The sequence below is a fragment of the Eurosta solidaginis genome, chromosome 2 (assembly GCF_040869045.1).
Source record: "Eurosta solidaginis isolate ZX-2024a chromosome 2, ASM4086904v1, whole genome shotgun sequence".
NCBI lineage: Eukaryota > Metazoa > Arthropoda > Insecta > Diptera > Tephritidae > Eurosta > Eurosta solidaginis.
In genome coordinates this window covers 266,375,460-266,432,979 of record NC_090320.1, presented here as the reverse complement: position 1 = coordinate 266,432,979, position 57,520 = coordinate 266,375,460, and the positions used below count along the sequence as shown (strand labels likewise).

At 37.4% G+C, this 57,520-nt stretch overlaps 1 protein-coding gene across 3 annotated transcripts; it reads right to left on the bottom strand.

Moving 5' to 3' along the window:
* Window positions 1-5,791: 5,791 nt before the first annotated feature.
* LOC137240902 (uncharacterized) lies at window positions 5,792-47,497 on the bottom strand. Of its 3 annotated transcripts, XM_067767843.1 has the most exons (9): window positions 47,418-47,436; window positions 47,324-47,344; window positions 12,904-13,045; window positions 12,701-12,822; window positions 12,520-12,633; window positions 12,246-12,458; window positions 11,824-12,175; window positions 11,597-11,756; window positions 10,661-11,509 (listed from the first exon to the last, which is right to left on the bottom strand). In XM_067767843.1, the coding sequence occupies exons 1-7, from the start codon at window positions 47,430-47,432 to the stop codon at window positions 11,978-11,980; spliced, it is 825 nt and encodes a 274-aa protein (XP_067623944.1). In that variant the 5' UTR covers window positions 47,433-47,436; the 3' UTR covers window positions 10,661-11,509; window positions 11,597-11,756; window positions 11,824-11,977. The 3 variants fall into 3 exon arrangements, with proteins under 3 accessions (XP_067623943.1, XP_067623942.1, XP_067623944.1); XM_067767842.1 differs by lacking the exons at window positions 10,661-11,509; window positions 11,597-11,756; window positions 11,824-12,175; ... (2 more) ...; window positions 12,701-12,822; window positions 12,904-13,045 and adding an exon at window positions 5,792-7,705 and having other exon boundaries at window positions 47,076-47,344; window positions 47,418-47,497; XM_067767841.1 differs by lacking the exons at window positions 12,246-12,458; window positions 12,520-12,633; window positions 12,701-12,822; ... (1 more) ...; window positions 47,324-47,344; window positions 47,418-47,436 and having other exon boundaries at window positions 8,482-11,509; window positions 11,824-11,973.
* Between the last annotated feature and the right edge of the window lie 10,023 nt (window positions 47,498-57,520).

The following is a 57,520-nucleotide window of genomic DNA, read 5'->3' as shown; positions in this document are numbered from 1 at the left end:
GCTACAATCACAAACATTTTATAAGCTGTCTTTTTTGGTTTCGAATTCAAAACATATTGCGAGCATTTTCTATTAGCAATATATGAGTATTACATATATGGTTTTTAGTTTGAAAATTTTGTGCATAAATACACAACTAAAATGAACTTTCGTGTGCATTGTTTTTGTTGCGAAAAATGTTAATGCAAAATAAAATTCAAAACATAAACAAAAACATATCAAATTATTTCATTTTGTGGACAATATTGGCCTCGCTTTCTCTTGATGAAAATTGTTTCTGTAATTTGATTTTCCGATAATGTTTCGTCAGATTTTTTAGGTTGGAATTCAAGCAAAAATAAAGTACTGTCATATAGGTATAAACAAACAAAATTTTATTTATATTTTTCAATGTTTATTTCAATTTGTTATGTTACAGCATTCACAATAGCAAACATTTGTCAATTTTATTAATGCAGCTTAATTCATGAACATTTCGTGCATTTGAAATCATAAAAGTATTTGTTCTACCGCCCAAATAAAGCAAATCAAATGTCCCATTTGTCTACGGTATAAATTTCAGAAAACACTATTTAAGCTTGTACTACTCCTGGAGAACTGCCTGACAAATTTTTTTAATTTTGATGAGGTTTATTTTTAGTGAACTTTTTTACACACCAATGTTTCGGCCAAAAAGTAGAGTCCAGTACTGTATCAAAAAATTTTTCAGGAAGTCTGATATTAAAAGAACTCATTTTTCTGTCGGACCTTAAAGTAAACTTAAAAATTCTTAATAGTTTGCCATTAAGTGAAACGCCAAGCTTAGAGCAAATGTAATTAGATATATTATCTGCAGTCAGCTCGGGGTCCAGTCCTGATACAAAAATTCTCTCACGAGGCAGAACGACAGTCACCTTCCTCACGAGGTCTTGAAGCTGCCGTTTTAGAGGCAACATGATTCGGTGCAGCACAAGCACCACTATTAGCAGCGACATTAGAGCCTTCGTTGTTGACATCAGCATTAGCAGCGGCATTCGAGCCTTCGTTATTGACATCAGTATTAATCAGGCATGCTTAACCAACGAACCGATATAATTTCGTTACGATAATTAGTCGTTTCGTTTATTAACGTTAAGAACGTCAAATTAACGAAATGATTTTGTTTCGTTTTCTGCCATATCAAAACGAAATCAAATCGTTTATGTTGATTATTAATTTCAAACTATGCTGGCAAAGCTGATTGATGGCGGACTCGTTAAGGCGAAAGTATTAGCCAAGCTGATTGCAACTTTTCTCATGAATTTTGACAGTACGAACATTTCTCAGAGTATTTTTGACATCACCACCAACGAATTACACAAACAAATTACATGGAGTTTGTGTGTATGTCCGCTCGCTGTTACCACCTTACGGCTGCGCCATGGCTATTGCCAGCACAATTCAAACATAAATTATCACGTTTTTAACGTTAACGAAAGCGTTTCGTTTCGGTTAAAAACGAGATACAATTTATCTTGATAATTCCTTTATCGATAATATTTCGAAGTGTTTCAACGGAAACGGTGGAAATTTTTTGATAAACGATTAGCTTAACGTTAAGGTGCATCCCTGGTATTAATAACGGCGATCTCATTACCATTAATTGTTTGTTGACTGCCCCTGTGACGCGCATTATAAAATTCACAAACAGCATTAATATCAGCTTCAACTTGCGCCAGGCAAGCATTGACTGCAGCAGCAGAATTGCTGAAAAAAGAGAAATCAAGTGATGAAAGCGAGGCTGTGATATGCGCAGTCAACGCAGTTTTTGTTACAGAAGTTAAAACATAACCAGCATATCTATGTAGTTGACACGAAAATAAATTTCCGTTAAAAACCTACATACACCATTTCGAGGAGTTCCTTATCCAAATTCAATAAGTGCACTTACAAATTTTCCCGAGTTTTAATATAACCACGTTATTCTTTTCAATATCTTAAAAATAGCTCATAATTCCGTTCTTGTATTTTCGTCTGTGTGGACGTGCAGCGTCGTCCTCGGCTCAGCTACAATACATCCAGGCTAATTTGGTTGAGCTGGAATTAAAAATAGGCCTGAAGGTTGGCTCTTGGGTTCCATTCTGTCGGAGTTGGGAGATGCAATGCTTCCCTTACTTGGAGTTAGGAACAGTTTTTGCGCTCCTAACGGGAATCATTGTCATCATTAAAAAACCAAAGAAAATGTAACGGAAAATTACAAACTAACGGATTTGGAAAAACAACAATAAAATAACGCTAATATGATATCACATAGCACCACACCACAGTGAAATAGATACATAGAGAAATAAAAGAGCGGTATGGCGAATGTTGGCATCACTATGCTCTTAGTAAATAATCGCAACAATAAAACCCAGCAGGTAGCGACAGTTATGTACAAGGCAACGAAGATCATTCCACACACATAACCATTAGCTCGAAGTTAAGAGATATCACACACACACATGTAGTCATCATCTGAAGTAATTACATACACACGCACATGGCTATAAGAAAAGCATAAACTACAAATATTCATCCTATCGGCAGGCCTTCCGTGATTGTAATTTTCAATGATAGCCGGTCAACAATTTTTTGTATTAAATTTTATATGAGAATAGGCTTTTCTTGACCATATGGTTGCTATTTTTAGTGCAAGTAAAACTTCACTATTGCGACCCAACGTTTCGCTAAGCACCTTAGCTTCCTCAGGGGCGAAACTGCATTTATTTAACATTATTTTCATCAAAAAACATTGAAGAATTACATGAAATTATAAAAATTTTGAATTTTGTTAATATACCGAAACAATAAAATTTTTGTATAAGGTCACTTACAAATATATGTACGTAAAATATCACAATTTGCATAACTACCACTAACACATCAATACCATCTGTGCGTGGTACATTTGTCAACTAAAATTGAAAATTATATGCAAAGCAAATAAGCCGCTGCAATGCAATCAGTGTCCTCTTTTATGTTTACTGTTTTGTCCCTTTTCTGCATTATTCTTAAGCTCTCTATGGTGTATCTGATCTTTGTCCGTTTTTCTTTATATCTAATGTTTTGGCATTTTGTAAATCAGCTGTGTGGCCACTCGCTGTGGTGTGCTGTGAGAGAGCTGTGTTTGTTTTCTTCTTCCTAATGTCCGCTTCATGTTCATTTAGGCGAACGCCAAAGCTTCGTTTGGTTGTGCCTATGTATATTTTATCACAGCTTTCGTTCTCTGTTCCTTTGCATGGTATTTCGTATACAATATTATTATGTTGTGAAGTTTGAAGTGGTGTTTTTGTTTTTGTAAAAATGCTTCCTAATGTTTTGTTGGATTTATATGCCAAGCGTATGTTACTTTTGTTGGATGTGATGGTTTTGTCGAAGTTCTCTGTCAGTCTAGGTATATATGTAACACTGTAATATTGTTTGGGCTGATCTGTGGTATCTTTTGTTGCTCTCTTATTGCGATTGTTTTCAATATTTGATATTTTTTCCCTTATTAGGCTGTGTATAAGTGTTTGTGGGTAGTTGTTGCTGGTGAGAATTTCTTTAATTTTTCTAATGTTTGCATCCCAGAACTGTTGATGGCTGATATCAACAAAGCTTTAGATATATACATAGATAGAGAATTGGAATTAGTTATTACGTCATAGCAAATGTCATGACTTGGAGAAAAGTGTCCGCCAGTTTGATGTTCCACTAAACGCATCTATATGAAAAACTGCTCATGTGACGGGTCTTTTACAATAGGTGTTTTTTTTTTTGCAGAAAAAAACGCTTCAACTAGCTAAACAGATTCATTATGGCAAAACCATACAGACGGTGTAAGTTTATCAGCTAATTGTACCTTTTTTTACCTGCTATGACATTTCTACTTCTAGCGCAGTATATTTTTGACACTCAACCAGAGAATTACAAAAACAAAATACATGAAATGCGTATCACCCTGCCGCCACGCTGTTATTTTGTTATTTTTGTTTATCTGCACATTCGTATGTTCATTTCATTCGCTCGTTCATACCCTTCAAAAATTGTTGGATTACGTGTTCCATTTTCTTCATGTTGGAGTACTCTAACAATACTCCTTTGCAATGCGTTTGCGGACCACCATCAGCCGATCATTCCTCGTTTTTTAACGACCGTGATCACGACACGAGCATAGTGCAACAGAGTTACCAAAAGTAAAATATTGCATACAAATAACTGATAATAAAATTTTACTATGGCAACTCTGATAAAATGCAACCGCGCACTGGTTTTAGGTATATAGTATAGAGAAATATTAGTTTCTTTATTCACGCAAATGCTGAATAACATAAGAATATTCGTAGTATAAAATATAAGTTGTATTGCCCCTCTTCATTTACTTTCATTTTAAATTAAATTCACTCCGATAATTGACACAATTCCTCTTTAGTACTTTGGCATATGATCCTCTGTGGGTGCTCAATGGAGTACCACAGTGAAAGTACTTTGGAAAGTGTTCTCACGTATGTACTCTATGGAATACTCACAAACAAATCGAGAGTGGGATCACCTGCTCCTCTCCTAGGACATTGCAATGTTAATTGGAGCACATTTTTTGTATGAATACAGATTAGTTTTGGAATACTCCTATACTCCCAAAGGAGTATTCCTTACATTATTTATGGAGTACTCGCGTTTTTTGAAGGGTAATAGTGCCCTATTTTTGAATATGCAACACTATACAACACTATCAATCAGGTCGACAATTACCTAAGCGGTTTCAACTGAGGCCCCTATTATGAACATTATTCGATCTTCGCTGGCTATCGAACATCGAAAATCGAATTTGAATTTGGTATTATGACAACTTATCTCTGTCGAAATTTTCGTTGTGTATCTAATTTTCAAGCGAATAGAAATTTTTTGTCGATGCTGTATCGAATAGAAAAAGAATTGTTTAAAATGTAAGTTTTTTGTATTTATGTTCTACTTTTTTACTACCTACTAGTAAGTTTAAACTATTTGAATTAATTTTATATAGATCCAAGGTCGTGAGTACAAAACAACAGCTTGAAAGACTGGTTTCAATTATGGAACAAAATTCCCACATAGCAAAGGAACTTGCACATTATAGAAATGCAACTTTGCTTGATGCAGCTCAGCCTCCTCGTAATTCAATTTTATCCATCTTTCACAAATAAAATTTTCCAAGACATTTAACACCTCTGATAGTACCACAGAAACAGTCGGCTGGGCAAGTCCGAGTGCATTTTCGTAGCCAACGCTCAGTTGGTAGGATCCCTGAGCACGAAATCGGAGAACTGTTGCCAAAATTAAAAAATATTAGGAATAGACTTGGCTCTTGTGCATTGCTGCAGCAGTTCATCTGTACTGGACAACAAGTCCATGAACGCTTCTTTGGACAGTCTGAAATTTTGAATAAATCTATAAACAAAACTTATAATTTCAACAATGTAACAACTTATTTAGAAAGCTACACTTACGTGGTGGAATTCATTTCCAAAGGATTTGAAGCATCTCAACCGTCTTCTACTTCTGGCTAGCTCCAGTAAGCTTTCCTCTTCATCTGACGAATCATCAAACAACAATTCCGTTGTAGTCATACTTTTATTTTTAATATTTGCATTTAATAACTAGTTCTGCTTTTGTTTATTTATTTTATTTTATTTGACAGAGTATTGGAACTTTGCTACTGTGAACTTTTGAATTTATCGAAATTCACAATAACGCTTGCCTTCATCAAACACGCGTCGTAATACCGAATTAAAATTCGTTCGATCAGCTCTTTCGACCACAGTCGATGATCGAATTTGTCTCATAATAGGGGCCTGAAACCGCTTAGCCAACTCAACTCGATTACTTTTTATAGTTGCTTTCCATGCAATTCGGTAAGCTAGCTAGTGTTTTAATTGTACTAGTTAGCAACGAAATACAGCTAATGGTAGATATACATTAAAGGGAATTAGGGGAAGAAAAAAAACATCTTTTGTCACTAAACAAAAAACATACTTTTTACATTTTTATTTTAATATGCCAAAATTTCGTTTTAACAATATTTCAGCATTCACAATAGCAAACATGTCAATTCTATACGGCGTTGATATATTGAAAATTATTAATGCAGCTTATGTAACTCATGAAATTTTCAGGCATTTGAAATCGTGAAATAATTTGTTCTACCGCCCATATAAATTTGAGAAAACACTATTTAAGTTTGTACCACTCGTGAAAAATTGCCTGACACATTTTTGGGTAATTCTTTACTTTAGCTCACAGCTGCTAAACTCGTCCAAAAATATCGGGAGGGCGTTTTGAACTCAGGACCATGAATCCGAAAGTGGAAATTAAAAATTGTCTGTCAAAGGATTTTTCCAAAAATACCAAAAATGGTCCCGGAGTGCTCCGAAACCGGGGGTGGGATCCATAGTTTTTGCGCAGAACACATTTCTGCATTGGCGGCCTTCGGCCGCGCTTATAAAAAATTACCCTGGGTGGGTCCAACACCGGTTTGGAGACCAAAACTATATCGGGGCAAAACACTTTTACCCACAGTTTTTCTTGTGGGTTCTGCAAAATCATCAAAATTACCACATGAAAATTTTCAATTTTGTTTGCAAATATCTCCGAAAATAAATGAAATTACCAATTTCCGCTTTCGGATTCGTGGTCCTGGGTCCAAAGCGCGTCTTTTGACACATCTCCCGATATTTTTGCTAATTTGTGAGCTAAAGTAAAGAATTACCCATTTTTGGAAGGTAATTGTCTAGAACTGGGGTCGAGTGCTAATATGCTTCCAAACATGTCGTGAGATGTGTCAAACGACGCGTCTTGGCATCAATATTAATAATCCGAATGCAGAAAATGACCCCGGTACTATTTTTGGGCAGAATACGTTTCTGAGTTGGCGGCCTTCGGCCGCGCTTATAAAAAATTACGCTGGCCGGTCCACCAATAATCCGTGCAAAATCCCTTTGTTGACAACATTGCAATAACCACATGAAAATTGGCAACTTCAACTGCAAATATCTCCGGACAGAGGTAAAATCTTTCTTTTCCGCCTTCGGGTTATTGTTCTTGGGGTTAATACGCGTCGTTTAACATCCCCCGATATTTTCCGACGCGTATTAGCAGTCGATACATATTCTAGACTTTTACCTTTTTGGAATTTCGACCATGTTTATCGTTATAGAAGTTTCCTACCACACACCGTTTCGGCCAAAAGGTAGAGTCCCGTACTGTATAAAAAAAATTTTCAGGAAGTCTGATTAAAAAAGTAGAACTTTTGGCCTTGGACTTCAAAGGAAACTTAAGAATTCTTAATAGTTTCCAATGAAGTGAAACACCAAGCTTGGAGCGAATGTAATTTAATATATCATCTGCAGTCAGCTCCAGGTCCAGTTTTTTTACAACAATATTCCTAAGACGCGGAACGGCAGTCACCTTCCTAGGAGCACGATGTCTTGAAGCTGCCGTTTCAGAAGCGACATGATTCGATGCAGCACAAGCATCCATATTAGCAGCGGCATTCGACTCTTCGTTATTGACATCAGTATTAGCAGCGGCATTCGAGCCTTCGTTACTGACATCAGTATTAATGACGGCGATCTCATTACCATTAATTGTATCTTGACTACCCCTGGGCCGCGCATTATAAAATTCACAAACAGCATTAATATCAGCTTCAACTTGCGTCAGGCAAGCATTGACAGCAGCAACAGAATTGCTGAAAAAATAGAGATATCAAGTGATGAAAGCGAGGCTGTGATATGCGCAGGTAATATAGTTCTTGTTAATATAGTTTTTGTAACAGTAGTCAAAGCAAAGCAAGCATTATGTATGTAGTTGAGACGGTCCTTAGTTTTCCCACGAAATTTGATTTTTATTTAAAATTTACATATTTAAAACCTAACCTAATATAATCACGTTCTCCTTTTCAATATCTTAAATATAGCTCATAATTCCGTTCTTGTATTTTAGTCTGAGTGCACTCAGGGAAAAAACATTGTAAAATCAATGAAAACGTGCTTAATCCAAGCAAAAACGTATTTAAAAGTGACGTAAATATGAAAATTTTTATTTTAAAAATGTGCATTATAAAGTTGTAAAATCAAGTAAAAAGATATTTGATTTAAACATTTTCCAATTTCATTTTAAATACATCACGATTTTGAATCAAAAATGATCACATTTAATTTAAAAATTTTCCTTTTTGATTCAAGCATGGGTTTTGTTAATTTAAATAACAAACGCATTTGATTTAAAAATATTTATATTTAAATCAAATATGAGTTATATCGAATCAAATACCTAAATTGTTGAATTAAAAATGCACGTATTCGTTTTGATAATGAAACATTTTACTTTTTCGACTTCACCACACTTTATTTATTCACCTTTTTTAAGCCATACAAAAATTGTTAGTTATAATCAAAAACTTAAATCTAAAATTGTACTATCAAAAATGCCTTATTATAATTTTATCATATTAAATTCGGCATTTAAATGAAATGAGCTACATATATATTTATATATAATAAAGTTATGTGTATTATTCAAACAAGTTAAGATAATCAAAACTGATCAAAACATCACATGTCTATTGTTTTGTTACAGAATAAATACATGATAAATACAACGTTTAAAGATATTTTGGTTTTGGGTATGTTTTGCCATTATTTATAGAATATAAATGTAATGGTTGACTTGTAAACATAGATATATTTATAACTTTTAAAACGTCTTCTTTCAAGCCAACTTCATAGGAATGAAAATGTTGGTCGAAGCTTTTAATATATATAGGATAGCATATAATATAAAGATTATTATTTTGATACAGAAATGATTTAATTTTGAATAATTCAGAATTATTGTGAGAACATAAATAATAATTGCTTTTATAATAAGTGCCTTTATAATGTACTTCATTTAACAACATTACAGTTTTAAAATTAATGGGTTGATTGATATTTATTTTTAAAAAAAATTCCTCTTTTGTTAAATCTAGAATTTCATATCTTTTATAACTAATAATTGATTCAAATGATTTTTCATTATCTAACAAAAATTTAGAAAATTTTATACTTGACTTTATTGCTATAGAATATGGAGGATTAACTTTCGAAGTAATGCTGTTAAAATATACTTTAGCTTCTTTATGCTTCGCTTCGAAACGCATACTCCAAATATATTTAAGAGGTCCGCAGTTTTTAATAGCTGTGGGGTAGTGCACAAGAACATGATGTTTGGGCTTTAATGTCCCAAAAAGCCGAATATGAATAGAGTGATGTGATTTAATTAGCTCTTCCAAGACAACCAGCTCTTCAGTAGCTATTTGAGGTTTTAATATGTATTCTATTATTTGCGTTAAAATTAAAAAAAACTTCCAGTGCTCGTTATCGCGTGGTATTAAGTCGCCTATCATTAGGGGTAAAAAATGAATAAAACATGCCACTTCAGATGCGGACATTTTTAAATTATAATTACTTAATCTTGCGGCTTCTAAAGGGGGAGATTTATTGCCTATTTCTATTTCGCCAAACTGAAAAAATTGTTTTCTACTGTTAATAATATCGAGTGTTATGACTTCGTCTTTAATCAAATTTAGCAAAACATTACAAACATCATATATACAAACTCCTTCGAAAACATCATGCATTAAATCAAATGTAAAATTTTCAGTCACACTAAAATATTTTAAGTTATCAAAAACGCAAACTTCCCTTATTCCTGTTTCCTGATAATTATTTTCTGATAAGTCTTTGTAATAGTTCTCTTCATTTCTCAAAGCCTCTTGCTCCTCTGATACATCGCTTCTCATTTGGTCTTTTGTTCTAGTGCAAACACGACAGAATCTCTTAGAATTGAATGATTGAACAAACCCCATTATGCTATTAACGGCTAAATTGTCTCCTATTACTAAACCTAGCACAAAATGAACTTTTTTACTTCCATTTTCCGTCACAATTTCAATACCTTCTTCAAGGAGCTTTAACTCATGTACAAGGTATAGAAATGAGTTCTCAACACCGCTGGATTTAACTGTTTTTGTTGAAATGAAAGCTCCATGGAAAATGTACTGTAGTTTGGACATCAGGTGTTTTGGCATTGATGGAAAACTATAATAACATCCACATATCGAGTACGTATGACTGCCGAGAGCATTGTTTATTTGGAAATCATCAAAATAAAGAATGTATGGTATAACTAATTCAGATTGAATTTTATCTTTTCGTGCTTTAAATATTCTGCCGCTGACAAAGTTTTGTATACTACTTTCTTTTAAGTATTTTTCTGTATTCTGTAATGTGCTCTGCAAAAGGCATGGAATCTCAAAAATAGCTTTGAACTGAAAATTTAATGGCATAATGTATATGTCGAATGATTTAGGAGCTAAGGTTGGGATACCGTATTTTGTTGTTTCAGTAACAGATTCTTTGATGGTGATAGTCTTTGGATGTTCATATAAGTTAAGTTCCTTTAATATCTTAAAGAGTCTATACTCAGAGCTTATATCCTGAAAAGGGTTTTTACAAAATTCTAGTAGTAGTTGCAAGTCATCATTAATATCACTAATAGCCTCTGAGTTTAATACATTATGTATAATAAAGGATATAGACGAAAGTAGAGAAGATACCATAGACTGAATATCGATTACTTGTTTTCGTGGCAAATTGTTTTGAGCATACAAACTTAAAGATAAATACAGCGCCTTCTTCTTTAGATTTTTAGTTTCATTAACAATATTTTGCACTGATAAATTAGCACCATCTTGTGTTTCCGTTTCTGTACTTGAACTATTACTTAAAATCGGTAACAACATATCTTCCGTTGGAGCTACGTTTTGTGCGGATGTGCTTTCAAATTTTGTATGAATATTTTGCAAATGATTGCGAAAAGAAGAAAATTTTGTGAATAATTGATTGCAGTTATCTTGCTTACAACGCAGTCGTAAAAGTTTCGTAGAAAGCTTATGATATACTTTAAAATGACATATTAAGGCGTCAGCTTCTGAAAAATTTTTGTGACACTTAAAGCAAAAAAACATTTTGAACGAATTAATTATTTGTCATAAAACTCAAAAGGGACGTCAGGTTTGCCGACTTGCAGTCATATGAAGTATAAATTTCAAAAAAAAAGTGTTGTATGAAAGTCCAAGAAGTTTCACATGCCTGAGGATATTTTAGAGAAAGTGTGTGAAAGATTTTGAAACAGATATCTAAACATTCTAGAAAGGACTCATATTTATATAATGTTTTATCAAAATATATATAAAATCCTATAATATCTTCCTCAACTATTCCTTCGACAATTATGAAAGGCTGTATTGTCATTCCTACAGAGTAGTACATACTTATTAAATCAGTAATTTTTCTTTCGTAATCGTTGATTGAAGTTAATAGCAAAACAAAGCTTTCTTGTGCGTCTGCTATTGTGGCCTTTTTCCTTATTTTCCCGCACGAACTTTGAAACCTCGACGAAGGTGGAAGAACTCCATTTAGAAGCGTTGTAAGAATGTAGTCTTGTGTATCTAAAAAAAAAACATAAATTAACGTAAGCGCATGGATTTTGTAGTGTTTTGTTTTTGTTTCATTACACTTGATCAGCGTTTATGTACCTTTTTTCGTTGAAGCTTTAGCGAGAGAAAAGAGCTGCTTGCAAAAATCGTTGTGTAGATTAACTTCATAAAAGCGTTGTATTTTTTCGGTAAAAATTTCCCATTTCGAATATAAACAATTCTCCTTACCAGGATACATGATCTTAAAATCAAGGTATATCTGCAATGTGTGGATGTGTTGCTGGGAAATTCAAACTAAGTATGTATGTATGTATTTTCATAGTTACCAGTTCAGGAGCCCGCGAATCAGTATATTTCGGCCAGGTTTGGAGAAAATCAATATTTGTTAGTTCTTTTAAGTCATTCTGTCTCAAGTTAATGTTTTTTGCCATTTATCTTTGACTTCATTCCAATCAGCAATGCTTCTACTGAGAGATGTTTTCAATGCTCTACATATAGTAACATCAATTTCAGGAACTTCGTCATTTTCGGTGGGGCCCCAGTATTATCACTAGCAGGTGATGGTGTGTTTTGCTCAAAGCACATGCTCTTCCTTTTCTTACTGCGTTGGTTAACATATTTCCCATATAACTTTCCACTAGGGCATTTTTTACCCTTGCGCGGAATATAATAGTATTCCTGGCAAATTAGAAAAACAGGTGGCAGAATTAGTTATATTTTTTAATCAATTTTATAATAAATATATTACCCGAGCAGCATTTTCGTTTGGAAAGAGATTTATAATCTGCTCGAGCAAATTTGCAAAATCCTTGGCTTTTAGTATAATGTCATTTGCTATAACTTCGTCAATAACTATGCTTATGAGGTCGTCACGGTTTCTGTTGGTCAAATGTTGATTTTTTTTGTAGGATTCTAATAAAAGCTTCCCCTTGCAAGTTTGTTGGAGTAAGCTTAGTAAATCCTTGTTCAAGAAAGGATAGTTATTAGGGGTATTTAGATCGAAAATAATTTATTAAACTTACTTTGTTGAGACAGTGAGGCGAAGAAGATGATTGACTTGACGGCATAAAGTTATTACTTTGTAACCATTCAGTTACTTTGCTTGGCATCGACATGGTTTCATCATCTATTCCATACTATTAACAAAATAAAATATGTGAACGGATAAAGATTTTTTAAGAATTTACCAATGTACATACGCACCTCTTTTTTCTTCCAAATAAATAATTTCTCTCTAAACTCTACACGTAGACCCAGCGGCGGAATGGCTTCCTGTAGGTCAGCAGCCTTTAGAAATTGCAGGCTTCTGAAAGTTATCTGCGAAGCTGCAGGTCGTTGTCAGATATATGTAATAATAGCAAGTTATTAGCTCGATACAAATATTTATTTGTTAAGTAATTACTCACCTTTTAGGAATGGCAAAACGTCGACCAAATCAAACTCTTCGGGTAGCTCTACCAACTTCTCCTCATCCTGATTGTCAACAATTTGTGTGGTAGTAACAACTACTCCTTCTAAATTTGTACACACTTCTTCAGATTCCACGTTCTCGAAATTATAAATAAAATCATCAATTTGCAACGAGTTGTTCATTTTGTTCACAATATATCAAGCAAAATCCACAAAATAAATTTTTTGTCAGAACGGACAGCAAACAAAATCAACTAAACTCAGCAAACTGCTTCTTCTTACTTATGCATGAGCCATACTTTTAAATATGAACATGTTTAAAATAAAGACGTTTATGTTTGAACTAAAGTGGTACATTTTTGATTCAAGTATGGAACGTTGTAATCGCACGCAATTTTTAAAATGAATATGTCAATATTAGAATTAAAAATGCAACATTATTAATTCAAATATGAAACATTTTAAAATCTAAAATACACTTTAATTTTAAAAATGACATATTTAATTTAAAAATATTTTGATTTGTTTTGAAAATCTTCATTTTTAAAATAATAATGTCCTCGTTAAAAACGTGCATATTAAAAATAAAAATTTTATTTTTGATTTTAAAATGCAATTTTTCTCTGAGTGTGGACGTGCAGTGTCATCCTCGGCTCAGCTACAATATATTCAGGCTAATTGGGTTGAGCTGGAAATGAATAAAAATAAAATAAAAATATTTTAAGCACTTCCTTTATATAAATGGACAAAAATCAGCGAAAAATGTTTCCTTAATAAAGACATATTCTTGCTAAACTTTGATTTTTAAATTTTGACATAGAAATTGCAAAAATATTTATGATAAGTAAAAATATAAAAGTGGAGCGCACATTAGATAGATAGATGTTGTGAGGTTAAGCACTGCGACCTATTGGTATGTTGTGCCCTCATTCTCTTTACAACACCGCATTCAAGCCGAGTTCTCTGAGAAAATCCAGAATGCTTCTCGGCTTCAGAGAGTATATGTGACTATTTCCTACCTTCGATGATCCTAGGATCCTAAGGCGACTGCATCGCATTCCTTCAGGATGTGTTCTGCGGTCTCATATTTGCGATCACAGAACCGACAGAGGCTACTAGACGACATGCCCAATTTATGCATATGGCCCTTTAGCCTTCAGTGACCTGTGAGTATACATGTTAAAATCCTAAGGCTACTTTTTGGGAGGTTGATCATAGCTTTATATCGTTATTAGTGCCTTTGCCTACCGAAGTCCTGGACTTTCACGCCAGTACTGTTTTCTGAGTCACGCCTTTCTTTGTCTAAACTCTTCCCTTATTTTATGTCACCCTTTGGCACGATGGGCTCAGGTCCTATTGGCTTTCCGGCCTCTGCCAACCTGGCAAGCTCATCCGCTCGCTCGTTACCATCTACTCCTCTGTGTCCAGGTACCTATGCTAGTCGGATGGTGTTATTGACTCCTAGACTATTTAACCTCTCTACGCATTACGTTTAATCCCAACTGAAGATAATGCCTGTAATGTACCACGTCGGTTCGCTAGATGTTACAGCGGCAGTGCAATAATATACGGGCGTGCATGCTAGTTGGACCTGGTCTAAGCTCTTCGGCTGGGGTGGATACTTTGTATAATTATTCACACTGCTTACATACATAAACAGAACTTTCATGCACTTGATTTTCTGCTTATATAAATTGCTAATATAAACAACAGCAAATTACACATCGGACAATAATCACAGCCAACACAGAATACCATGTAAGCGGAAGCATGAACCAATAAACAGATCTCGCATTAAAAAATGAGAGAGCAAAAGTCATAGTTAGCTGCGAAATTAATTTTCTCGGCGTGACGTTTGACAACATGTTTCATTGCTGATGCAGTGTTCAGGCTTTATTCCAATCGGAGTATTTTGCTCCGCTCTTACCTCCTACTACATTTTTTATCTAAAAGGTTTATTTGGGTGGAGTTGAAACCTAAGTAGTATTACTATCTAATATCTTTTGGTTGAAGTTTTCATTGTATACGTAGCATTGGATGAAATGACGTGAATTCATTGCTCGTATCTTAAGACATGTTTTTTCACATTTTACTGACAGTTTTTGTACTTTTTTTCGTACGGAATGAGAATAGGAAAAGTAAAATGTAAGCAAGAAATGTGTCCGGGCGCGATCTGTAATTTCTGCCAAAATTCAACATACAGCACTTCTTGAAGTTTTGTATACAAATTAAGTACGTCGAGTCATTGAGGTCAGCTAACCCTGTTTTGCGATAAGAGTCGCCAATTGAGAGCAACAAGCGAGGTCAAATTATCCACCAACTGTCTCTCCCAACTCAGTGAAGGTCTTCTATTTCCTCTGTTTACAAACTGCCGGAGCGTATTCGGTCATCCGCATAACATGACCTAGCTAGCGAAACTTTCTGTTTTTATTCCCTGCTCTATCGTCATATCTGCGAAAAGCTGATATAGCTCATCATTATACCTCCTTCGATACTTGCCGCCGACATCTCGGATAGGTCTATAAATCTTCCAGAGAACTTTTCTCTCGAATACTCCAAGGGCCATCTCATCTTCTCTCGACACCCTCCATGATTGCGAGCCAAACATCAGGACAGGTATGATGAGTGACTTGTAGAGCGAGAATTTTGTTCGTCGAGTGAGGACTCTACTTTTCAATTGCCCAAAGAAGCACTTGTTGGCAAGAGTTATTCTCCGTTTGAATTCTAGGCCGACATAGTTTTTGCTTCTAATGCTACTTCCCAAATAGACGAAATCTTTCACAGTCTAGCATTTCTATCCGTTAACAGTGACGTGGCTATAAAGGCCACGATCGCAGCAAGTACTTCGTCTTGTCCACATTTACTGCAAGACCTACTTTTTTGCTTCTTTATCTTATACCAACTCTTCGCCTCCATATTTGAACAGCCCGGCGTGATTTTTTAGCCGTGATATTGCCATTCTCACTTCACCATAGTTGGATGTCGGAGAGGGTTTTTCATCATCGGAGATCGAGGTATCCGGTTCATCTGCCCCAACACTGTACGTCAGTTACCAAGTCGCAGTTACCACCGTTCCTACAGGAATGTACCCTGGTCTTGAAACCTTCTGTCATTAAAAGAGCATGAAATATGTATGGTAAACCGAAAATAATAATAATATTTTTTCGCGATAAATATCCGGGCAGATAGAGTTCACTTTTCTTCCAGAATGTGGTGTGCTAATGGGAGCATTAATTGGTCATCATATACGTTTCAGGCCGAGAAACATTTCATGGCAAAAACACCATCGAAGGGTTTTCCAAGCCACCAAATCAATTTGATGTTAGTTATTAGCCCACTTTCAAAAAGGAAGGAAAAATATACCCCGAAAATTTAATTTTTACTCCGGCGTAGTCGTTTTGTAGTGATAAAATTCCCCAATTTAAAACATAACGACACATCTGGCAACGCCATTGCTGACAATGCAAGATGTGTCATTGTGAATGGTGCACTCTGTAAGAAAGAGTAGGAAACATGTTCATATCATATTCTAATAAGTAGTCAGCTATTGTAATACAATGTGTGAGATAGTGTGCAAAGTATGTTGTGTAAAATGAAATATAACAAGTAAGGAAGGCTAAGTTCGGGTGTAACCGAACATTACATACTCAGTTGAGAGCTGGGGTCAATTCCGTAACTGTGAAAAACTGAAAAATGTACACTCATTGAAAACTCATTTGCACACACAATTTACACTTTAAATTTTCATGCGAATCTGTAAATTATTGTGTACATTGTTTTGCTGAATGAGCGCTGAATGTAAAAGTCTTATGTCAGTGAGAAAATATTCATCAAACGCCATGAAAACAAAAAAGTCATTCTGCAACAGTGCGTATGAGTTTTGAATGTCAGAACAGTGTACACTGGCTGCCAAAAAAACTCACGAAGTTTTTATCAGTGAGTTTTTTTGTTCGCAGTTTTGCTTTACAGAATCAGAATTTCAAAGTTTACACAATTTCTTGAGTACACTTTAAAACTCATTGTTAGCGAATAGGGCCCCTGTGGAGACAAAGTAAGGGAAAATCACCATGTTGTAAACAGAACCTAGGGTAACCCTGGAATGTGTTTGTATGACATGTGTATCAAATTGAAGGTATTAAAGAGTATTTTAAGAGGAAGTGGGCCATAGTTCTATAGATGGACGCCATTAAGGGATATCGCCATAAAGGTGGACCAGGGTGTCAATTCCGTAACTGTGAAAAACTGAAAAATATACACTCATTGAAAACTCATTTGCACACACAATTTACACTTTAAATTTTCATGCGATTCTGTATATTATTGTGTACATTGTTTTGCTGAATGAGCGCTGAATGTAAAAATCTTATGTCAGTGAGAAAATATTCATCAAACGCCATGAAAACAAAAAAGTCATTCTGCAACAGTGCGTATGAGTTTTGAATGTCACAATAGTGTACACTGGCTGCCAAGAAAACTCACGAAGTTTTTATCAGTGAGTTTTTTGTTCACAGTTTTGCTTTACAGAATCAGAATTTCAAAGTTTACACAATTTCTTGTGTACACTTTAAAACTCACAGTTAGCGAATAGGCCCCTGGCCTGACTCTAGAATTTGTTTGTACAATATGGGTATCAAATGAAATGTGTTAATAATAATTTTAAAAGGGAGAGGGCCTAAGTTCTATAGGTGGACGCCTTTTCGAGATATCGCCATAACGGTGGACCAGGGGTGACTCTAGAATTGGTTTGTACGATATGAGTATCAAGTGAAAGGTGTTAATGAGCATTTTAAGAGGGCGTGGGCCTTAGTTCTATATGTGGACGCCTTTTCGAGATATCGCCATAAAGGTGCACCAGAGGTGACTCTAGAATTTGTTTGTACTATATGGGTATCAAATGAAAGGTGTTAATGAGTATTTTAAAAGGGAGTGGGCCTTAGTTCTATAGGTGGACGCCTTTTCGGGATATCGCCATAAACGTGGACCAGGGGTGACTCTAGAATTTATTTTGTACGATATGGGTATCAAATGAAAGGTATTAATGAGTATTTTAAAAGGGCGTGGGCCTAAGTTCTATAGATGGACGCCTTTTCGAGATATCGCCATAAAGATGGACCAGGGGTGACTCTAGAATTGGTTTGTACGATATGAGTATCAAGTGAAAGGTGTTAATGAGTATTTTAAGAGGGTGTGGGCCTTAGTTCTATATGTGGACGCCTTTTCGAGATATCGCCATAAAGGTGGACCAGATGTGACTCTAGAATTTGTGTGTACTATATGGGTATCAAATGAAGGGTGTTAATGAGTATTTTAAAAGGGAGTGGGCCTTAGTTCTATAGGTGGACGCCTTTTCGGAATATCGTTATAAAAGTGGACCAGGGTTGACTCTAGAATGCGCTTGTACAATATGGGTATCAAACGAAAGGTGTTAATGAGTATTTTAAAAGGGCGTGGGCCTTAGTTCTATAGGTGGACGCCCTTTCGAGATATCGCCATAAAGGTGGACCAGGGGTGACTCTAGAATTTGTTTGTACGATATGGGTATCAAGTTAAAGGTGTTAATGAGTATTTTAACAGGCGTGGGCCTTAGTTCTATAGGTGGACGCCTTTTCGAGATATCGCCATAAAGGTGGACCAGGGGTGACTCTAGAATTTGTTTGTACGATATGGGTATCAAGTTAAAGGTGTTAATGAGTATTTTAAAAGGCGTGGGCCTTAGTTCTATAGGTGGACGCCTTTTCGAGATATCGCCATAAAGGTGGACCAGAGGTGACTCTAGAATTTGTTTGTACTATATGGGTATCAAATGAAGGGTGTTAATGAGTATTTTAAAAGGGAGTGGGCCTTAGTTCTATAGGTAGACGCCTTTTCGGAATATCGTTATAAAAGTGGACCAGGGTTGACTCTAGAATGCGCTTGTACAATATGGGTATCAAAAGAAAGGTGTTAATGAGTATTTTAAAAGGGAGTAATTCTTAGTTCCATAGGTGGACGCCGTTTCGAGATATCGCCATTACAAAAAAAACAACCGAAATAACAAAAACAAACACGCTAAATATACAGCGATACGATAGAAGCAATTAAAACTGAGCAAAGATAATCGCTCACGTTGAGATTTTATATTTCGCGACAACCAGTATTATAACACTTATGAATGTACCTTTATTAACCCTTGATGACCCCAAGTTGTTTGCGCAAACAGCAGGTCCTCACTGGAAATTTGGTGGAATTTGGATATATATACGCTATATTCCCGCTTTACACCACGACAATTATGAATACACTTTTGTACCTTTTAGGCAAAAATATTCAAGAATTTACAACAAAAACAATAATTAAAAAAAATTTTTCAGTTAAACGGTTTTATTGAAAACAAGACTTACATGAAGTAATAATAATACTGTTACGAATATTAGCAACACTAAGGAGTACTGCCATCTCTAAGCCGATGCTAAGCAGTGATTGTATGCACATCCATAAATCGATCATTATGTATCTACATAAACGAATCAATCATTATGTCTACACATGTGTATGTGCACGCAGCGGAGAAGCAACGCACAACCACATGCATATATCTGAGATACTCCCGAAAGTATGCAATGAGAGAAGCTATAAAATCGTGCATCTGTAGTTAAAGCTGAGAAATTTGATAGCTGATGGCCAACTTGTAGATTCTGGAAATGGAAGCTCCTAGAAGATGCGAACGAGGAAATCAGAGAGTATAAAAGGTAACAACGGTAGAGGCGCAATAAGCAGTTTCGATTAAGACACTATCTAGCGAGCAATAGCAGTATTATTTTGAAAATAGTTGGAGTGTTATTGTGAAGTACTTTAATAAACGCCATTTTGCATTATTACATATTGGAGTTATTTATTCAACAGTTTAGTGATTCGAACTTAGCAGAAGGTTGCAAATAAGAGGATTTGCAGTAAATTCGTTACAACTGGTGTCAGAAGAGGAATTGTTGAATAAATTCCAGAGTTGCAGAGCACAACAAGGACATTGCGAAGTTAGGTGAATTAAGTAAGGATCCAGCAACTGAAAAAGGAGTTGGAGAGCCGTGGATTGAATACAACCGTCAATAAACTCGATCTTCATGCACGACTACGAAAGGCAATGGAACTAGAGGGAATTAACGTGGAAGAGTATGTCTTTCATCTTGATGGTGATGAGACAACAACAAAATTTGAGGAGAAAAATTAAACATCGCAGACAATCAGCACGTGCCAAACGTCCACGAGTGCGTCCAGCGTATATATTCTATAGAAATACGCTGTCCACCCTGATTAGGGATAGAATTGCTATCTACCTCTCTACGACAAAGAGGGCCAGTGCTGTTACTAAATAACCATCTTGATATACATTTACTATGAAATTGGCGCTGACAAGGCGTGATAGCCATGTCATATTCCGGTAAAGACTCATTGCATATGGTGCACATAGATACTAGTGCATCCACTAAATCTAAATTTTCATCACTTCTATGAACACGCATTTTATTGCAGTCGAAAAAAAAATTGTTAATCAAACTAAAGATAAAAAAATACCGAAAATTATTTACTTGTTAAATCTTTCAAGTATTATTGTTACTACAATCCGAATAAATTTATGAATATCTTTATTATTTTTTATTTATAAAGTATTGGTATGAAGTTAAAATTATATTGTAACGATTTTACTGAAATTCCGCTTATTTCAAATCTTCTACTAAGGTTCGTATCGCTAAACTGTTGAATAAAAACTCCACTTTTCAATAATGCAAAATGGCCTTTATTAAAGTACTTCACAATAACGTACTAACACTACTATTGCTCGCCAGGTGGCTTCTTAAATCAAATTGATTGTCGCGCCTCTGCTGTTGCCGTCCCTTATAAACTCTGGATTTTGTCGTTCGCATCCTCTAGGCGCTTACATTGTAGAATTTACTAGTTGGTTATCAGCTATAAAATTACTACGTTTATAGCTTCTCATATGCGCGTATATATGTGAGCACAATTATAGTTGCATACTTTTGGGAGCATCTCAGATAAGATATCTGCATGTGTTTGTGCGCCTCTTCTCCGCTGTGTGTACGTACATATGTGAAGACATAATGATTGATTTAATGATGTGCATACAAGTCACTGCTCAGCATCGGCCTAGAGATGATAGCATCCCTTAGCGTCACTAATACTCGTGACACTGCCCTCCACCTAAGTCTGATCGTCTCGATCAGACAAATCTCTCGATCTAAACGCTGCCAGCCTTTCCAAATGAACCACTTTCATTTTGGTTCGTGGTTTGCCAATGGTTTGTATGCGGTATACTACATCGTTGATCTGTTTTACAACTTTGTATGGGCCTTCCCAGTTACATTGCAATTTCGGGGAGAAACCTTTTTTTCGTTGTGGGTTGTATAACAGCACCAATTCTCCTTCCTGAAACCCTTCCGAATTTATTGCTTTATCGTATCTGGCTTTCATATTATCACTCATAATCTTTGCTCGTTGCCTTACCAGATCGTGTATATCTCTCAGCTCTTCTTCCAAGACACCAGTGGATTTCTTGTCATTTCTCTCCGCATCGGCATCTATCCCATACTTCAAATCAGCTGGCAGTCGAAGGTCATTGCCAATAATTACCTTTGCGGGTGTTTGGCCCGTTGTCTCATGTACTGCCGATCGCTAAGCTATCAAGAATAATGATATGTGTGTATCCCACTCCTTATGGTACTTGCCTACTACTTTCCTTAAATGCTCCTCCAATGTTCTATTGAAACGTTCCACCATACCATCGGACTGAGGATGCAATGGAGTTGTCCGTGTTTTTCGAATGCCCAACTTCTTACACATTTCTTGGAACACAGCTGATTCAAAATTCCCGCTTGGTCATAATGTAACTCCATTGGTACACCATACCTTGCAACCCAATCGTTTGCAAGCACTTCTGCTACTGTTTCCGCTTCTTGGTTTGAGATTGGGTATACCTCTGGCCATTTGCTGAAATAATGCATAACCACCAGTACGTATTTGTTTCCGCGGTTGCTAGTAGGAAATGGACCTGCGACATTCATGGCGATCCTTTCAAATGGTGCACCCGAAATATACTGCTTTATCTGGCCATGACTTCGTGTTTTGGGCCTTTTCGCTCTGTTGCAAACCTCGCAGTTGGCAATCCACTCGGTGACCGACTGACGGCAACCAACCCAATAGAATCTCTGCTTAATTTTCTCGAACGTCTTCGTGATTCCGAGATGACCTCCATGTGGACCATTATGCAGCTCGCTGAGCACGTCAAGAATCCTCTTTCTGGGAACAACTATCAGTTTCTTCTTGCATTGACCATCCTCACTCTTCCATACTCGATGAAGGCAACCGGATATCAATTCTATACTGTTCCACTGTGCCCAATATGACTTCGCAATGGGACTCTCTGCTGACATCTCCTCTCTGTTTGGTCTTTCGTTTCGTTCGAGCTCTTGCATAACATGTGACAGATCTGTATCTTCTAGCTGACACTTCCTTAGCTGTTCCTTGTCCAATTCATCTGTACATGTTATAGTCATTAGCCGGACATCTATAATGTCTTCTTTAGCCTCGGCCTTAGAACAGTGCTTGCATTCCAAAATATATGGTCTTCGTGACATTGCATCAGCATTTCCATGGGTACTACCTTTTCGATGATCAATGGAAAAGTCATAGCTTTGTAGTCGCTCGATCCACCGTGCCAATTGTCCTTCCGGATTACGGAACTGCAGAAGCCATTTCAACGCTGCGTGATCTGTCCTGACGCGGAATCGCTGGCCGTAGAGGTATTTGTGAAAATGTTTAATGCACTCTACCAATGCTAACAGCTCTCTCCGTGTAACGCAATAGTTCCTCTCTGGTTTTCCAATCGAACGGCTGTAATATGCAACTACCTTCTCCTGTCCATTGACCAGTTCTGATATAACGCCTCCGCTCGCATCTGTATCTAGAATAAACGTTGCTCCTGGAATCGGATATGACAACATTGGGGCAGTGCACAAATCCTCAAATCAATGTTTGGAAAGCTACTTCTTGCTCCTTCTTCCATTCGAAAGCTTTATTTTTTCTTGTTAGCTCGTGGAGGCAATGGGCTACGCTGGCAAAACTTGGTACAAATCGGCGGTAATATGTGCACAGCCCAAGGAAACTTCTCAATTCATGCAGATTCTGTGGTCTTCGCCAATCCTTCACTGCTTCTATCTTTTCATTCGCGGTGCAGATGCCCTCCGTCGTTACTTTATGACCCAAGTAACTAACTTGCTTCTTGAACAGAGAACACTTTTTGGGACTAAGTTCCAGACCAGTACCAGCTATTCTTTGGAAAACCTCCTCCAAGTTCTTCAGATGTTCTTCGAAATTCTTTCCCAATACGATGATGTCGTCTAGATACACTAAGCATGTTTTCCAATATAGTCCTTTTAGTACCTGATCCATGAGTCTTTCAAAAGTAGCTGCTGCGTTACATAGTCTAAAAGGCATCACTGTAAATTGCCAAAGACCATTACCGACACTGAAGGCTCTTTTCTCTTTGTCTTCCTCTTTCACTTCCACTTGCCAGTAGCCGCTTTTCAAGTCCAGTGTGGAAAACCATTTCAATTCTTGGCAATGGGTAGCTAGCCTTTTTCGTAACGTCATTCAACTTCCGGTAGTCCACGCAAAACCTCATTTTTCCATCCTTTTTCTTTACAAGTTATCGGTGAGCTCCATGGACTAGCTGATGGTTCGATGACACCGCTGTCGCTCATTTCTTGTATGATTTGATTCACAAATTCCCGCTTCGCCAGTGGAACACTTCGTGGAGCTTAACGGATCGGCCTCGCATCTCCAGTGTCAATTTGATGTTTCACAACGTTAGTTGGAGCCATCTTGGTCAAATATGTTCCCGTAATTTAGAAACAGTTGTTTTGCTTTACTCTGATGGTCTTCCTCTAGTCCCTCCGTCTATGCCATGATGTCATCTGAAAGATCAATATTGCTAGTTGAAACCTCTTCCTGGAGCAGTTCACAGTTGATTATTACTTCAGCCTCTTGGCATCTTCCCAAAATAGCTCCCCTGGTCAGTTTAAGTGGCGACTTGAACTCTTACCGGGATACGTCCATCCTGTTTTGTTATAGCCAGGGTTTTTCCTACAAGTATGTTCGGTGTTGATTTGTTTGCTGCTTCGACAACCCACAATTTGTTTGTCCCACAATCTCCATCAACCTTTGCCCAGATGACTGCTTCGGATTTTGGTGGTATTTGCTGACTCCCTTCCACCAGCACTCGTTTACTACTGTAGTCTCTCGCGTAGCCGAAATTAAGTGGCACACATCCATGTTCTCACATCGCATGGTATTGCTTTGCATGCCGGTCTTGATGTCTTGGTCGATTAAGAAGTCCACTCCAATTATGATTTAACAATCTCTGCCACTATAAAATTGTGTACTACCGTGACGTTCCCAATTGCGACTTCACATGATACTTCTCCTAGAACCGTGGTGTATTCTCCAGTGGCTGTACGCAATCTTGCTCCATGCAATGGTCTTATTTTCTTGTTGACTAAATTCGCTCGAATGATGGAATGAGATGCACACGTATCTATAGTCAGTAAACGTTCCTTTCCATCCACATGTCCTCCGACAGTAAGATTGTTTGACCTTCTTCCAATTTGTGAGATAGTGATTATGGGGCATTCAATTGAGGGAGCCAGCTGTCGCCCCTTGCGGCTGACTCGCTTTAGTTTAACGATTGATAGGTCTTGGAGATCTCCTCATCTCCTTCAGCTCTGCGTTTACGACCACCCACATTGTTGGAACTGTTAGGGTTGGTGTTGCAAAAACGCGCAATGTGCCCTGGCTTTCCACACTTAAAGCATTTGACTGCGTCATTATTCTCCTTCTGCATACCCTTCAATGCTTTCAAAATTGTGTCTACCCACTCTGGTCTTTTTTACTTCCACACAATGAGCCTTATATGCTGGTTTACTCAATAGGGAGGCAGTTTCCTGAGTCAATGCATGTGATACCGTTTCAGCAAATGTCAGCTTTGGATTTGCGTATGTAGCTCGCTTCGTTTCCACGTCCCGTATGCCATTTATAAAACTCCGGATTTTTACCCTCTCGGTGTATTCCACGGGTGCGTCCGCATTTGCGAGATGAGCCAATCTTTCAACATCCGAGGCAAACTCCTGCAAAGTCTCATTCGCTCTTTGGTGATGGTTTTGCAACTCAATTTGGTATATCTGTTTTCTATGCTCGCTTCCATAACGTCTCTCGACAGCGGCCATCAATGCTTCATAGTTGTTCCGCTCTCCTTCGGGAATCGTCTGTAGGATTTCGGCCGCTGGCCCCTTCAATGCTACGAATAGAGCTGCCCACGGCTCTCCAACTCCTTGGTCAGTTGCTGGATCTTCAATTCACTTAACTTTGCCATGTCCTTGTTGTCCTCTGGAATTTATTCAACAATTCCTCTTCTGACACCAATTGTAACGATTTTACTACAAATCCTCTTATTCGCAACCTTCTACTAAGGTTCGTATCGCTAAACTGTTGAATAAATAACTCCACTTTTCAATAATGCAAAATGGCCTTTATTAAAGTACTTCACAGAAACGTACTAACACTACTATTGCTCGCCAGGTGGCTTCTTAAATCAAACTGATTGACGCGCCTCTACTGTTGCCCTCTTTTATACTCTCTGATTTCCTCGTTCGCATCTTCTAGGCGCTTCCATTCTAGAATTTACTAGTTGGCTATCAGCTATAAAATTACTACGTTTATAGCTTCTCATATGCGCGTATATATGTGAGCACAATTATAGTTGCATACTTTTGGGAGCATCTCATATAAGATATCTGCATGTGTTTGTGCGCCTCTTCTCCGCTGCGTGTACGTACATATGTGAAGACATAATGATTGATTTAATGATGTGCATACAAGTCACTGCTCAGCATCGGCCTAGAGATGATAGCATCCCTTAGTGTCACTAATATTCGTCCATTATATAAGTGTTTTTACTGCTAAATATGAATTCTTTCAGCAAAATTTGTATCCAAATAAAAATTCTCGGTAATTTCTATGTGATCCCACGCCGACTTTCAGAGGCCGCCGTGTTCCCTTCTTCTCTTGTCTGCTTCGCGAATGAAAAATAAAACAATTGTATGCCAGATCTTTGCTAACTGCTATTATTTGCAAACACTCAACTTATCCAAAACCAACCATATGTTTACAAAGTATAACAGTTTGAGACATTTTGAATGCAAAACCAATTCACTGGTAGAGTGTAACACACATATATTACTTCAACTCTATTCCAAATGAAAAGGAATTGGAATCCAGACCCCCCATAAGAAATTTTTCGTCTAAGTTTTAGAGATTGCGGTTAGGAAAACAACATTTGTATTTTACCTAATTCCAACGCTCTCCAAAACTTGACACTGATAAACAGCAAAATTTTATTCGGGGTAAAACGAGGGCCCATTCGTGGATTAAACGGCGTGGATTTGGGCGCCATTTTTATGTAATGTACCATGTCGGTTCGCTAGATGTTACAGCGGCAGTGCAATAATATACGGCGTGCATGCTAGTTGGACCTGGTCTAAGCTCTTCGGCTGGGGTGGATACTTGTATAATTATTGACACTGCTTACATACATAAACATAATTTTCATGCACTAGATTTTCTTCTTATATAAAATCCTAATATAAACAACAGCAAATTACACATCGGACAATAATCACAGACAACAGAATACCGGACGGACGTATGGAAAATTGTTTCCTACGGGGAACGTAAATTGTAGCGAAACAAGACGACAACAGAACGACAAGAATGGAATTCCATTATGGAGACTCAGATGTTATTAAGTCTCCGCTCTCTCCCTTCCCAACCATTATACAAGAGTACAGCACCTCTCCCGTCCCAACCTAATATAACAATCAGCGCCTGAGATCACATAGTTTTATACCACTTACACTTTATTCATATTAATTAAAATTCATTTTCGTTACATACAAAAAATTGTGTTTGCAGTGAGAGGAATCGTTTGATATTCTCTATCAATGCACTAACACTTAAGCAAAACGAATTCAAACATTTAACGAATTCGAACATATATGTGTAAACGAACTTACAAACACAAATTAAACAAGTAAGAACGGGACTGTCTTCGGCTGTGCCGAAGACTTCATACCTTTCATGAATGGGGCTGAACAATAATCTTATCCCGTTCGTAATCTCCGAATAATCGGATGTATAAGATAAGAAATATATAGTGAACAGATCTACATACCTTAACGATTTTTAAGATAAATATAAAATAAAAAACAGGTAGGTACTTTGTGTGAGGATGCAAAGTTTCAGGTTTTTTGTGGTCTGCGTGTAAAAACTATGACTACGAATCACGTATTTCAAAAATATATGACGAAAACGTAACTATTTGATGAAATTTGATGAATTTTGAAGATTCTAGCCGTAAAACAGGGGTCAAAATGACAGTTTATATGAAGTATATAATATATATACGACCGATCTCTATGATTTTTTCAGACAACAATATATGCTATATACGTAAGCATTTTGTGAAATTTGAAGCTTCTAACTGTTAAAACGGGGCAGAAATTGCGCAAAGTTTCTTATCTGAACAATCGGTTGTATGAGATATATACTATGTGTACCACCGATCTCAATGATTTTTTCAGACATCAATATATGCTATACACGTAAGCAGTTGGTGAAATTTGAAGCTTCTAGCTGTTAAAATGGGGCCGAAATCGTAAAAAAAATATATATATACTATATATATATACTATATATACCATCATATATATATTATATATATCACCGATCTCTATGATTTTTTGACACAACAATACATACTATATACGTAAGCAATCGGTGAAATTTGAAGCTTATAACTGTTAAAATGGGGAAGAAATTGCGCAAAGTTTCTTATCTGAACAATCGGTTGTATGGGATATATACTATATATACCACCGGTATCTATGATTTTCTCAGACAACAATATATGCTATACACGTAAGCATTTGGTGAAATTTGAACATATCTAAACGATTTTTAAGATAAATATAAAATAAAAAATAGGTAGGTAATCTGTGTGAGGATGCAAAGCTTCACGTTTTTTGTGGTCTGCATGTAAAAACTAAGGCTACGAATCACGTATTTCAAAAATATATGACGTAAACGTAACTATTTGATGAAATTTGATGAATCTTGAAGCTTCTAGCCGTAAAAAAGGGGTCAATATGACAGTTTATATGAAGTATATAATATATATACCACCGATCCCTATGATTTTTTCAGACAACAATATATGCTATATACGAAAGCATTTTGTGAAATTTGAAGCTTCTAACTGTTAAAACGGGGCAGAAATTGCGCAAAGTTTCTTATCTGAACAATCGGTTGTATGAGATATATACTATGTATATCACCGATCTCAATTATTTTTTCAGACATCAATATATGCTATACACGTAAGCAGTTGGTGAAATTTGAAGCTTCTAGCTGTTAAAATGGGGTAGAAATTGCGAAAAGTTTCTTATCTGAACAATCGGTTGTATGAGATATATACTATATATACAACCGATCTCTATGATTTTTTCAGACAACAATATATGCTATATACGTAAGCAATCGGTGAAATTTGAAGCTTATAGCTGTTAAAATGGGGTAGAAATTGCGAAAAGTTTCTTATCTGAACAATCGGTTGTATGAGATATATACTATATATACAACCGATCTCTATGATTTTTTCAGACAACAATATATGCTATATAAGTAAATATTCGGTGAAATTTGAAGCTTCTAGCTGTTAAAATGGGGCTAAAATTTGCGAAAATATATATATATATACTATATATATATACTATATATACCACCATATATATACTATATATACCACCGATCTTTATGATTTTTTCAGACAACAATATATGCTATATACGTAAGCATTCGTCGAAATTTGAAGCCTCTAGCTCTTAAAATAGGGCAGTAATTACGAAAAGTTCCTTATCTGAACAATCGGTTGTGGGGGATATATACTATATATACGACCGATCTCATAAATTTTTTCAGGCAACAATATGTTCAATATACGAAAGTATATGGTGAAGTTTGAAGCTTCAATCTGTTAAATTGGGTAAGATATTACAAAAATCCTCTTTTTCTGAAAAATCGGTTGTATGGAGGATATATGCTATAGTGGTCCGATCCGGTCGGTTCCGACAAATGTCTAATCGGACACCCAAATACACCTGCTCACCAAATTTTATCAAGATATCTCAAAAATTGAGGGACTAGTTTGCATACAAACAGACAGACGGACAGACGGACAGACGGGCATGGCTAAAACAACTCAGCTCTTCAACCTGATTATTTCGGTATACTTAATGGTGGGTCTATCTATTTTCCTTTAAGGACTTACAATTTTCGGTTTCGTGACGAAATTAATATACCATTTCATTTTCATCAAAGGTATAAAAACAGGTAAGTACTTTGTGTGAGGATGCAAAGTTTCAGGTTTTTTGTGGTCTGCGTGTAAAAACTATGACTACGAATCACGTATTTCAAAAATATATGACGAAAACGTAACTATTTGATGAAATTTGATGAATTTTGAAGATTCTAGCCGTAAAAAAGGGGTCAAAATGACAGTTTATATGAAGTATATAATATATATACGACCGATCTCTATGATTTTTTCAGACAACAATATATGCTATATACGTAAGCATTTTGTGAAATTTGAAGCTTCTAACTGTTAAAACGGGGCAGAAAGTGCGCAAAGTTTCTTATCTGAACAATCGGTTGTATGAGATATATACTATGTGTACCACCGATCTCAATGATTTTTTCAGACATCAATATATGCTATACACGTAAACAGTTGGTGAAATTTGAAGCTTCTAGCTGTTAAAATGGGGCCGAAATCGTAAAAAAAATATATATATACTATATATATATACTATATATACCATCATATATATATTGTAACGAATTTGCTTGCAAATCCTCTTATTTGCAATCCTCTGCTAAGTTCGAATCACTAAACTGTTGAATAAATAACTCCAATTTGTAATAATGCAAAATGGCCTTTATTAAAGTACTTCACAATACACTCAAACTGTGCAACGAATAGCTTGCTTAATAACCACACTGACTGATAGCTCAATGAAACTCTACTATTCAAAATAGTACTGCTATTGCTCGCTAGATATCGTCTTAATCGCAACTGCTTGACAACTCAAATCAAACTGAATTCCTTCTTACTCGCTTGTCCCGCTTTTATAGTTTACGCTGCATACTTCTAGGCTCTTCGATTTCCAGAACTTACTAGTTGTTTCGGCTACAAAATCGCCAGCCACAACTACGTGCACAAATTATTGCTCTCTCTTGTGACAAATCAGATAAGGTATATGCATGTGTTTGTAGTTTACAGTCTCCCTCACACACATAAGCGTATAAGTAAATTCATCTGTGTGTGACATCTCATCTCTCGCTGCCTTGTATGTAAATGTTGCTCGTCGGAATGTGTACATATGTGTAGACGCAATTATTGATTCGTTTATGTAGATACATAATGATTGAATTATTGATGTGAATTCACGTCACTGCTTAGCATCGGCCTGGAGATGGCAGCACTCCTTAGTTTTGCTAATATTCGTAACACTGCCCTCCACCTAAGTCTGATCGTCCCGATCAGACAAATCTCCCAATCTAAACACCGCTAGCATCTCCAAATGTACCACCCTTCTAATCCGTGGTTTCCCAGTGGTTTGTATGCGGTAGATGGTATCACTGATCTTCTTCACAACTTTGTACGGGCCTTCCCAACTGCACCGAAATTGGGCTGGGACACCTTTCCGCCGGTGAGGGTTGTTTAACAGTACCAAATCTCCATTCCGGAAACCTTCCGAATTATTTTCCCTGTCGTACCTGTGTTCCATCTTACTACTCATTATTCTGGATCGTTCTCTCGCACTCTGTTGCTTGGCCAATGAAGAACTACTTTGTAGAGCTTGTTCTTGACGGATTGGCTTCACATACTCAGTATCGTTCCGACGTTTCCCAACAAAAGTGCGCGCTGGCTTGAAATCATCCTTGCATTCTTTCTGAAAAATTCTTTCAGTGAATTTAGTGCGTCCATTAGGGTTTGTTGATGCCGGTCTTTTCCTCGCAGGTACTTTTAATTTCGCTTTATTTGGCACATTCGATCCATCAACCTTTGCTCGATCTACTTTCCTTGACTTTCGTGGTCTCTGTCGAATCTCCTCGACCAGCACTCGCTTACTGCTGAACCCTTTTTCCAAACTGAAGTTAAGTGGCACATCTTGGTTCTCATAATGCATCACCCTTCTCTGCATATCGATCTTGATGTCATGGTCAACCAAGAAATCCACTCCCAATATAACTTCATCAACGATCTCCGCCACAACGAATTTGTGTAGAACCATGACCTTCCCAATTAGGACTTCACATATTACTTCTCCCTGAACTTGGTTATATTCGCCTGTGACCGTACGCAACCTCGCTCCAGGTAATGACTTTATTGCCCTGTAGACCAAATCAGATCGAATCAAGGAATGAGATGCCCCCGTATCTACAGTCAGTACACGCTCTTTACCATCCACATTCCCTCTGATGGTAAGACTGCTTGATTTCCTTCCAATCTGCGACACAGATATCACAGGACATTCAACAGCCGGGGCAAGTTTTCGTTCTTTACTTTCGACACGCTCTTGCTCATTTCCGCCAGCTTTGCGTTTACGGCCACCCACATTGTTGGAACTATTAGGACCAAGATCGCAATGACGTGCAATGTGACCTGGGTTGCCGCACTTGAAACATTTAATAACTCCGGCATTCTTCTGTTGAGATCCCCTTAGTGCTTCCAAAATTGTGTCTACCCACTCCGGCCTTTCTACTTCCACACGATGAGCTTTGTATGCTGGTTTACTCAATAATGACGCCGTTTCCTGAGTCAATGCATGGGATGCCGTTTCAGAAAATGTTTGCTTTGGGTTCGCGTATGTGGCTCGCTTCGTTTCGACGTCCCGTATGCCATTTATAAAGCTTTGAATCTTCACTCTTTCCGTGTATTCCACGGGTGCGTCCGCATTTGCAAGATGTGCCAATCTTTCAATATCTGAAGCAAACTCCTGCAATGTCTCATTTGCTTTTTGGTAGCTGTTTTGCAACTCAATTTGGAATATCTGTTTCCTATGCTCGCTTCCATAACGTCGTTCTACAGCAGCCATCAATGTTTCATAACTGTTCCGTTCGTACTCTGGAATCGTCTGTAAGATTTCCGCTGCAGGCCCTTTCAATGCCACGAACAGTGCAGCAACTTTATCTTCCGCATTCCATTGGTTCACTGCTGCGGTCTTCTCAAACTGTAGCTTAAAGACCTGAAAAGGAACAGAACCGTCAAAGGATGGTGTATTTACCTTTGGATTACTCGCTAAAACAGCTGGGCGGTTTAGTTGTAACTGCTCCATACGACCTTTTAACGCTTCTATTTCGGCATCAATTTTGTCCTCGAGTTGTACAATTTTTGCATCCTGCTCTTCCAGTTTCACAAAGAGCTGCGCTGATACCTGTTCCGAAATTTGTGCCGACATTTCAGATATACGTGCCTCTTGCGCTTCCAGTTGAGATGCCAAATATGTCTTCTGTTCTTCCAATTGTGTCTCCATCTTTGATGTAATCTGTGTCGACATTTCTGCCATACGCGTTTCTTGTGCTTCAATTTTCGATGTTATTCGTGTCTCTTGGGATTCCATCTGTGATGACATTGTCGATGTTTGAGCAGATATTGCAGCCAAAATCATGTTCAAGTCTGTGCTCGTAACTGTCTGCGATGTTTCGTTTTTCTCTTCAACTTTTGTTACTTCCTCGCCATCAAGATGAAAGTCATACTTTTCCACATCAATTCCTTCCGCTTCCATTGCCTCTCGTAGCCGTGCCTGAAGTTCAAGTTTAACGCCGCTTGTATTCAATCCACGGCTCTCCAACTCCTTCTTTAGTTGCTGGATCTTCAATTCACTGAACTTTGCCATGTCGTTGTTGTCCTCTGGAATTTATTCAACAATTCCTCTTCTGACACCAATTGTAACGAATTTGCTTGCAAATCCTCTTATTTGCAATCCTCTGCTAAGTTCGAATCACTAAACTGTTGAATAAATAACTCCAATTTGTAATAATGCAAAATGGCCTTTATTAAAGTACTTCACAATACACTCAAACTGTGCAACGAATAGCTTGCTTAATAACCACACTGACTGATAGCTCAATGAAACTCTACTATTCAAAATAGTACTGCTATTGCTCGCTAGATATCGTCTTAATCGCAACTGCTTGACAACTCAAATCAAACTGAATTCCTTCTTACTCGCTTGTCCCGCTTTTATAGTTTACGCTGCATACTTCTAGGCTCTTCGATTTCCAGAACTTACTAGTTGTTTCGGCTACAAAATCGCCAGCCACAACTACGTGCACAAATTATTGCTCTCTCTTGTGACAACTCAGATAAGGTATATGCATGTGTTTGTAGTTTACAGTCTCCCTCACACACATAAGCGTATAAGTAAATTCATCTGTGTGTGACATCTCATCTCTCGCTGCCTTGTATGTAAATGTTGCTCGTCGGAATATTATTGTTACGAATATTAGCAAAACTAAGGAGTGCTGCCAGCTCTAAGCCGATCTAAGCAGTGACGTGAATGCACATCAATAATTCAATCATTATGTATCTACATAAACGAATAAATAATTGCGTCTACACATATGTACACATTCCGACGAGCAACATTTACATACAAGGCAGCAAGAGATGAGATGTCACACACCGATGAATTTACTTATACGCTTATGTGTGTGCGGGAGACTGTAAACTACAAACACATGCATATACCTTATCTGAGTTGTCACAAGAGAGAGCAATAATTTGTGCACGTAGTTGTGGCTGGCGATTTTGTAGCCGAAACAACTAGTAACTTCTGGAAATCGAAGAGCCTAGAAGTATGCAGCGTAAACTATAAAAGCGGTGCAGGCGAGTAAGAAGTAATTCAGTTTGATTTGAGTTGTCAAGCAGTTTGATTAAGACGATATCTAGCGAGCAATAGCAGTGTTATTTTGAATAGTAGAGTTTCGTTGAGCTATCAATCAGTGTGGTTATTAAGCAAGCTATTCGTTGCATAGTTGAGTGTATTGTGAAGTACTTTAATAAAGGCCATTTTGCATTATTACAAATTGGAGTTATTTATTCAACAGTTTAGTGATTCGAACTTAGCAGAGGATTGCAAATAAGAGGATTTGCAAGTAAATTCGTTACAATATTATATATATCACCGATCTCTATGATTTTTTGACACAACAATACATACTATATACGTAAGCAATCGGTGAAATTTGAAGCTTATAACTGTTAAAATGGGGAAGAAATTGCGCAAAGTTTCTTATCTGAACAATCGGTCGTGGGATTTTTTCAGACAACAATATATGCTATATACGTAAGCAATCAGTGAAATTTGAAGCTTATAGCTGTTAAAATGGGGTAGAAATTGCGAAAAGTTTCTTATCTGAACAATCGGTTGTATGAGATATATACTATATATACAACCGATCTCTATGATTTTTTCAGACAACAATATATGCTATATACGTAAGCAATCGGTGAAATTTGAAGCTTATAGCTGTTAAAATGGGGTAGAAATTGCGAAAAGTTTCTTATCTGAACAATCGGTTGTATGAGATATATACTATATATACAACCGATCTCTATGATTTTTTCAGACAACAATATATGCTATATAAGTAAATATTCGGTGAAATTTGAAGCTTCTAGCTGTTAAAATGGGGCTAAAATTTGCGAAAATATATATATATATACTATATATATATACTATATATACCACCATATATATACTATATATACCACCGATCTTTATGATTTTTTCAGACAACAATATATGCTATATACGTAAGCATTCGCTGAAATTTGAAGCCTCTAGCTCTTAAAATAGGGCAGTAATTACGAAAAGTTCCTTATCTGAACAATCGGTTGTGGGGGATATATACTATATATACGACCGATCTCACAAATTTTTTCAGGCAACAATATGTTCAATATACGAAAGTATATGGTGAAGTTTGAAGCTTCAATCTGTTAAATTGGGTAAGATATTACAAAAATCCTCTTTTTCTGAAAAATCGGTTGTATGGAGGATATATGCTATAGTGGTCCGATCCGGTCGGTTCCGACAAATGTCTAATCGGACACCCAAATACACCTGCTCACCAAATTTTATCAAGATATCTCAAAAATTGAGGGACTAGTTTGCATACAAACAGACAGACGGACAGACGGACAGACGGACATGGCTAAAACAACTCAGCTCTTCAACCTGATTATTTCTGTATACTTAATGGTGGGTCTATCTATTTTCCTTTAAGGACTTACAATTTTCGGTTTCGTGACGAAATTAATATACCATTTCATTTTCATGAAAGGTATAAAAATAAAAAAAAACGCAAATTAGATACAGAAAAATTACTGAAGAGCAAGCGACAATAAAATCGTTTATAACACTTTCAAACAAATTGATCGAGGTATAGGTATGGGTGTGCAAAATCAATCAGTTCACTTAAGCGCCAAATACACGACACGAACATTTCCGCGAACATTCCGCAAACTTGTTCGCAGCTTTGGCCATACACCATACAAACTTTTGGCCGAACATTAGTTCTCTTTCAGACAGCGATGAATACGTACAACAATTGTGCTGCAGCAATATTGCTCGCTGTGGCAATAATCTCTGCTTTTTACTTGCCACAATGATGGCAAAGATTTATACATTTCAATAAATTCACTTAGAAATTTTTTATTGTCCATTTTACTTTTCCGCGCACGTTTGTTCCGTTCAGAAATTACTACGATTATGAGCTATTTCGCCATACACGCACGAACAGTTCGCGCAAATGTTCGCCAAAAATTAAAATATTTTGATTTCTGGCGAACATTTGCGCGAACTGGCAAACACCACCATACACGACAGAAAAGGTCGCAGAAACATGACATAACGGGAATGTTCGCGGAAATGTTCGTGTCATATATTTGGCGCTTTACAAAAAAAAAACAATCGAAATAACACGCTAAATATACAGCGATACGATAGAAGCAATTAAAACTGGGCAAAGATAATCGCTCACGTTGAGATTTTGTATTTCGCCACAACCAGTATTACAACACTTATGAACGTACCTTTATTAACCCTTGATGATCCCACGTTGTTTGCGCAAACAGCAGGTCCTCACTGGAAATTTGGTGGAACTTGTATATGGGGTATTCCATCCCATTTCGACAAATTTGAAACCCGACCCCTTTAGAATTGGCTGAAAGTTTTTCTTCTTTTTCTAGCTTACGAAAGACGTTTTTCAGAAGTTTTTCAAATTTTTTCATCCAACTCAAAAAAAGTTATGAATTTTTAAAAAAACACCGTTTTTGTTTTCAAAATGCTATAACTTTTTCAAAAATTGACCGTTTGGGATTTTTTTTTTTTTAAATATGTTTTTAAATGTACTTTTCGGAAAAAATACAAAAGAAAAATTAAAAAAAAAGAAGAAAAACTTTCAGGCAATTCTAAACGGGTCGGGTTCAAAATTGGTCGAAATGGGATGGAATACCCCATATGTATATGCTATATTCCCGCTTTACACCACGACAATTATGAATATACTTTTGTACCTTTTAGGCAAAAATATTCAAGAATTTACAACAAAAAACCTAAAAAACCGAACTCGAAATTTGTTTGAGCTTATTCAAAGAAATTACGCAAAGGCCTTGTTACATTACGAACATAAAAAAATGGTTTTAGAAAGATTAATTCTTAAAGAAATAGGTACATGCACATACATATATCTACGTTGATGCCATGTACGTAATTTTATAAAAAATGAAGACATATAGAAATATAAGTATGACGAAATGCCGGTGATTTATGTTGTATGTCTGGTTGTAAATTTGTAGTCAATATAATTGTGAAAATACGTGGATGATTTCTGAAATCCTTCTTTGAAATTAGGTATTGCTATGGCTTAAACTGATGGCAGATGCGTGTAGTTGGAAAGCTAAGTAATTGGTATATAATCCTATAGAGAAAATAGGTCACCAATTACAATTTTGCATAGGCAGTTCTTTATGTCGGAATATATATATATACGTACCAAGATTGTTTTGTAAAATACACGAAGGAGTTGTTGTACGATAACGTGAGGCCACTATATTGGGCTGATTTGGAGCGCCTTCTTCAACGGAGCACCCTCAAAAGGGATTTTGCCATATTCGACTGAAAATTATTAACACTTTATTTTTAATTCCTTTTGGAATATGTACAGAGTCTGTTAACTTGCAAACAATTTTAACAATTTAACTTGCGCACTTTAAAAACTTTCCACTTTATAACATATTATTAAATGAAACTTATTACACTGAGATGTGTACTTTGTCACGACTTCGAACAAAATGGCCGAGTCTAAGAAAACGTTAATCAGGCGTCACTTTTAAAATTGTATGTAATTCGTTCTCATTTTGCTGTAATGCTCTAAATATGTTCGCCTTCGATGAAATATAACTAAATATATGACAGGAATGCCTTTTATGTACAGTGGAGGTAAACATTATTAAGGCTGCCTAGGATTCGAACATAGCACACATCACATGCCTTGAGCGCAGCCTGACTGTCGCTCAGTATAGCGATTTTCTCACTGGTATATCCTCGCTGTAAAATTATTTCTGCACAACGGCTTATTGCGACAACTTCGGCTTGGAAGATGCTCGGATATTTTCCGAGTGGTAGGGATATTTTGGTTCGGGCCGTAGATCCCTGCTCTTATGCCCTCCGGTGTCTTCGAGCCATCGCTGTACCATATTATAGGTTGTTCCTGGTGAAGCGCTTCAATCCTGGAGGTGTCCCATGTACACTTGTTCCACAGATCTATTTTGAAGCGCTGCTCAAACTTAATTAGCTTCTTCGTGTCATCTCTGGGAAGTTGGATGAGCGGAATCTGCTCCTTCCTTTACTAAAGTACTCCTGCGCACATTACTTGGATTGGAAGGAGATATTATTAGTCAATCAATTGCACTAAACCTTTATATTTTTTCTTTTCATAAATATTTTTGCAATTTCTATATCAAAATTTAAAAATCAAAGTTTAGCAAGAAAATTTCTTTATATAAGGAGACATCTTTCGCTGATTTTTGTCCATTTAGATAAAGGAGGTTCGCATAACGGTAATCCGTAACGGCATAAACTAATCGAAATAGATATAGACTTCTATATATCAAAATGATCTGGGTGAAAAAAGAAATTCATTTAGCCATGTAAGTCCGTCCGCCCGTAAACACGATAACTTGAGTAAATTTTGAGGTATCTTGATGAAATTTGGTATGTAGGTTCCTGGGGGCTCATCTCAGATCGCTATTTAAAATCAACGAAATCGGACTACAACCACGCCCACTTTTTCGATATCGAAAATTTCGAAAAACCGAAAAAGTGCGATAATTCATTACCAAAGACGGCTAAAAAGATGAAACTTGGTAGGTGCGTTGACCTCATGACACAAAATAGGAAATTAGTAAAATTTAGAACAATGGGCGTGGCACCGCCCACTTTTAAAAGAAGGTAATTTAAAAGTTTTGCAAGCTGTAATTTCGCAGTCGTTGAAGATATCAAAATGAAATTTGGCAGGCACGTTACTCCTATTACTATATATATGCCAAATAAAAATTAGCAAAGTCGGATGACGAACACGATTAAAAAAAATTTTTTTATAATTAAAATTTTAACAAAAAATTTAATATCTTTACAGTATATAAGGAAATTATGTCAACATTTAACTCCAGTAATGATATGGTGCAACAAAATACAAAAATAAAAGAAAATTTTAAAATGGGCGTGGCTCCGCCCTTTTTCATTTAATTCGTCTAGAATACTTTTAATGTCATAAGTCGAACAAAAATTTGCCAATCCTTGTGAAATTTGGTAGGGGCATAGATTCTATGACGATAAATGTTTTCCGTGAAAATGGGCGAAATCGGTTAAAGTCACGCCCAGTTTTTATACACAGTCAACCATCTGTCCTTCCGCTCGGCCGTTAACACGACAACTTGAGCAAAATCGATATATCTTTACTAAACTTAGTTCACGTACTTATCTGAACTCACTTTATTTTGGTATAAAAAATGGCCGAAATCCGACTATGACCACGGCCACTTTTTCGATATCGAAAATTACCAAATATGAAAAAAGAGATGAAACATGGTAATTGGATTGGTTTATTGAAGCAAAATATAACTTTAGAAAAAACTTTGTAAAATGGGTGTGACACCTACCATATTAAGTAGAAGAAAATGAAAAAGTTCTGCAGGGCGAAATCAAAAGCCCTTGGAATCTTGGCAGGAATACTGTTCATAGTATTATATATATAAATAAATTAGCGGTACCCGACAGATGATGTTCTGGGTCACCCTGGTCCACATTTTGGTCGATATCTCGAAAAAGCCTTCACATATACAATTAACACAACTCCCTTTAAAATTCTTATTAATACCTTTAATTTGACACCCATATTGTACAAACACATTACAGAGTCACCCCTGGTCCACCTTTATGGCGATATATCGAAAAGGCGTCCACCTATAGAACTAAGGCCCACTCCCTTTTAAAACCCTCATTAACACCTTTCATTTGATACCCATATCGTACAAACACATTCTAGTCACCCCTGGTCCACCTTTATGGCGATATCTCGAAAAAACGCCCACCTATCGAACTAAGGCCCACTCCCTTTTAAAACACTCTTTAATACCTTCCATTTGAAACCCATGCCATTCAAACACATTCCAGGGTTACCCTAGGGTAATTTTGCTAAATGGTCATTTTCCCTTATTTTGTCTCCAAAGTTCTCAGCTGAGTATGTAATGTTCGGTTACACCCGAACTTAGCCTTCCTTACTTGTTTATTTTATTTTTATTTTCTCCTTTTCTTATATTTTCTCGCTGTTTTAACCTATCTGTTAAGTTTTACGTTTGTAGCTCAATGAGAACTTACATAAAAATCAATCCCAAAATTCCACCGTTCCGTTTGATTTTTCTAAATATCTCAGTCCGTGCGACCCCTAGCGAAGCTTTTTGTATTATGTCATCGGCTGTCATCGATCTCTGAATTTTCAGCCTCTAGCTCATCGAAAAGTTACTTAAAAGCCGGTTTCAAATTTCCAAATTATTATCAATGAGAAGTTACTTTAAAATCAATCTCAAAACACCAAATTTCCAAATTCTTATCTAAATATTTCGATCCGTGCGAGACCTAACGGAATCTTTTTATCCTTTTCTTCAATTTTCTCGGCGTCTTATCCTATTTGTGAAGTTTTACAGCTGTAGCTCAATGAGAACTTACATAAAAATCAATCCCAAAATTCCCTCCGTTTCGTACGATTTTTCTAAATATCTCATCCCATGCGCCTCCCCCTAGCGAATCTTTTTGTATCGTGTCATCGGCTGTCATCGACCTATGAATTATTTTGAAATTTCAAGTCTCTCGCTCATCGAGAAGTTACTTAAAAGCTGGTTTGAAAATTTTCAAATTCTTATCTAATTATTTCGATCCGTGCGCCACGTAACGGATTTTTTTTACTTTTGTTGCATTGTCACGGTGTTCTAACTTATGTGTAAAGTTTCACGTTTGTAGCTCAATGAGAAATTACTTAAAAATCGATTGCAACATTTGTATTAAAAGCGGAGAAACATTCAACCGACCTAATATAAAGGAAGTAAAATAGACCTGAAGGTTGGCTCTTGCGCTCCTAACAGGAATCAGTACCATCATTAAAAAACCAAAGAAAAGATAACGAGAAATTATAAACTAACGGATTTGGAAAAGCACAACAATGAAATAACGGAAACATGATATCACATAGCAGCACACCACAGTGAAACAGATACATAAAGGTAGTTGTGTCTTTTCGTTCATTTCAGAGATTCGGTTCTTTCGTTCTTTTTCTGATGAACGAACAAGTTATTCTTTTTGTTCATCTGTTCCTTTTTTTTCAAGCAAATTTGTTCACTGCTGCTCACACCCACGAAAATAGTCAACAAATATATGTGGGGGTGTGTATGCAGCAATGCTTTGTGTAGGTGTATTTAAATGTGTTATGAATAAATAAGTTAATATATATACATATATGTATAATTAACTTCAAAAAAAGTTACAAATTTCGGAACATCCAGGAAGTTGAAAGAGTACAGACGCAAATTGTAAATATGAACTTTTCAAGTTTAATAAATGTAATAATTAGTTTCTTACACCTATATGACATTACTTTATTTTCGTGTATTTTTTCTTGTATTTTATCTTCAATTTTTTGTCGCACCCTCCTAATACGGCTTCAGTACTGGTGTAAGTGTTTAAACTATATTTCAAAAAACTAACGAAATACAAGGAAAATGCAATCTAGTTCATTAAAAACAAACGAGCCAGTTTGTATTTCGCATGGCGCAACGATACAAGGTGGCAGCATGGGACAGCTGATTTTAAGCTTTTTTTATTTGATTTGATACATCAAATTACGGCGCAGTATGATTTTCACATTTGTCCATCGGATTTACAAAAACAAAGTACATGAAATATTTATTTATGTTTGTAAGTATGTCACCATGCTGCCACCTTGTATCGTTCCGCTATGGTATTTCGATAGGTTCTTTTGACATTCGGCTGTTTTTCTTTATTTTTTTCTGACACATGAAAATTTTGTTTTTAGTTTGAAAATTTGGTACATAAAAACACATTAAAATCAACTGGAACAAATGCGGAATACATACATTTGTCAAAGCAAAAAAAAATCTGACTTTAGAGATTTTTATGCTGATTCCAACGGTATATTTCTTTTTCAAAAAAGGCTTAACTAAAATTATCTAAAACTAGTCTTATCTATTCCTATATTAAACACAGCTTCCTTTTAACCTAGTTAACTTAGTCTACAAATTTTAAACATATATATTAAATTATTTTTCTTATAACCTATTGCCATGCACAGTAATTCTGCGTAGAACCCCTTAGCCGATCCAACACCGGCTGCGCCATGTACAGTAATTCTGCGTAGAACACTTTTCTGCATAAGCGGCCTTCGGCCGCGCTTATAAAATATAACGCCGGGACACGCCATGCCAAGTCCGGGTGTGTGGTATAACCGTGGCTACCGCCACGGTGATGTCCTTCTGCGTAGTACACCCTTCTGCGCAGATTTTTTTAAAGGTGCTCTACGCAGAATTACTGTGCATGGCGTAGCCGGTGTTGGATCGGCTAAGGGTTATTTTTTTAAAGTGCGGCCGAAGGCCGCCTACGCAGAAGGGTGTACTACGCAGAAGGATATCACCGTGGCAGTAGCCACGGTTATACCACACACCCGGACTTGCAAAATAAAGACTAAAAAAGTTAAAGATATATATACATCAGATGAAAGGTATTTTTATAAGTTACTTTTCGATTTTTTTATTTTTGAAATCCATCCACTAGTTTCGGAGATATTTTGATTTGAAAAATTCATAATTTCGCCTTTTGACATGGAATTACCCCCACACCTTTCATTTGCACCAAAAAAGAAATATACCGTTGGAATCGGCATAAAAATCTCTATAAAGTCCGATTTTTTATTTGTTTTTTTGACAAATGTATGTATTCTGCACTTAAGCCAAACCATTATAGACCGAAATAATATTCGCGTGTTATATGCATTGTTTTTATTGTTAAAAGTGTTAATGTAAATGTAATGTAAAACATAATCAAAAACATGTTAAACTCACAAACTGAGTCGAGAACTGTGCGTGTGAATGTGCGAATTTTCACCGATCAGCTGTTAGTTGCACTACTTGGTAAGATTTACAATGAACAGAACGAAACGACCCAACTCTACATAAAGGAATTAAGAGTGATAACCGGGCGTATGCGAACAAAATTCCGGCCTTTTAATTAAAAAAATAAAATAAAAAACAAGTAAGGAAGGCTAAGTTCGGGTGTAACCGAACATTACATACTCAGCTGTGAGTTTTGGAGACAAAATAAGGGAAAATCACCATGTAGGAAAATTAACCTATGGTAACCCTGGAATGTGTTTGTATGGCATGGGTATCAAATGAAAGGTTTTAATGAGTATTTTAAAAGGGAGTGGGCCTTAATTCTATTGGTGGACGCCTTTTCGAGATATCGCCATAAAGGTGGACCAGGGGTGACTGTAGAATGTGTTTGTACGATATGGGAATCAAATGAACGGTGTTAATGAGTATTTTAAAAGGGAGTGGGTCTTAGTTCTATAGGTGGACGCCTTTTTGAGATATCGCCATATAGGTGGACCATGGGTGATTCTAGAATTTTTTTTACGATATGGGTATCAAATGAAAGGTGTTAATGAGTATTTTAAAATTAAGTGGGCCTTAGTTCTATAGGTGGACGCCTTTTCGAGATATCGCCATAAAGGTGGACCAGGGGTGACTCTAGAATTTGTTTCTACGATATGGGTATCAAATGAAAGGTGATAATGACTATTTTAAATGGAGTGGGCCTTAGTTCTATAGGTGGACGCCTTTTCGAGATATCGCCATAAAGGTGGACCAGGGGTGACTCTAGAATGTTTGTACGATATGGGTATCAAATGAAAGGTGTTAATGACTAATTTAAAAGGGTGTGGGCCTTAGTTCTATAGGTTATCGCCTTTTCGAACCATCGACATAAAAGTAGACCAGGGGTGACTCTAGAATGCGTTTGTACGATATGGGTATCAAATGAAAGGTGTTAATGATTATTTAAAAGGGAGTGGGCCTTAGTAAAAATTAATCAGTTTGTTGTTCTTTATATAAAGTTTCTAAATTTATATCTTGAGTTGAAATTGCATTTATTTCTGGAATACGGGAAAGTGTGTCGGCAACTATGTTGTCTTTTCCACGTATATATTGAATATCATTTGTAAATTGAGCAATATATTCAAGATGACGTAGTTGACGAGGAGATCTATCTACTTTAGAATTTAGAACATGAATTAAATGTTTATGATCAGTATAAATTGTAAAAGTTCTACCTTCAAGAAAATGTTTAAAATGTTTAATTGAATTATAAATTGCCAAAAGTTCACGATCAAATGTTGAATATTTAGTTTTTGTTGTAGTTAATTTTCTTGAAAAATAAGCAAGGGTTCAAGTATATTATTGCTAGTTTGTTGAAGAACTGCTCCAATAGCAACATTTGATGCATCTACTGCTAATGATAAAGTACCATTTTTGTAAAAATGTGTAAGTAAAGTATTTTATACCAAGATAAAGTGAGTTAAGATAAGTACTAAGTATAGTAAAGATATATCGATTTTTGCTCAAGTTATCGTGTTAACGGCCGAGCGGAATGACAGACGGTCGACTGTGTTTAAAAACTAGGCGTGGCCCATTTCGCCCATTTTAACAGAAAACAGTTATCGTCATAAAATATATGCCCCTACCAAATTTCACAGGGATTGGTAAATTTTTGTTCGACTTATGGCATTAAAAGTATTCTAGACAAATTAAATGAAAAAGGGCGGAGCCACGCCCATTTTGAAATTTTCTTTTATTTTTGTATTTTGTTTCACCATATCATTACCGGAGTTGAATGTTCTTATATACTGTAAAGATGTTCATTTTTTTTTTAATTTGACTTTTAAACATTTTTTTTTAAGTGGGCGTGTTCGTAATCCGATTTTGCTAATTTTTATTTAGCACACATATAGTAATAGGAGTAACGTTCCTGCCAAATTTCATCATGCTATCTTCAACAACTGCCAAATTACAGCTTGCAAAACTTTGAAATTACCTTCTTTTAAAAGTGGGCGGTGCCATGCCCATTGTCCAAAATTTTACCAATTTTCAATTCTGCGTCTTAACACACCAAATTTCGTCAAGATATCTCAAAATTTACTCAAGTTATCGTGTTAACGGACTGACGGACGAACGGACATGGCTAAATTAATTTCTTTTTTCGCCCAGATCATTTTGATATATAGAAGTCTATATCTATCTCGATTAGTTTATGCCGTTAGGGATTACAGTTATGCTAACAAAATTAATATACTCTGTGAGCTCTGCTCAGCTGAGTATAATAAAGACAGCTCATAATAAGTATAAGGATAACTGATCTGACCTGCTAGCTGAAATTCACGTAAAAGATTTGGATTTGTACTAAGATATTACATTTTCTTGATTTTCTCGAATCTTTTCGATTGTAATTATTGCGTTTTAATATGGAGTTCCTCGTTTGAGAGTGCAATCATTTGCCACATAAACTTGTCATATATTGTTATGTGCTCTACGTTCTTGATGGTTGCGGACAAAAGCAAGCATGTGCAGTGAACTTTCAGGCAGACTTTCTTACACTGGATTTCGAGCTATGTAGCAGATAGAGTAGTTGACTTAATTCCTTTTAACATAAAAGTTTTGTTTCAATACTTTAATGTAATTTTATTTCGAAATGTGTGGTTTGCTGAACCCGCCTACATGCAATTATTAAGTGACTAACATGCCTGAAAGTAGACTTTAAATTTGTATACAGAAAATGCCGCAAATCTAGTACAGTTCAAAGATCTATTTCAAACCGAAAGGTGAGTCTTCCGAATTCAACTAAATTTTAAGGAAAATAGCTGTACTTTCAAATATTTTGTAATGACAGTTTCGTGAAAAAAATTCGTAGTTAATATTGCAGTTTAAGTAAATTTCAGGTACAAATATATCGAAAACCAGAACCAATTTAAAAATTCTGACAAGGGGTTCAGGTGCGACGTACCAAAGGCGTTTAGAAAAGCATAGGCTGACTTCTGGGTATAAAAATAATCGACCCATGTAATTAAATGTTGTTTAATGTTCCTCCGATATCGACACAGACCCCTTGAATTCATTATTTTTCCCAATGTTTTCATGAAAAAGGATTGTGGTATAATCGGTATGAATGATTTCTGGACTAAATAAAAGATTAGGTTTAGTTGTGTGTTGCGTCAGGAAGCGTAAATGCTGGGTGTATCTCCATCTGCACTTTTGATAATGCGTTTTGAATCTCTTCGCCGCATGTGATCCTATTAGTTTTCCTAATTTTACTTCCTTGGTCACATTTGTTGTGTGCTCATACCAGCTGACGGTCTACCTAGCCGGCGAACGCCATTTCTCACTGCAATAATTCGTCTTGTGGTTATCTATGTGAGGTAGCCTCAACGTTCGTAGTAAGTCAAGCCGTACTCTAATATAAATCAAAGTTCATGCTTTCGGTAACGTTTCACAAGACCGTCCACTATCTAATTTTTAGTGTGCGTTAATGTTACAAAGCCAACAACAACATTAACCTTTGCATCGACATATGTTTTGCTAGAAATAAAATTTTTAATTTGCACTTTTGGATTTAAAATCGAAGTTCAGAACGCGTATTTTCTTTGGTAATAGTCTAGTTGAGGGGTCGACTGCTAATACGCTACCAAAAATATCGAGAGAGGTGTCAAACGACGCGTCTTGACATCTCAGTATTAATAACCCGAAGGCGGAAAATAAAAATTTTAACGCGTTCAAAAGATATTAACGAAAAACCGAAAAAAGACCCGAGGGTACCTCCGAAACCGGGGGTCGGATCCATAGTATTTTTGCGCAGAACACCTTTCTGCGTTGGCTGCCTTCGGCCGCGATTATAAAAAATAACCCTGGGCTACGCCATGCCAAGTCCGGGTGTGTGGTATAACCGTGGCTACCGCCACGGTGATGCACAATTTTTTTTGGGGGTACAAACACAACAACAACCACATGGAAATCGCCAACTTCAAATGCAAATATCTCCGGACAGAGATAAAATGTTTCTTTTCCGCCATCGGATTATTGTTCTCGAGATTAATACGCGTCGTTTGACACCTCTCTCGATATTTTTGGTAGCGTATTAGCAGTCGACCCCTCAACTAGACTATTACCTTTTCTTTTGATACCCTCTTTAACAATTTTTGATAAAAATTACGTGGTGCATCGTCCTGCAAAACATTACCATTTCTTTTGATGTAAATAGTTCCTAGATGATATATTAAGAGTATACTATATACAAATACTATCCCATTTCTCCACTACCTTTCATAACTCTCGGCTTGTCTAGCAAATGACTCTTTAAGGACATTAAGCCTACATATCTCTTCTCTCAGTTCTGTATATTCCAAATAGGATAGATTACCCCGCAGCAATATTTCGCATTTCAGTTGAAGCACACGTGCTATTTCAGTTTGTTTACGTTTAAGTGACCTCATTTTTTTTAAGTCATCTTCAGATGCTGAATGCTTTGATGATTTCATTTTACTTAGGGTTTTCTTTTTATGAATTACTCGTTCTCTTTTCTCTGGTTCCTACAAAGTAGATGTTGTTTTATTTAATTAATAGATTAAAATGAAGATATATCACAAATAATTACTTATTTACCTTTCCTTTCGCCATTGCAAATCACATGTAAATTACAAAACGACTACAGAACTATATAGGGTGCGTGACTCAATTCAATTACTAGAGGCATTGTTTACTATATAGTTTGGCAGCTTAAATAGAGCTTATGTTGCGAATAGGGTGGAAGGCAGTGGACTAGGCAGTCGAATGTCATATAATAAAGGAATTGATGTTCGGAGTTTTTTCAAAATTTTCCCGAAATCCTGAATCACAAAAGGGACTGTAGTTAAGTACGAAAATAAAAAAATGTAGTTAGGTTTTGCTCCTTTTTTGGCACGAGATTTTCATTTTAAAAATGTAATGTACAAACCAATGTTCATTCTATTACTTTTTTAGCAGGAGATTTTCATTTTAAAAATGTAATATATTGTAACGAATTTGCTGCAAATCCTCTTATTTGCAATCCTCTGCTAAGTTCGAATCACTAAACTGTTGAATAAATAACTCCAATTTGTAATAATGCAAAATGGCCTTTATTAAAGTACTTCACAATAACAAACTGTGCAACGACTAGCTTGCTTAATAACCACACTGATTGATAGCTCAATGAAACTCTACTATTCAAAATAACACTGCTATTGCTCACTAGATATCGTCTTAATCAAACTGCTTGACAACTCAAATCAAACTGAATTACTTCTTGCTCGCCTGGCCCGCTTTTATAGTTTACGCTGCATACTTCTAGGCTCTTCGATTTCCAGAAGTTACTAGTTAGTTTCGGCTACAAAATCGCCAGCCACAACTACGTGCACAAATTATTGCTCTCTCTTGTGACAACTCAGATAAGATATATGCATGTGTTTGTGCATTGCCGCTCCGCTGCTCGTATACGTACATATGTGTAGACGCAATTATTTATTCGTTTATGTAGATACACTAGCCTTTACCCGCGGCCCCGTCCGCAAGGAGAAAATTAAATATATGGGATATTCACGTTAGCCTGCTTATCAAGTTATCTGTTTAAAAAGATGTTTCTGTCTAATACATTTTATTTTGTAATTGAGTAAAAAAAGAAATAAATGAGCTGATAACCTGATAGGATCCCCAAATGATCCCGAAATTATCCAGAAAAATCCACGAAATGACCCCGACGCTATCGCGGACAGATCCCGAAAACCATCTAGAAATGCCACGAAAGGGTCTCCAAAAGTTCCCGGAATAGTCCCAAAAAACCCGAAATGACAACGACACGATTCTAGACTTATCCAGAGAACCACAAAGAATTGATGTCTGAAGGGTACCAAAATGATCCTGAAATAGTCCCGAAAAAGTTCCGAAATGACCCTGACGGGCTCCCGGACGGTTCTCAAAAACCATCCAGAAAATATCCAGGAAGGGTCCTTAGGGGATCCACGACGGATCGCGAAAACCATACAGAAATGATTCCGGAAGGGGCCCTAAATGATCCCGTATTAGTCCCGAAAAAGTCCTGAAATGACGCCGACGGGATCCCAGACGGATTCCGAAAACTATCCAGAAATGATGCCGGAAAGGTCCTAAAATGATCCCCTAATAGTCCCGAAATGACCCTGACGGGATCTCGAACGGACTCCTAAATGACCCTGACGGGATCCCGGACAGATCTCGAAATCCATCCAGAAATGATCTTGGAAGGGCCCAAAATAATCCCGAAACAATCTCTGAAAAGTCCAGAAATTACCCCGACGGGATCCCGCACGGATCCCAAAAACTATACAGAAATGATGCCGGAATGTCCTCAAATAATCCCCTAATAGTCCCGAAATGACAGAAAACCATCCAGAAATTATGCCGGAAGGGACCCCAAATGATCCCGAATACCATACAGAAATGATTCCGGAAAATACTCCAAATGATCCCGAAATAGTCCCGAAAAAGTTCCGAAATGACCCGGAAGGGATCCCGGACGGATCCCGAAAACCATCCAGAAATTATGCCGAAAGGGTCCCCAAATGATCCGATACCAGTCGATAAAAAGTCCCGAAATAACCCCGACGGGATCCCGGACGGATCCTAAAAATCATATAGAAATGATGCCGGAAGGTACCCCAAATGATCCCGAAATAGTCCCGAAATGACCCTGGCAGGATCCCGTACGGATCCCGAAAACCACCCAGAAATGATGCCGAAAGTCTCCCCTAATTATCCCATAGTAGTCCCGAAAAAGTCCCGAAATGACCCCGACGGGAGGTTCTAACGGATCCCGAAAAGCATCCAGAAATAATGCCGAAAGGGTCCCCAAATCATCCCGTATTAGTCGAGAAAAAGTCCTGAATTGACCCCGTTGCGATCCCGGATGGAACTATCCAGAAATGATGCCGGAAGGTATCCCGAAATGACCCTGAGGGATCCCGGACGGATCCCTAAAACCATCTAGAAATGGTGCCGGAAGGTACCCCAAATGATCCCGAAATAGTTCCGAAATGACCCCGACGGGATACCGGACGGATCCCGAAAACCATCCACAAATGGTGCCGAAGGTATCTCAAATGTCCCGAAATAGTACCGAAATGACCCTAACGGGATCCCGGACGGATCCCGAAAACCATCTAGAAATGATGCCGGAAGGTACCCCAAATGATCCCGAAATAGTCCCGAAATGACCCCGACGGGATCCCGGACGGATCCCGAAAACCATCCAGAAATGATCCCGGAAGGGTCTCGATATGACCCAAACGGGATTACAAATAGGGTGAAGATAATTATAAAACCATGTTAATAAGGCAACAGGCGCGTTGGAGCGAATGAAGAGTTACAAAGAAACATACAGGTAAAGCTAATAAAAGCGTGCTAATAAAAACAATTGAAGGAGGGCGGATGGCGGGAGGAGAGTACCACTGATCGTTTCTCCAAAATTGTTTAGATCTCGATCTGTATGAGCCAGATACCAAAAATTATCGATTTTAGGACAAAATTTACATTGAGTTATAACAATTTATAGATTTTGCACGAGTGGGTAAAGGAGGGGGGGGGGGGGGGTGTATCACTGCTCACTTTGTAAGCCCTCGACTTATTTCACCCATTGAGTTTGTAATATTGGTGAAGGTCAGTATACGTAAAGTTATAATGTGTAAAAATTATTAAAAAGTAATTGCTCGAAGAGGTCGTGGGGCCCCCACCCCTCTTTCCATGTTCAAAAAAAATTTCGCTAGTAGACTACTGTCTGTGTCCCAAATTTCATCAAAATCCGTGTAGCCATTCTGGCGTGATTCAGTCGCAAAGACGAAAAAATATAATAATTAAATTATAACTGTTCCTAGGGGGCGGGGACCACGCCCCTTATCAAAAATATATAGTTAGTAGATCCTTCTAGACTATTGGCTATATGTGTGCAAAATTTCATCCAAATCGGTCCAGCCGTTCTTGCGTGATTGAGTCACAAAGACAAACGTCTGGACAAACATCCAAACATCCAAACATCTTAACATCCAAACTTTCCCATTTATAATATAAAAATAGATAATGATTGAATTATTATGTGAATGTTTGTAGTTTACAGTCTCTCGCGCATACATAGGCGTATAAGTAAATGCATCTGTGTGTGACATCTTTCGGCTGCCTTATATATGTGTATACATGATTTGATTATTCACGTAAATACTGCTTATCGTGGCCTTGGCATCGCCTTAGTGATGGTATAACTTAGTGATGTTAATATCCGTGACACTGCCCTCCACCTAAGTCTGATCGTCCCGATCAGACAAATCTCCCGATCTAAACGTTGCCAGCCTTTCCAAATGGACCACTTTCATTTTGGTTCGTGGTTTACCGATGGTTTGTATGCGGTACACTACATCGTTGATCCGTTTTACAACTTTGTATGGGCCTTCCCAATTACACTGCAATTTCGGGGACAAACCTTTTTTTCGTTGCGGGTTGTATAACAGCACCAAATCTCCTTCCTGAAAACCTTCTGAATTAATTGCTTTATCATATCTGGCTTTCATCTTGTCACTCATAATCTTTGTCGTTGCCTTATCAGATCATGTATTTCTCTTAGCTCTTCTTCCAAATCACTAGTGGATTTCCTGACATTTCTCTCCGCATTGGCATCTATCCCAAACTTCAAATCAGCTGGCAGTCTAAGGTCATTACCAAAAATTACTTTTGCAGGGGTTTGGCCCGTTGTCTCATGCACTGCTGATCGGTAAGCCATCAAGAATAATGGTATGCGGGTATCCCATTCTTTATGGTACTTGTCCACTACTTTCCTTAAGTGCTCCTCCAATGTTCTATTGAATCGTTCTACCATACCATCGGATTGAGGATGCAATGCAGTTGTCCGTGTTTTTCGAATGCCCAATGACTTACACATTTCCTGGAACACAGCTGATTCGAAATTCCTGCCATGGTCAGAATGTAACTCCATTGGTACACCATACCTTGCAACCCAATTGTTTATAAACACTTCTGCTACCGTTTCCGCTTCTTGATTTGGGATTGGGTATACCTCTGGCCATTTGCTGAAATAATCCATAACTACCAGTACATATTTGTTACCCCCGTTGCTAGTAGGAAATGGACCGGCGACATCCATAGCGATCCTTTCAAATGGCTCACCTGAGTTATATTGCTTCATCTGGCCATGACTTCGTGTTCTGGGCCCTTTCGCTCTGCTGCAAACCTCGCAGTTCGCAATCCACTCAGTGACCGACTGACGGCAACCAACCCAATAGAATCTCTGTTTAATCTTCTCGAGCGTCTTCGTGATTCCAAGATGACCTCCGCTTGGACCATTATGCAGCTCGCTGAGCACATCAGGAATCCTCTTTCTGGGAACAACTATCAGTTTATTCTTGTATTTACCATCCTCACTCTCCCATACTCGATGAAGGCAACCGGATATCAATTCTAAACTGTTCCACTGTGCCCAATATGACTTCGCAATTGGACTCTCTGCTGACATCTCTCTGTTTGGTCTTTCATTTCGTTCGAGCCCTTGCATAACACGTGACAGATCTGCATCTTCTAGCTGGCACTTTCTTAGCTGTTCCTTGTCCCATTCATCTGTACATGTTATAGTCATTAGCCGGACATCTATAATGTCTTCTTTAGCCTCGGCTTTTGAACAGTGCTTGCATTCCAAACTACATGGTCTTCGTGACATTGCATCGGCATTTCCATGGATACTACCTTTTCGATGCTCAATGGAAAAGTCATAGCTTTGTAGTAGCTCGATCCACCGTGCCAATTGTCCTTCCGGATTACGGAACTGCAGTAGCCATTTTAAAGCTGCGTGATCTGTCCTGACACGGAATCGCTGGCCGTAGAGGTATTTGTGAAAATGTTTAACGCACTCTACCAATGCCAACAGCTCTCTCCGCGTAACGCAGTAGTTCCTCTCTGGTTTTCCAATCGAACGGCTGTAATATGCAACTACCTTCTCCTGTCCATCGACCAGTTGTGATAAAACGCCTCCTATAGCATATCCACTCTTTTCGTTCGCAGTGCAGATGCCCTCTGTCGTTACCTTGTGACCCAAATAATTTACTTCCTTTTTAAACAGCGCACACTTTTTGGGACTTAACTTCAGATCAGCGCCAGCTATTCTTTGGAAAACTTCCTCCAAGTTCTTAAGATGTTCATCGAAATTCTTGCCCAATACGATGATGTCGTCCAGGTACACCAAGCATGTTTTCCAATGTAGTCCTTTCAATACCTGATCCATGAGTCTCTCGAAAGTAGCTGGTGCATTACATAGTCCAAAGGGCATTACTGTAAATTGCCAAAGACCATCTCCGACGCTGAAGGCTGTTTTCTCTTTGTCTTCCTCCTTTACCTTCACTTACCAGTAGCCGCTTTTCAAGTCCAGTGTGGAAAACCATTTCGTACCAGAGAGCGAGTCCAGAGTGTCGTCAATTCTTGGCAATGGGTAGCTATCCTTTTTCGTAACGTCATTCAACTTCCGGTAGTCCACGCAAAACCTCATTTTTCCATCCTTCTTCTTTACAAGTACTACCGGTGAGCTCCAGGGACTAGCTGATGGTTCGATGACGCCGCTGTCGCTCATTTCTTGTATAATTTGACTCACAACTTCCCGCTTAGCCAGTGGAACACTACGTGGAGCTTGACGGATCGGCCTCACATCTCCAGTGTCAATTTGATGTTTCACAACGTTGGTGCGGCCTGGTTTAGAACCATCCTGGTCAAATATGTTCGCGTAATTTAGGAGCAGTTGTTTTGCCTTACTCTGATATGCTTCCTCTAGCCCCTGCGTCCATGCCGTGATGTCATTTGAAAGATTAGTATTACTAGCAGAAACGTGTTCCTGGAGCTGTTCACAGTTAATAACTAGTTCAGCCTCTTGGCATCTTCCCAAAATAGCTCCTTTAGTCAGTTTGAGTGGTGAATTGAACTCATTGAGTACTCTTACCGGAATACGTCCATCTTGTTTTGTCATAGCCAGGGTTTTTCCTACAAGTATGTTCAGTGCTGATTTGTTTGCTGCTTCGACAACCCACAATTTGTTTGTCCCACAATCTCCATCAACCTTTGCCCAGATGACTGCTTTTGATTTTGGTGGTATTCGCTGACTCTCTTCCACCAGCACTCGTTTACTGCTGTAGCCTCTCTCGTAGCCGAAATTAAGTGGTACATCCATGTTCTTATATCGCATCGTCTTGCTTTCCATGTCGATCTTGATGCCCTGGTCGATTAAGAAGTCCACTCCAATTATGATTTCATCAACAATCTCTGCCACTATAAAATTGTGTACTACCGTGACGTTCCCAATTGCGACTTCACATGATACTTCTCCTAGAACCGTGCTGTCTTCTCCAGTGGCTGTACGCAGTCTTGCTCCATGCAATGGTGTTATCTTCTTGTTGGCTAAATCCGCTCGAATGATGGAATGAGATGCACCCGTATCTACAGTCAGTAAACGTTCCTTTCCATCCACATGTCCTCCAACATTAAGATTGTTTGACCTTCTTCCAATTTGTGAGATAGAGATTATGGGGCATTTAATTGAGGGAGTCAGCTGTCGCCCCTTTCGGCTGACTCGCTTTAGTTTAACGATTGAGTGGACTTGGAGATTTGCTCATCTCCTTCAGCTCTGCGTTTACTGCCACCCACATTGTTGGAGCTATTGGCCCCGGTGCTGCAATGTCGTGCAATATGACCTGGGTTTCCGCACTTGAAACATTTAATAACTCCGGCATTTTTCTGTTGTGATCCCATCAGTGCTTCCAAAATTGTGTCTACCCATTCTGGCCTTTCTACTTCTACACGATGAGCCTTATATGCTGGTTTACTCAATAGGGAGGCAGTTTCCTGAGTCAATGCATGTGATACCGTTTCAGCAAATGTCAGTTTTGGGTTCGCGTATGTAGCTCGCTTCGTTTCCACGCCTCGTATGCCATTTATAAAACTCTGGATTTTTACCCTCTCGGTGTATTCCACGGGTGCGTCCGCATTTGCGAGATGAGCCAACCTTTCAACATCTGAAGCAAACTCCTGCAATGTCTCATTTGCTTTTTGGTAGCGGTTTTGCAACTCAATTTGGAATATCTGTTTTCTATGCTCGCTTCCATAACGTCGTTCTACAGCAGCCATCAATGCTTCATAATTGTTCCGCTCTCCTTCGGGAATCGTCTGTAGGATTTCCGCTGCTGGCCCCTTCAATGCCACAAACAGTGCAGCAACTTTATCTTCCGCATTCCAGTTGTTCACTGCTGCGGTCTTCTCAAACTGTAGCTTGAAGACCTGGAAAGGAACAGAGCCGTCAAAAGATGGAGTTTTTACCTTCGTATTACTCGCTGAAGCAGCCGGCCGATTAAGTTGCAACTGCTCCATACGACCTTTTAATTCATCTACTTCTGCCTGAAATTGAGCCATTTTTGCATCCTGCGCTTCCAGTTTTGATGATACCTGTTCCAAAATTTCTGCCGACATTTCAGATATACGTGCCTCTTGCGCTTCCAATTGAGATGCCATATATGTCTTTTGATCTTCCAATTGAGATGACACTTGCGACGTCATTTCTGAAATACGTGCCTCCATCTTGGATGTTATGCGTGTCTCTTGCGATTTCAGTTGGGATGCCATATTTGTGGATATTTGTGATGACATTTCTGTTATGCGTGTTTCCTGGGTTTCCATTTTTGCCGATATCTGTGATAACAAAGCCAATATCGCATTATTCTCGCTGCTTGCGACTGGACTCGGACTTCCGTTCTTCTCTTCAATTTTTGTTGTCTCGTACCCATCAGGATAAGACATACTCATCCACATCAATTCCTTCTGCTTCCATTGCCTCTCTTAGCCGTGCCTGAAGTTCAACGCCGCTTGTATTCAATCCACGGCTCTCCAACTCCCTCTTCAGTTGCTGGATCTTCAATTCACTGAACTTTGCCATGTCCTTGTTGTCCTCTGGAATTTATTCAACAATTCCTCTTCTGACACCAATTGTAACGAATTTGCTGCAAATCCTCTTATTTGCAATCCTCTGCTAAGTTCGAATCACTAAACTGTTGAATAAATAACTCCAATTTGTAATAATGCAAAAGGGCCTTTATTAAAGTACTTCACAATAACAAACTGCGCAACGACTAGCTTGCTTAATAACCACACTGATTGATAGCTCAATGAAACTCTACTATTCAAAATAACACTGGTATTGCTCGCTAGATATCGTCTTAATCAAACTGCTTGACAACTCAAATCAAACTGAATTATTTCTTACTCGCCTGCCCCGCTTTTATAGTTTACGCTGCATACTTCTATGCTCTTCGATTTCCAGAAGTTACTAGTTAGTTTCGGCTACAAAATCGCCAGCCACAACTACGTGCACAAATTATTGCTCTCTCTTGTGACAACTCAGATAAGATATATGCATGTGTTTGTGCATTGCCGCTCCGCTGCTCGTATACGTACATATGTGTAGACGCAATTATTTATTCGTTTATGTAGATACATAATGATTGAATTATTGATGTGAATGTTTGTAGTTTACAGTCTCTCGCGCATACATAGGCGTATAAGTAAATGCATCTGTGTGTGACATCTTTCGGCTGCCTTATATATGTGTATACATGATTTGATTATTGACGTAAATACTGCTTATCGTGGCCTTGGCATCGCCTTAGTGATGGTATAACTTAGTGATGTTAATATCCGTGACAATATAAACCAATGTTCCTTCTATTACTCATTTTATCTATGGAGGTTCACATGCACTTTTTAAAAAACGTGCTTTTTATTTTTACGAACTTATTCCTCAATAAAAAATAAATGAAACACATTTTAATGTTAGCATTAATCATGCTTCTTACTTCTTAAATGTTCTTCTTAAATATTATAAATGTGTTAAAAGTAGCAGGACTAAAATAATATTGACAAATCTGATATGTCAAACTAATTTTATATAATAAAAATGATTTCATAAATTGCATGCATTTTATACATATGCATTATATTTTAAATTTTCTCTAACTATTAGTTTTGTGCTGACTAAATTTTACCTATGCATAACTTTCTTTGGCTATATAAGCTAACACTTCCAGGGGCCGTTTTCACCATCTTCGGTGAACGCTAACAAATACTTTATTTGAAAGAAATCGTTCAGTAATTCGTCAAATAAGGGTTACTTTAAAATAACGGACGTTAAAAGTTCCCCTATCACATGAGGAAAAATGAAATACAACTATTTTTATAACATGAAGTTAGATAGAAAATTTATTGGGGATTGCACTGCGACCGTTGATCTATTGTGCCCTCATCAGATTGTGTCGCATTCCAGGAGGATTTGTTCCACCGTCTCTCCTGATCGATCACGAAAACGACATGAATACAAAATTATGTTTTTTATTTAGTTAAACGGCGATAGAAAATCGGTTTTTTTTTCTCTAAAATGCAAGAAACTTCAAGGAGAACGTAAGTTTTTAATTATTTGTGTGTTTGCTTATGGATTGAAGCAATTAAAGCACGTGTGTTCAAAGTCAGATGTAGACGCAACGCAAGTGCCAAAACGACGCAAAAGTCACCTTAAGGGCATATGCTTTAGGTGTTATTTATCAATATTAATTAAAAATGTTAGATCTCCTAAAAAGTTGAACTTAGGCAAGATACACAAGAGGCGTAGCTTCGTAGACGCCTTCAAAATA

Excerpts from the sequence above, each read along its gene's own strand:
- LOC137240902 (XM_067767841.1), bottom strand. The coding sequence starts at position 11,026 with ATGTTTTTTTGCTTTAAGTGTCACAAAAATTTTTCAGAAGCTGACGCC.